The 71,285-nt window shown below is 47.6% G+C and overlaps 3 protein-coding genes across 3 annotated transcripts in view; all 3 read right to left on the bottom strand.

Moving 5' to 3' along the window:
• Positions 1–5,913, bottom strand: part of LOC149353341 (annexin-B12-like) — a 24,549-nt gene extending 18,636 nt beyond the window's left edge. The window contains exons 1-4 of the mRNA XM_089577326.1: positions 5,712–5,913; positions 3,299–3,307; positions 1,756–2,025; positions 1,496–1,704 (exon numbers count right to left, since the gene is read on the bottom strand). Coding sequence (XP_089433452.1) covers positions 1,496–1,704; positions 1,756–2,025; positions 3,299–3,307; positions 5,712–5,913 — 690 coding nt within the window. The remainder of the gene's footprint in view (positions 1–1,495; positions 1,705–1,755; positions 2,026–3,298; positions 3,308–5,711) is intronic.
• A 14,244-nt stretch (positions 5,914–20,157) lies between these two features.
• LOC149353340 (annexin-B12-like) lies at positions 20,158–42,629 on the bottom strand. Its single transcript, XM_089577324.1, has 13 exons — positions 42,428–42,629; positions 40,016–40,024; positions 38,473–38,742; positions 38,213–38,421; positions 36,130–36,205; positions 31,462–31,556; positions 31,148–31,352; positions 30,256–30,335; positions 30,024–30,080; positions 28,130–28,319; positions 26,068–26,126; positions 25,226–25,348; positions 20,158–20,287 (listed from the first exon to the last, which is right to left on the bottom strand). Exons 1-13 carry the CDS (start codon positions 42,627–42,629, stop codon positions 20,231–20,233), a joined length of 1,632 nt encoding a protein of 543 aa, XP_089433450.1. The 3' UTR covers positions 20,158–20,230.
• A 14,264-nt stretch (positions 42,630–56,893) lies between these two features.
• Positions 56,894–71,285, bottom strand: part of LOC149353339 (annexin-B12-like) — a 22,438-nt gene continuing 8,046 nt past the window's right edge. The window contains exons 5-12 of the mRNA XM_089577323.1: positions 68,196–68,290; positions 67,882–68,086; positions 66,991–67,070; positions 66,759–66,815; positions 64,865–65,054; positions 62,804–62,862; positions 61,962–62,084; positions 56,894–57,023 (exon numbers count right to left, since the gene is read on the bottom strand). Of these exons, the coding sequence (XP_089433449.1) occupies positions 56,967–57,023; positions 61,962–62,084; positions 62,804–62,862; positions 64,865–65,054; positions 66,759–66,815; positions 66,991–67,070; positions 67,882–68,086; positions 68,196–68,290 (866 nt within the window). The 3' untranslated portion in view covers positions 56,894–56,966. The remainder of the gene's footprint in view (positions 57,024–61,961; positions 62,085–62,803; positions 62,863–64,864; positions 65,055–66,758; positions 66,816–66,990; positions 67,071–67,881; positions 68,087–68,195; positions 68,291–71,285) is intronic.

Genomic DNA, 71,285 nt, shown 5'->3' with positions numbered 1-71,285 from the left:
CTGTGGAGACCCTAACGGGAATCCATTGTGAAAGCCCAAGAGCTGTCTCGTAAATGCTGAGCATTTAAAGTAGCCGGTAGAAATCAAAGGCATTCTTGCGCACTCCGGAAAACGATGCTGAGGAAGCAGCATATTTCGCGGATTTTACATAGAAGGAAGAGGAGGCTGAATGAAGCACCCTCTTGCACCTCAGTTACGGTAGATGGAGCCGCACCGATGAAAACAAGCACAGTGCATTGTACAGAATGCCCCTTTCAGCGAATCGCCCTCTTCTCTTGTGGGTAGGTTCTCGTCACTCACCACAAAACAAATGACGCGTGTCTTACTATATTATGCATACTTGACCACTACAACTGCTTGCATTTCTAATGGGGTACTCGTGTGACGCTGGTGAACCATAGTGGGATTAGGCTACGGTTAAGTGAACGTAAAGTACCATAGAAAGCAGAAAGGGAGGCATTCATCACCTAACCTCAGTTGGTAGAACACCACGCGCATTATGCGGAAGCATTGAGTTCGGCTCCATCCCGGGCAACATATTATCTTCTGTCCAAAGTGACTACTCAACTACTTTTCCTCTCAAACAATCACAACACGGAAAAGCGGTAACAGCAGTGCCTGTCTGTGCTGTCCCAGCCTGTCCTCAAAGGAAGTTGGCTTCTTTCGCATAGAACAAGCTCTGGCTACCGCCCCACTTCCCATGATCCCGAACGTTATTGACAAACCGCAAGCAGAACCGCAAGACACAAGCAGAACAAATAGCAAGTGGACACAACACTTGAAACCACTAAAAAAAAAAATAGGCGCATTAAAAAGTGGGCCTGCACTTTGCTCACACTCCATCGCTGTGCTCTACTTCGTTTCGCGCACCGACAAAAACTAGTCCTGCTGGGACGTCAGACAGTGCACAGCCCTGAAGCCAAATGCACCATGCACAACATAATTCCCTGCGGACATTCATTCACGCTAATCAAAGGGCTGCACATTTCACTCACGCGGCAGTGTGTCTTAACCTATATAAATTTTGTGCAGCATGCTGAGAAAGCGCCAATGAAAACAAATAGTTACAACCGAAATTTTCTTCTTACACGTGCGCCTGCATTTCGAGAACTGACTGCTTCAAGATTTCAATTTAAAAAGTAAAAACATTTTGCGCAAAACTTGGACAGAAACAGCGCTGAGGGCGAGACGAACGAAAAGAACGGCCAAAAACGAGTCCGTTTTTGTCGTCCATCACGTGCGACTTCAGAGCTATTGTCGTTGTTCGTATTAAGCAGCATTAACTGCATTCATCCGGGTGAACACTCCTCCCGCATCGCTATTCGCATCGTACTGTGATTCGATCAATGTGGAAATTAACCAGTGCCTGTTCTACATTAATTCCAATGGAATCGCCAATTTGTTATCATACAGGACGATTATTTCAAATCCAGAAATCATGGGGAATTGAGATTCTTTCCGCTGTTGCAGATTTACCACCACACAGCCGGCTCACCTTTCCTGGAGCGTAACAGCTTTGCCCGTATGACGGTCCGTCCGTTATAAAAGGTCTGCTGGGCGTAGTCGGTGGGTAGGGCATGCCGCTCACGGGGCCTGCATACCTAGAGTAGCCGTTAGTACTGTATCCATTTAATGACCCGTAAATAGACTGCGCGCTGATGGGAGGAGGGTTGTAACGTGGGTAAGTGCCCCTGGGGTACCCCGCTGATGACATCAGCGCCGGTATAGTTGGAACAGGTCCTGCTTGCAAGGAGCCCCCAGGTACGAGAGACAAAGAAGTTGTCGATGGAGTACGCCACGGCGGGGGGCCGCTAGACTGAGAGGGAGGGTAGTTGGCCCCAGGTACGGGAGACAAAGAAGTGACCGATGGAGTACGCCCCGGCGGGGGGCCGCTAGACTGAGAGGGAGGGTAGTTGTCCCCAGGTACGGGAGACAAAGAAGTGACCGATGGAGTACGCCCCGGCGGGGGGCCGCTAGACTGGGAGGGAGGGTAGTAAGCCCCAGGTACGGGAGACACAGAGGATTCTGATGGAGTACGCCCCGGCGGAGGTCGGCTGGGCTGAGCAGGAGGATAGAAAGTCGCAGGTGAAACTGGTTCCGGTGCTGGTGATGGGTACCCTGGAGGGAAACGAGGTTAACCTATTTTAAGGTTAAGAATAAGATTTATTTTCCAGAATTCACTGGATGGATTCCTGGGATAAAAGCCACGTATGTGGCTTGACAAAGACCCAGGAACCATTTCTGTGGCAGCAGACGGGAAGGTTTCTGTATGCATGCAATGCGTAAAAATAATGCGACACAAACTGCGTGGTCTAGCGAATGCCCAGAGCGCACATGTGCGCCCTCACCGTTCGATCACGTTCCTACGTGGCACTCGCGGTAGAAGAGAACGTACCACGTCCGCCGCTAAGGACAAGGATGGCGCAGGTGTATACACTCTCAAGGTTCGGTTTCACTACACATAAATACCCCCGAAAGCCGAAGAATGGACAGCCGTCGCCGTAACTCAGTCGGCAGAGGATCGGACGCGAAATTCCGGGGTCGTAGTTTCGGATCCCACTGGCGTCGAGTAGTTGTTTTTCTTCTGCTTTTTAATCAATTATTTAAAAAAATTATTACCTAATTGACCTCCCTTTGATGAACAACAGAATTAATAATTCAAAAAAACATCCCGTATGCTCCTTATTTTCGGTGACCGTTGGCTTCCGTCATGTATATCATAACAAGCCCCTCTTTTCCTTTGCCTTGTCTGCTGAATACAAAAAGAGAGAATTAGAGGAAATAAAAATTAAGGGGACACTTAAGCTCTGCCTTAAGGGTATGATGCGGCAGCGTTAATGGTTATTTGCTACTTTTTTTGTTAATCAGTCCGTCTCTAATTACACACACTCACTAGCATACATCAGTTGGCATACCAGACCACGTGATAAACCACAAAACACATATGGTCTCCCTTTAGCCGTGTCGAACGAACGTGCCTCAGTGGCCAGGGGTAGAGTGTATGACTCTAAACCCAAGGGTGATGAGTTCGATTCTCAACTAATTACCCCAAATTTCTTTTCAGCGTAACTGATTTGCTTTGCACCCCTGTACGTCTAATGACATTTCAGCCATGCTATGACCTCTTGGACACAATTTAAATTGAGTTTTACTTCTTATCAATCCAAAGCGAATTAAGGGTATAACGTCGCAACCCTCTCGACCAATCCTGAATTAGTGTCTCAACGCGCATGGCTTTCCCTACGAACGCCCGACCTGCCGCTATCGCGATAAAAATTTACCTCCTTTCACTTGCTACTTTTGTTTCCTAACAGCGTTTACTGCATTCCTTACTATAGCAGCCCGACGTGTTCTCAAAGCAGCGTTTATATATTGCCCGAGAATGCAAATATTTGATGCACAAGCAAGAAAGAGCTCCCACTTCCGGATACAAAGCTGCTGGAAACAGCAAGCCGAACCTCGACGTTGGGTTACTGCGGGCTACGGATGAATCATTCCACTGTCCTAACATCCCGGGCGAATGGCCTTCTTTATGTGATATTTCTTTGTTTTACTTTTTTCCTTACTGTCGGCTGGAAATAAGTGCATGAAATCTTAATAAATGTGAATAAGCCTCAGTTCCGGTGGACGCTGGCTTTACTAGTGCATCTGGACATAATCGAAATCCAAATGGCAAGGCTGTTTCTTTGGTTAGTTGGTTACTCATACCAAAGAAAAACTTTTAAGCGTTAAAAGACAAAGCGCTGTGGCCTGTCCCACTCACGTCCTCGTATTTTTTTTTTTTTTTTTTTTTTGCAGAATAACAGTCGGAGGTAAAACGAACCAGGGTGAACAGACAAGCGCAGGTCTCGGTTTGGCTAGGCCAGACAGAGAAAAATATTAAAATTCTTTCGCTCTATTGCTGACTCAGTGGCTTAGGCATTCCGCTACAGATCCCAAATTTGCCGGGTCTATCCCGGCCGCAGCGGCTTTATTTAGATGGATGCGAAATACAAAAGACACCCCTGTGCTATGCGCTGCCAGAGTACGCTAAAGAACGCCAAGTGTTCTAAATTTACCCACAGCCCTCCTCTACGCCGTCCCTCAAAGCACATGTGTCGCTTCAGGATGTTAAACTCCAAAATTTAATATATAATTTAATGAAATTCTTCCAGCTTCTTGCTGCGTGCATCAAGGCTTAGCGACTGGAAAGGATAATAATAAACACGCCCACGACTGACACGTTTCCTCTGTAAATGGGGACATGGCACGGGCTGGGACACTTTACTTTTTAATCTTTATCAACTGTCCGAACACACTTTTTGTATATTTGGAAGTGAACAGTGCAAAACGAAGGGACATAGTGAGAAGACAAGCGCTGTCTTCTGTCTTGTCTCCCGCTTAATTGTCTCCTGCGTTTGTCTCCTTGTCGAATCTCTCCTGTCTACCTCCTTTCGTTTTGCGCTGTTCACTCCCAAATAGATAACCAACCAAGGTGCTATTTTTGTACATGGGGCACTCATCTTGCTTTAATAACGCATCTTGAGAACATAAGCGCTGTGAACAGCTTTACCTAAGCAAATAGCACTCACGAATAGTTTGCGTAATCGTTACCAATACCTAGCTATCTTAACTAAGATCTCGCTCGTAACGAGTCGACTGTCTTTAAGGGAAACCATTGCATCCGGGCATTTCTTTTTCCAGCGCTAGGTGTACTAACCTAGTTTACCCTGTTCCGCGTCGTCGTAGTCGACATCGCGTCCACATGCCCTATTCCCATCACTGTAGGAATGCACCATCGTTGGAAGGCCCAGAGCAAAAAAAAGTTGCTGGGGGTTTAGCATTGCAAATCAGGAAGTATTGTGCTAAAGCAGGTTTTTTCAGGTGACAACCAACCCCACCTACCTGAAAGCGCCATTCCGAAAGCGCGTTTCCTTTCCTTACATGACTTGCGCACAGGCGGATCCTCATGGAGACACGACGCGCAATGCCCAGCGCGAGAGTTTGTTGGTTTAACACCAGGCTCGATTGGCTGCGACAAGAGCATAGTGCTCTCGTGCAGTGGCAGCGAGGCTGATCTGTTCGCGCAGACGCGGGTTCGAAACCCAGTCGCGGCAATATTTGTTACTTCTCCAGGTTGGCCAAGGTCACCCTCATTCAAAGCCTCGGTTCATTTCCCGCCATTTCTCGCATCACGTGACTACCTTCAGAGGCTTCACCACACAACCGCATTTTCCAGGCTATGAGGCCAATAGTGCTGTCGGACTAAAACGTAGACACTGATAGCATACAAAAGTACAACACTGCGGCTCTCTCCGATGAACGCAATTTCGGGCAACCTCGAACTGCAACGGAAGCACTAAGCCGAACCGTGATTCAAAGTATTCTGCCCCTCAGCCACGAATCCGCTCACTTATTCATAGGCTACTGCAGTTATTTGTGCTTGATCAATGGCAGTTCAGTGTAGTGGCAGTGATAGTCAAGCGTGGCGTTATCACTGCATTAATGACTTCGCAAACCAGCTACACCACCGATCACGCGCCTTAACCTGAAGGTATGAGCTTTTTCAGTCCATCTTTTTTCTTTTTTTTTTCTTGGGAAAGGAGGGGGGCATTGCACTTAACAAGCGCAGTGCCAGTCAACAAGCTTATGTTCGCATGTAAGGGAGACGAATGCAAGTTCACAAGTGAAACGATGCTGTTCCGTAAGTACACCCAGCAGCCTCTACGCACCTGCGGCGGGTGTGGAGGACTCCGGGAAACTTGGCTGTGGCGTAGGCATGCGCCGCGGCGGCTCGTCAGGATCCACAAAGCCCATCGGTCTCGAGGCGTCCGATGTGTAACTAGACGAGCTGGTTGGAGGGTAGCCAGGGGGATATCCTGGGGCATAGCCTGGGTTGTAGGCTCCACCGGCACCGCCAGAGGAGGCGCTCATCGCTGATGCGTCTGGCCCGGTGAAGGAGCAGCGCTATACCACGGCTCGCCTATAGACAGAAAAAATATTTAAAGGCCGCCCTTTCGCACAGGAGCAGCGGTGGTTGTCACCATGCTAGCCAACACGAGGCCTGGCCACAAACCTTAAAATTTCGCAAGGTTGCAACACTTCACCTTCAATCCGCTCTCAGTCTTAGTGACTAAGCACATATTCTCTGGTTTTATTTTACTGATTTCGCCACCTCTTCCTACCTCTACTTAGCGCACACCGACTTCTTTATGACTACTTTTGCACCCTGAAACGGTCAGGTTTTCAATTACTTTTGTTCTATTCGGGCTCGGATGTTAATGCACCGGATCCCAAAGTCTCCTATGGTTTACCCATCTATGGCAGCCACGGTGGCTCAGTGGTTATGGCGCTAAAGACGCGGGTTCGATCCCGGCCGCGACGGTCGAATTTCGATGGAGGCGATGTTCTAGAGGCCCGTGCACTATGTGATGTCAGTGCACGTTAAAGAACCCCTCAGATGTTCGATATTTTTTGAGCCCTTCACTATGGCGTCCCCCATAGCCTGAGTCGCTTTCAAGCGTTAAACACCCATAAACCCATAAACCGGCTAACCCATCTCGCGTGTGCACGTACCGTATTTGCCAAAAGTAGACAGGCGATGGGGTTTGCTTCTGAGCTTTATAGTGGAGCCCTTACGGCACCCCTAAGGACTGATAGGCCTCAAAAGGTTAAGAAACAAACCCCGATGTTTGGCTACTTCTAGCAAAGAAGCTGCAGCATACATCCCTGACACCATCAAGTTTTTTTCCGACAGCTCATGGCCTTGGCCTCGAAGAGTGAGGCGCTCTACTTCGTATGAAATAAGACAATAAGCAAATAAGTGGCAACTGGTGGGGTGTTGCTCTGCGCACTGGTTGCACTGGAAACCTGGCTACGGCATCCAGCTATCGATAGTACGAAACGCAGTGCAACAAGCGGTAGCTGTACGTCATGAAGGAGGCATCGTCAGTTCACGCGAACTCTAACTAAAGCTGAAAATTCTCATGAATTTAGAAGCTGTCACGGTTATCACCGATTGAGTAGAATGGTAAAGCATGCAGAATGAAGCAAAAGGAAAGTTTGAGTGATGGGCGCCAGAATTGTACAGCAGACATTCAAAGGCACTTCACGAGGCTAGGATGAGCGGGAAAAAAGGGCAGGCAGTTGTGAAATTGCTTACAGAGCGACCACTTCTTGCTTGGAAGAAAAGCGCTGGAATTAAGAACACGCAGCAAAATCGCCACCACAAAGTCGAGGCTGACTGATGTTTTTGCAGACAGGCGCTATAGCTGACAGGCATTTTGCTTAAAGCTTACAGACGCAGCAAACACCAGGCAACTACTGGAGCAAAGCACGCAGAAAAAGTCGGCTACCGCATGGACAGCTAAGTTTGAAAAGGTGATGTCACCATGATCATGATCAAATCATGAACTAGCGAGCTAATCCATTCATGATGTGTTAAACACACGATGAATTATTTTGTCTTGCGCGGGAACTAGGCAAAAGGGTAAAAAAATACACACCGCACAATAGAAAACACCCGACAAGAAAAAGAAAAACACAGAAGAACTCTCTGCCGCGCACTTCTACGCACATGTGCACCAGGTTATTCTACACAACGTTTTGGTCTTCTTCCGTGCACACATCGACGATATGAACTGGTTAGCAATAGGACTGGTTATTTGATACGATGGTGAACGACAAGTGTCAACAACAGGGTTTAAAGCCTGTTGAAGACCCAATCTAATCATCGTCAGCACGCGGTCCTGTTATTTCTCATTTCACAATAGCACATACACAATTTAGAACATGGCTGCGTTTACTAAACTACAGTCAGACGCCCGAAAACAATCGCAGGACAGGAATCAACACGGTCCGCAGCAGGCTGCTCATCTGCGGCATATGTATCGGCTATGTCTAGCGCGTTGATGCAGGCTGCGCTAAGGGCTTTTAACCAAAGCGAACAGCTTGCGGTGACAGCTCACGGTGGTAAAAACACCACCACGCTTTCGCAATAATTTGCGCAGAGATCGTGAGGACCAGACAGAGCAGGCAAGTTAGGCTTAATCACGCCACCACGAACGTTCTTTGGAAGCACTCAGCTGCCGAACTGGCATGCAGTGCACATGCTGCACTGTGCTGGCTAGATAATAGCTTAGCTGCTGAGGGAAGCTTGACACGAAATGCGGAATATGCTTACGAGTGAAAATTTCGTTCAGGCGCTTGGCACGGAGGCAGCAGTGCGTGACGTCCTCGATCTGGCAGGCACCTCGAGACGCCTCAGCACGAGCCCGCTCGTGGTAGTTAGCACACGTAAGCAAACAGCCGACGAAACTGAAGATGAAGAGGAGAAAATAAAAATAACAACTGAGAGCAAGATGCGGCTTTGATACGCCAAACGTGTGCCAGGCAAGATTTTTGCGCTTGGGCGGTTTTCAATATAGATGAAAACAAAAAAAAGCGAGCTGGTGGTGCCTGCGATAGCATAAAATCTTCTTCGCCCTTCTCTTCAGTCAATATTCATGTCAGCAACCAGGTAAGCTTTCGAATCAAAGAAGAAAGAAGAGAAGGGCTTTATTTGGAGGACCGCCCTCAAAGGGAAGTCCATGAGAAAGCTGGTCTAGAGGTGAAAATGATTGTACGGAGGGTGACTTAAAATTGAAGCGAGTGGAGGGGGCTCTTTAATACTATTTCGGTTTCTCCCTCGTTAATAAAACGCATATGAAGAAGCTATTATTGTCACATTTGCAAGCTGTCAATACAAAACAGCAGAAAGGAAAAACAGCAAGGAATAGGCTGGTAACAGCCACAAGAAGAGGCGCGGCGCCTGTCTTCTCTGAGGAGAGAAGGGACGGAAAGAAAGCGCAAATTTAGAATAGAGACGGCAGTTAAGCAAGGATACTATACGACCTACAGCAGACTCGATTAATTATGTATTCAACGAAGAAACACGTTTGTTTGGGTTTACTGTCTCAAAGCGACTCAGGCTATGAGGACGCCGCAAATGAAAGGCTCCGGGAATTTCGACCACCTGGGGTTCTTTAGCGTGCACTGACATCGCACAGTACACGGACCTCTAGAATCTTGCCTTCATCGAAATTCGACCGCCGTGGCCGGGATCGAACCCGCGTCTTTCGGGTCAGCAGCCGATCGCCGTAACCACTGAGCCACCATGGCGGCTCACCGAGCAAAGAGCTTGAAAAATGCAGCGCGGAAATTTCCGCCAGTATGTTGTCGGGGATCCGATGCGGTCGACTAGAAAGAAAGGCCTGCTAATACTGATCGCGGCGAGGTGCATGGTTCAAGCTAACCGAAGCTGACGCTAGCCCCTTCGATGCGAACTACGCTGCACGTTGAATGCGGAGCAATTCAACATCGTGCGGCCAAAAGTCTGAGCGGCACTGTAGGGAGCAAAAATTGGACTGGGCACACGTCTTTGTCGGTGCAAGCGCTGAAATGCCAATGTGCAATCCCAACAGCAGTGGAGAAGCAGTGCTCTATCGCAACGAGGTAAGCACTGCGCTTACATCCACGGGAAGGAAAGAAGTCAGCGATGCCGACGCGCAGGTCAGGGGACTGCCTGAGCGGGTGGCTCCAAGTTAAAAGGAATTCGAAGAATTCGAGGTTATACAATAATTCGAATGTATGAAGTTTAACTAAGTAAAGCGCGCCAACTCGTTTTGTGCTAGCATTTAAAATTGTAACCCAATCGCCGATTAAAACCGCGACAATGTTCAGGCTTCTCCTCATTTCGTTGAAGAAATGCGGAGAAACTTGGGATGACGTAACTGTTGCCAAAGTTTCGGATGACCACTGCCTTCGCCCACATGCCACCGTGTGTCGTCCAAAGCAGTCAAACAATGCTTCGTGGGCTTCACTTTCGGTGGCGTTGGTTTGCTTCTTTGAAACAAGGTTTATTCGCTGGAAACGTAGCTGACGTCGTCGTTGCTGCATCTGCCCGTCGCTTTGCACGGCAAAGAAGCTTAAACGCCGTCGTGGCTTGATTCGACGGTTACTCCGCCAATTCAAGCACTAGCACAAGAATACTTCGCATGCTTTACCAGCACGTTTTACATTCGACCGCTTTAAACTTGTCGAGTTCTAAAACCTCTTCACTTGCTCTTTAAGAAGCGAGCGTCATCAAGGTGACGCGAAATTTTCGATGAGTCGCCACACTACGCAGCGCAAGAAGCCAGATGATCAGGTCTCTTGATTTACACGTCCCATACAGGCTGTAAGGGAATCCATTGGTCAATTACGAACGTTTCATGAGTTGCAATTTCTCGGGCAACCGCGACAGTGCTGTGCGCATTTGGGGTGACTTTACCATGTAGTTTTCTGTTGGATGCAGCGCGGCGGCGGCTCTCAGAGGATGGCGATTTTATCGCCTTTTATCTTTCATTACACTTTGGTGCAGTAAAAAAAGTGTATGATAGGAAACGTGAGTTCGCGTGCCGCTCCTGGTGGAGTCATTGGAAACGTTCTAGAAGTTAGCACAACCTAGCCTCTTTCCGCGCTGTGCCGTGCACGTTTCCCCCGGATCGCGCGTCGCCTCCTAGCCGGTCCTGTGCTCCGGTGTCCTTTGAGCGAATAATGGTGGGTCAAAAGGTTTCATGACCATTCTGCCAGCTGGCCGTATGTGGTTCCTTTGATAAAAATGATTCCCTGCATTTTGCGCATTTTGTACTCAAGTCGGTTGTGCATCACAGGCAACGAAAAGTTCGGATCTTGACGAGATGCGACGATTGGCCAGTAGCTGTGTGCTATGGCAGTTTCACGCACCTCGGATTACACCAGCGGCACGGCGCTTTCTGCAGTCGCCGCTGCAGGTGATGCGAGAACTTGAGCGATAGCCGCGAACTACTCACGTATTAGATTGCGCTAGCTTCGCCGAGCGACACGCGCTCCCATGTTCCCTTTTATAAAGCTTTTAACTCATTTATCTTTGAACAAATATTTAGGGGAATCCCCCAAGGTGGAGTAGATTTGTAATAAGGGAGTAATTACTCATTGACATCCACCCAAGCGCAGCCATACGGCTACAAAGGAAAGCTATACAGCTTTCTCAGAAACTTCGCAGTTAAAGAGAAAGCTGTATAGGTGGATGTCAATGAGTAATTACTCCCTCATTTATCTTTACGTCAAACATGCACTCCTGAGCAGATGTTGTAGATGAGCACTGTTTATGAACTATATGGCATGCCTCTGCCACCGTTTTTTTTTTATTTCAGGGTATTTTATTAGAGGGGGAGGGGCACTGGGCGGCGCATCCCCAACGAAAGCACGGCAGGAGGTTACGAGGGGGTTGGGGGGAGCTTGATCTGTGGTTTCGAAGCCGGACTACTTCAAGGCACCCTGGTTACCTGCCTGGGTACACAGAAAATAAAGGACCCGCCATGTTGGCTCAGTGGCTATAGCGTTCGGGTGCTGAACCCAAGGAAGTAGGTTCGGAAAAATTGGCTGTGGTTTAGCTCTGGTTAAACCTGGAGGATTGCGAAAGCAACATCTGCGCGTAGCCATATATTATTGCGTGAGCTACATTGCCCACAGTCTCGCCGTTTCGCGTGCTCTTGCACGACCATATTGCGCATGCGCGAGGAGCAAGTGACGTCACTAGCGCAGCTGGCGTGCCGGCGGCCCCGGCACGCTAGCTGTGCGCCGCTATTGCGCATCGGAAAGGAGAGAGAGGAGGCAACAGAGAGGGCACGGCAGCGGCGGCGGCCCCGGCACGCTAGCTATGCGCCGCTACTGCGCATGCGCAACTGGCGAGCGTGCCGGCGGCACCTCTGAGTCACCCGCGTAGCGACGGTGGCGGCGCGCCAGCTGTGCGCCGTGTGACGTCACTGCTCCTCGCGCATGCGCAGTATGGCCTTTCCTCGGCTCCAAGAAATGGCTCGGCGACTAGCGTAGTGTTGCTTTCGCAACAGTACCGGTCGCGGCGGCCGCGTTTCGATGACGGCGACATGCAAACATGCCTATGTAATGTGTGATGTCGCTGAACATCACATAATCCTCGGTCTAATATAATCCGGAGCCCTCCATTGCGGCGGTTCTCATAGCCCACGTGCAGCTTCGGTGTATTAATTTCACTTGAGACCACATCTGCCACAGAAAGAAAGATGCCATGGGAAGAAGCGCTACTTAGGATTCATTTGGCTATTCTCACCTCAAAACTGGACCGCGTAGAAAAAGCGCATTTTGCTTCTGTAGCTAAACACCAGTATTGCGTCAGTGACCAGATGCGAGAGTACGAGTTAAAGGAAAGACGTTCTCCAAGCAAACTGCACCGCATTCTCGTGACGGCGTTGGTTTGAAGCACAGGTAAAGGTTCACTCGTACGTGGATTAATGTAAACGTTACTTTCAGGCACGCATTGTGGCCCACCATCCAGAAAAATCTGAAAATTTCTGGGCGTATATTTAGAACCCCTTGTTTCACAAAAATAACCCCAATGGTTCAAAAATTTTAAGAATTCACGCACAGCGCCCACTACCACGCTCGCGCAATTGGAGCGCTCTTCTAAAAGACACTTATGCCGAATTAATTATGTTCCTTATCATCCTAAGCTGATTCCGCAACGAAATCAGCCACATATCTTTTAGTAAAACATTCCTCCGTATGAGAGAAGAAAAAAGCTACAGCACTTCCGAGGTGCACCGTAAACTTCGTGACACCCATCTTTATTTCTTCATAATGAAAAGCGATCGTTTTTTCTAGACACAAAATGGCCTTATCATTTTGCCCAGCAGCGATTTCTAATAAAGAAGACATCACTGACTCAAGGAAGACGACTCCGGACAACACGAAAAAGTTCGAGAGGTCGCGTACACAAGAATAGACGTGGTGCCGCTACGGAACATCACGCTACGAAAAAAGATCCAGCCTGTACCAAAAATACATCGTCGTAACATCTGAAAAAACAAGGGCTCAGTACGATGCCCACACACTATTTTGGTTTATGGGGGTTGAACGTCCCAAAGCGACTCAAGCTATGAAGGACGCAGACTATTTTGGCATTCGGTCATGACCACATCAAATAAATAGGTTCTGGGTTCCTATACCTTGTGCTTGGCGCATGATGGCCTTAGCTGCCTATGTGCCATAAAACCCAACACAACACAACTAATAATGACGGCGAATCGTCGGTAAGTAGCGGAGGAGGTGGCCATCGCCCTGGCCATCGCCGACGCAGACTGCTACACGGTGCTGAGTGACTCGAGACAGGCGGTGCGAAACTTCGCCAAAGGCCAAGTCTGCAGGGAGGCCGAGCGCGTACTACGAGCGACTAAACTGCAAGACCGAAGAGTAAGAATCAAGTGGTTTCCGGCGCACGCGGGCGACGCGTCGGAACGCAGTGCGAACCACAATGAGACGGCACACGCAGCGGCGCGAGCGCTAACCAACCGCGCCCCGGCAACACACCGTCCAACGTGGTTCGGAGCCAAGGACCGCATGACCGACTACAGCGAAATCACGAAGGCTGGCTCGCAGGACTCTCCCACCCCCGCACCCGAGGCTGAGTCGAGCGGAGGCGGTACTACTGAGACAGCTCCAGACCGGATCGCTACCGAGCCCGGGACTGATGCATCGCATGTACCCCGAGACCTACCCGACCGATACGTGTAGAGTCTGCCGGAGGGAGCCGGCAGATCAGACGCACATCTTGTGGGACTGCATCAGAAATCCAAAGGAAGCAAGATCAGGAACAATCCCGCCGCGGCTGGAGGCAGCAGCGAAGAGCAACGACCATGACCAACAGCTATGGGCCGTCCAGCAGGTCCTCGGGGCGCTCGAAAGGCAGGGACCCAGCGAGCCGGCAACGGCGAGCGGAGACCCGCGCCGAGTAACGGCAGCCTCGTAGACGACGTAGGCCCTCGTCGGGGCGCGCGAGCGCCCGCTGCAGGCACAAATAAAGTTTACTCCAATCCAATCGGTAAGTGGCTTCCTTGATAGCCTGCCGTCCGAGTTTTTTTTTTCTGCGTTTTGTGACATAAAATTACACTCAGTACGCTGCCATGAACACTCATGATGTTGAAGTTGCCTTTCGCAGGACTTTTCGCGTTCTTTAGTAAAACTTATAAGTAAAACTTTACTGCACACGGCTTTATAGTAAATGAGCCTGTTTCACCGCAAGCTACATTGCGACACCAACAATGTAGGCGCGTTTTCCTCTTTCTGCGTGACCGAGTTCAGGCAGTGATGTCGGACAATTTCTGCGGAAACAATCTTGGTCAGCTCACCTCGTCCTTGAAGTATAGTCGATGCTTATGAGTGCAAGGAACTCGCTTTTTTTTTATGACGAATAATCAGGCTCAGAGAGCGTATGTTAGGCTACGGGTAGCACGCATGCAAAGCAGAAAAGACGCTTACCGGATCTTTGAAGCGCCGTGCGGATCTTCCTGGTTTCACGTTGTTACCGAAAATGCAATGACTCCGTTTTGTTGAGCTCCACACTCGAAGTTTTTTTGCAGGCCAGTTTCAGGGCAGCCGGAACAAGGGTGTGCCCTTTAATACATTAGGCCTCACACGCTATACAGGCTCTGGCCAGCTCATAGGACGATACGAAGCTCGACAACCGTGCATGTCACGGGCGCAGCTAAGCCAAAAGCGCTTGTTCGCGCGGTGAAACTAAAAAGTGAAGATGCAGTTTTTTCTGTACGTATTTTCTTTCGGTTTCTTTGGAGGGAGAGGGGGGGGGGCACTGCGGATGGTTTTTTGGTTGTAGGGGGTTTAAACGCCTCAAAGCGACTTATGTTATGAGGGACGACATAGTGGAGGCCTTCGGATAATTTCGATTTCCCGGGATTATTTAACCTGCACTGACAATGCGCGCAGTATGCGCAGGCCTCTAGCACTTCGCCTCCATCGAACCTGTGTGTTTCGGGTCAGCAGCCGAGCAGAATAACCCCTTATACCGCGGCGGCGTAGGGCGCTGCGTATGGTGAATGCGTAAGAAAAGATGATTTCACGCAATAGCGGACGCATTGTGGGGTCTACTATAACTTAGCTTTCTTGCTTTCACGACGTGGGCAACTAAGGCTTCAACGCCGTCTCGAGCTACCTACTTTCCTTGGCACATGCGTTTACAACGTCGGGTCCAAAGGCTCAAAGAAAGCACTGAAGAAATGGGGCATTACAGTAGGAGGACATGGCTATAGAATGCGTATTTCGCTTCTGAAGCGGAATTGATTTCGGTTTGGAGAGCAGTTTCCTTGTCAGCCAGGGAGCCGCAAAAGAGCCAAATGGTGATGTCATCAGCATGCTGTGTAGCCGATGTCCGGAATTTGCCGCAGTTTGGATGCCGGTGTGGTCATGGCAATTTATTGAAGAGGAGTGCGGAGATTACGGCGCCTTGAGGAGTGCAAACGCCACTTCGAGAGAAACAGAACCTTGAGCGGTAATGACTGCTAGTCTGACCTAGTTGCAAGAACACAGCGTAATGTGATAAAGGGCAGTGGTTATTCGACAGCAAACCTGACTAGTGAAAGCGCCTACACATTCTACGTGAGGTATACAGTGAAAAATATTGAATAAATTATTTTAAAGGAATCAACAGAATTGTTGCTATTATGTTTTTCAGCATTGTTGATGAGAGGAATTAGTCGAGTACCTATTTTAAATAGGAATTATCATAGATCCGATCCCAACAAGGTCACGTAAGGTATTACTATTATTATTATTACTATTATTACTATTATTACTATTATTATTATTATTATTATTATTATTATTATTATTATTATTATTATTTTTACTATTATCATTATTACTATTACTATTACTATTATCATTGTCATTATCATTATCATCATTATTATTATTATTATTATTATTATTATTATTATTATTATTATTATTATTATTATTATTATTATTAAAGTACCATTATTTATCTGAAATGTTTTAGTCACACGCATTTGGTTCAGCGTTGTTCCAGGTTGAGGAAAATCATTATCGGGACTTATCTGGAAAGTTATTCACCTGCTTCAAAGTGAGGGCAGTCGAGAGCTGCGGAAATCCTATTATTTGACGACCGCCGGGCACGTTTGTAGCTGTCCTCACCGCTGACTTGTTCAGCTGTTTGTCGACGCAAGTCAGCCCATTAACGGATTCGTTTCCAATCCACTTCAGCCTGCTCGTCCATTGTCCACGGCGTTGCCACCCCGAAGTGACATCTTGTGGAGGAGCTGGACCTTCAATCCTTCATCTCTCCAGAGGTGGACTCGAGTGCACAGACAACGGCCCATTGTGCTTCGCCAGCCTCGTGAGCCGCCGACTTTCCATGGACAACCGCAAGAAGATGTCAAAGACAGGCTGGACGTGTTCGACCGTGTGGCTGCGCTGAACGCTTGGCACAGCGAAGCAATACTCCGGGATGTTTCCTTTGCATTGGACGGCCCAGCGATAACGTAGTTTTAAAGCCACGAGCTTTCCCTGACGACGTGGCAGACCTTCAGTAAACAGCTACTGGGGTCGTTCAGCGGCGTCGTCCGGAGAAAGAGCGGAGCTTCTGTTGTAGTCACGAATTCAACGCCCAAATGAGATCGTGACTTCGTACGTCGAAGGACGACGCACTGTTCTGGATCGCTAATTTCAAGGACCGTTCTGGCCGTCTCACCATATGCGTGTCCAGGAGTTCTACATCGCCGTCATCTATAGGCACCCTGCGCATCTAACTCCAGCGCGACGTGCGCGCCACTGGCGGCGGCGCGCGCGTCCCTGTCAGGAAGGCGGGGGCAGTCCGACAGCTCCCGCTGTGCTGCGCGCGCCGTCCCGAAGCAGTTTTGGGCGTCCTTACCAAGCAAAAAATGGCACATAACAACAGCAGGACACACTGCTGTGTTACAGGATGCAATAATGCGTATATAAATTCGCCTGGGACAAGGTGTTGTGGATTTCCGACGCGACATTGGGAGACTGCCCGCCCTTCGCGTCGGGCAACACGCACGCGCGGTTTCTGGTCTAGCAGTGGTCAAACCCGTGCAGAAGCTTACTTGATTCATGCATGGCTGTAAACAATATGTGGTATTAAAAAGCCACGCATAACTCTCCCGCAGTCACGCCTGAGGAAGAGGCCCGAATTTTGCGCAGTAAAGAATCGTTTACCTTACTTCCAGTTAAGTGCGGAATCCTTGCTCGCTTCCACTGCGCCTTGTCGTCCAGCGTCTTTTTCGACAGTAAAGGCACGTTTTCAGGGGCAACGGTAACATGTTCCTGATAAATCTTTGCCTCCACATCTGAACGACTGGGTGATAATTTAGTACAATGCTAATGTCGAAAATTTAGGGTACTTGTACTGAATGTGTAGAAATTAAACAAAGCTTGCAATGAAATCTCGCTTTTTGAGCACACGCTTTCTGCAAGAATCCTGCATGAAATAGCTGGGATGCTCCTTTTTTGCACAATCCCAGTCAAAAAGTTTTATGTTTTCCGCAGGAGTTTCAGTGCTCACAGGCGCTTCGCCGCAGCTTGCATCCTTTTCTGCTTGCAAAAGCTCGTTCATTGGACATCTCATATCATCAAAACACTGACACACGTGTTGCTACGACAAGGACCTGGCAATTGCTGGAAAAATTAGAAAATATGAGCGGCAGATTACGCCATGGGTACATCATTTGAAGGCGTAGTTTGAACAGGGCATTTCACATCGAACACCGAAGGTGCGTCAGAGGAGAATGTTATGAAGTCAAGTTTGCGCCGCTCGCTCAAAAACTGGGCTTTTCTAATTACCTTCAATGTTATGCCGCCTGGTCGTCTTTGAAAGTTTAGGGTAAGTTTTTTTAAATGCAGGAACGCTCCAGGCTTGCGGTTGGCTCGTTTTGCAGAGCGTTTCACACCGCTCCAAAAACACGGCAACGGTAGCAGCGCATTTACATTTGCCTGCGATGCCTGCCTTGCAACTACAGCTTGCGGTAACAAGCTGTCTACTGGAATATAGCTACATAAAAAAAATGAGTGAGAGTTCAGCGGTGACAGGCACCAGATACAAATATTTCTTAGCGTTAATTTCGTGGTTTTCGGTGGCGCAGGGATGCTTGTCTGCGCAGTGCACCGGGCTGCTACTTCGCTCCCGTCTCAAGATACCGCCTCTTTCACGTTGTGTACATGGCCTGCTTCAAAAATTTTCGTTCCTTTACTGACGTTCGCTCCTCGAAAGAATTTTTAAGCCTCATGAATGAATAGGTCGAAATCCCGCCTCTACGAACAGCGGCAGCCGCTAGCGGACGCCATCCCTTCGAAGTCGCGGGGCAAGCCTTCCTGACAGGGACGAGGAACTGGCCGCGCGGGGGAGCTGAACGCAGCCTCGACGGTGGCGGTGCCTGGCGGGTGCAGGGTGCCTATAAGTTTGGAAGCACACCGACACACACTGCATATCACGAGCCACTGCCGGCAAGCCACCGGAAGATGATGAGGACGCCTTTCTGGGACCCATAAGCCCAGCGACTTTGTACAATACCAGCGCTCAGACCCTGAGCTGCAGCGCATCATAGAGTATCTGGAAGGCAAGTCTGTTCCCCTCCCCCCCCCCCCCCCACCCTAGAGCGTTCAAACGTTGATTAGCCTCCTTTTTTCATCAGAATGGCGTCCTCGGGAAGAAAAACTTCGCACCTAACAAAACCGCCTGCCTTCTTGTCGCCCCTACGAACATCTGTGAAGAAATTCTACAGGCTTCGCACGACGAGCCAACAGCAGCCGTTTCGGGTTTATTCGCCATCTCCGCCGAATTCGCGACAAATATCACTGGCCCCCGTCTGTCGTAGAAACGTTTATCCCTGATGGTTGAATGCTTTAAATTTCTGCATTGGGAATGCTTGCCTGTATGTTATATCTCTGGCTGACTTGAAGCCTGAGTGGGAATGAATAGTTACAGTGCACCAAAGTTATAGCCAAGCTGATTAAGTGTTCTGAAACAGAGTTTCGGAGATCACTTGCTGCGTCAGCATGGCGCCCATTGAACCTCATGCTCATGGATTGTCCTGTTCCTCCGACATGTTTACAACAGAAGATGCATTGAAGAGAGAAAGTCGTGATGCTTTACCGTAAGTTACATCAAGCGATCCCTGTAGAAAGTGATGTCCCCTTTCAGCTCTCATTTCTTGCTTTGGTGATTGGCCATTCGAACGAGTTCACTGCGAAATTCCTATGAAGTTTTTACCACCCTTGCCCCTTCACCTGTTAGAGGCAGCGTCCGCCATTTCACTTTCGACTATAGCACAGTTTTTATATTGGTCGCCGAGCGGGCGACGCTGTGCGGTTTCCACAGCGGTACTCGAGCGCGCAGCTGTTCGGCCAGCACCTCGCGACTAGAGAAAATGCATGCAAGCAGCAGAGTGCCGCTCTTCGACTATAATCGGCTTTCTCGTTTTACGCAACACAGCCTTTCACATTCGACGAAAGCTTGCCTCTTAAAATAGCCATCCGGAAAGCGAAACCTGCTTTCTCTCCGGCCACCGCACATTGACAACTCTGGTTTCTTCCCCTGTTTTGCGTTTATTTCCGAGGGGCAGCAGAGGAAGACCAAGGTCTGAATTTACGACAACTCAGTAGCAAGAAAAAGAACATTCTGTCTCGAGCACTTGCGCGTAATGTGACGCAACGGGGGCATATCGGCGTAGTTACGGAAAGCTACTTAAATGGCATCCAGAAATCCTCACAAGTGTTGCTACTTCTTCGTGACTGTCTGCGTTATGCAACCGTGCACAGCGAAAAAAGCTGCCGCGCTGGTTCGTTAGGACTTGCCTCGCTCCTCAAAAATATACAATTAGTAGGCCGTAGACAGTCACCGTCGCAGTTGACTTCAGGCAAGTGGGCACGTTTGGGCGAATGTATGAGTGTGAGAGAGCACGTTGCAGTTGTTCACAAAAGGATACACCTGTAGTCGTCGCGTAGAGTTACAGACGCTATCGCTTCCACAACAATTGCTGTAAGTTCGCTGTGAGGGCAAAACATGGCTGTTTATGCCCAGCGCGATTACACCTCAAGACAACGCCAAATTACATCACACAGCAACTTTAAAAGAACATGGTACTGAACAACGTTCGAAGTACGCAAAAGCGGAAAGTAATAAATCTTGCATGGTTTTCTTGAACGGCCAGGAGTAAAAAAAAAATGGCCAGGCCCAAGTTTATTGCTGTAGGCCACCGGGAAGACGCTTCGCTGATGCACTCAAACTTCGAGCAGCTCCCTTCCAAGTGCCTCGGCGGTGCTCCTGTGGGCAGGCTTCGTCCGGGCAGTAAGCTCAGCAGCTGGCCGTCGAGTAGCCCGAAGCTCAGTTCCCTTGTACGATGGCGAGCAAGGCCTTCCTGTAGTTGCCCGACGTGTCCGACTGCGACAGAGAAACGCCGTTTTGCGCCGGAGAGGAAAGGCAAGTGGATGGACTGACAACAGTACACGTACGAAGTAACAGATATCCGTGCTCAAAATCGCGGCGTTGAGAGCGGACCACACATTGCGCCCGTAAAGCGTAGTATCAGTCAGGCTACATATGAACAGTACTAGAACCAGGCGCGCTATTTGCAGGCTATGCTTACAGCTGCATAAGTATGTTTATTTAGTAATAAGTAATCAGATATTCGAACGAGAAAGTTTGCGCTATTCAGACGATCACGGGATAGAGAGGATGGTACTGGGTAAAACTTGTAAATTTAACGCCATTCCATTCCTCTCTAATTTGTGGTAAAAAGCGCAGCAAGTTTCGTTGAAATCGAAATGTTCCAATTCGGCCAACAACGCATCTTGCTAATAAGAGGTGTTCATCATAGATTCACTGCGAGTCAACGCCTCTTGACTGGTAGTTGCACGATACATCCACAATGTACCATCATGGTTATCCTCCTAAAGCATGCGCGATAAACGCATTTCTTTTTCGTTAAATAATTTTTCGATAGCCCTCTGGTATAGCCTTTTAGGAAGCTCTCATTCTTGCCCTCGCTTCTCCATCGCGTGAGGTGCTCAGTGTCTGGCAGTGTCATGTTCGTATACGAACCGCGAGCTCTCTTAAGCGGCTGAAATACCTCCGCGCATAGTCTGTGCAATCTTAAGGGAGCAGAGGATTGTAAAACGCCTTCAGCCGACCGCCGTATCCGATGTGGAGTCAAGAATAACTCCCTAATCTCACCTGCCTACCTCTGCCACCCTCTGCTAAGTTCCTTACTTTGAAACCTACTCGATTACCTTAAAGGACCACCGGCTACCCATCCTCCGCACTACATGCCCAACCTGCGTCCATTTCATCTTCTTGATTTCAGCTTGGGTACCAGGAACTGAGGTTTGTTTCCCATAGCTCCTTTGCCTGCTTCGCCTGCAAACGTCGTTGCGGTTTTGTTGCGAAAGTAACACTACGCGAGTCGCCGAGCCATTTCGCGGAGCTGACGAAAGGCCATACTGCGCATGCGCGAGGAGCAGTGACGTCACACGGCGCACAGCTCGCGTGACGCCGCCGTCGCCGCGCTCGACAGTTGCGCATGCGCAGTAGCGGCGCATAGCTAGCATGCCGGGCCGTCGCCGCGCGCTCTCCATCGCCTCTCTCTCTCTCTCCTCGTTGCTTTCGCAATTCTCCAGGTTTGACCAGAGCTAAACCACCGCCAATTTTTAGAAGCCAGTGAACGCCTCTCATGACTGACGTCACACGAGCCGCATGACGTCGCATGGCAGGACTCGTGCGGAGAGACTGGCACCGGATGACGTCGCGAGGCGTAAGAATTTTTTTAACATTTGTAATTTATCGGATCACTTTTGAAGACTTCTATGCGGCCTGAGGGCTGAGTGGCCTTGACTCACCATAATGCGTGCATTTTATAGCTACCTTCAAAACCTTTTCATTGGCTCCTTTTGCTTTCCATTGCCATTTTGCTTGCCATTTTGCTTTCCATGGCTCGCTGCATTGTCTCAATTTAATTTAAAGCCATTTTAATTAGCCTAAAAATTTCTGTTCCGTATTTGAGTACTGGCAAGATACAACTATTATACTCAATCCTCTCGAGGGATACTGGGGAGCTGCTGTTTATGACCTGAGGGTGCCCGCCTAAGGAATGTTATCCAATTGTTATAGTCTCTTGGCAATTTCACTTGCTTGTTGCGGATCTGCGGCCTCTACCTGCCTTAGATAGACGTATTCTCTTACAAACATCAATACTGCCTAATTTATCCTAAGCTTTTGGTCCTTTCCCAGACTGCTGAATAATACTTTAGATTTATTCATATTAATTTTGCCACCGTTATACTTTTGCTGCTTAAGTCTTCATCATGCAGTGCAACTCCTCCCCTGAGTTACTTATTAGTACGGCAGTGTCGTCAGCAAATAAGGTATTACAAACCAGCAAATCGAAGGTGTTTGCCATTGACTTCCACCTCCAACTTTTAGCAATCCAGCTTTGTAAACACCACTTGTAAACTCGCGGAGAATAGCAGCGGAGATAATGTGTCACCTTGCCTGACACCCTTCCTGATCGATATTTTAACTCTTGAGAATTATGGACGCTGTGCAGACCCTGTAAGTATGTTCCAGCACCTTTACATGTGCCTCTTCTACACCCTGGTTATGCACTGTCTGCATGACTGCTGATGTTTAGAATAAATGAAATGCTTCTTCGTTACTTACGAATGTCACTGGTTATATTCTGGGCATTTCTATAGCCTGTTGTTGAGTACGCTTTCCGAAAGCCAGCCTGGCCCTTTGGTTGAGTGAAGTTTAAGGTTGTTTTAATTCTATTAGCGATTACCTTGCCACATCCTTCTAAGCTAATCACTTCATAATTTTTTAACTCTTTGAAATCGCCTTTCTTCTGGCTAACTATGTTAGCATTTTTCCGTGCTTCCGGTATGCTCACGGTCCTGAGGTATTGAGTATAAAGGGTGGAGAGTTTTCCGTAGAGCAACATCTCCAGCGTTCTTCAATAGCTTTGAAATTACTTAATCCGGTCTTCCGCTTTTCCTCTTTGCATTGCTTGCGGGGCTTTCCCTACTTTCTCTTTCGTTATCCCAGGACATGAGTTTACCCGGCATCACTACTTCTGCCATTACTGTGATGATTACTTTGGCTACTGCACAGATTCGTATAAAAATTATTTTCTACTCTACTCATCCAAACTTCTGAATGCATTCCGATTGTCCCTTAGTGCGCACATCTGTCTTTCGTTCATGCCTAATTTCCTTTTCGTTGTCATGAGGCTACCTCTGTACTTTAGAGATAGTCCAATCCTTTCCTTCTTATACTTCCTGATACCACTCACTCACCGATCAACTTAGACAGTTCTGCTAGCCCTATCTTGTCTACGGGTACCGAGACTTTTATGGACTGGGGTTTCTAAGTTAGATCTTTTGTCACCATGTAGAGCTTTCCAGTATCCTGCCTAGTTGCCCTGCCCTCTACTTCTATGCACACTCTATGATTATATTGGTAGGACTGTTAATCATTATCTCTACGCCCGCTAAAATCGTCTTCTTCTGTAAAAGTGAAATATCTGTTCTCGTGTGATGTCCTGTATTTTCCTTCTTACCACTAACTCATTTATGCACTTCCCCCCTCTAGTTTTTCTCGTTCTCTTCTCAAATCTAGGCTAATTCTAGACCTGATCATCTCAAGGTCGCTACACCTCACTTTGTTTAGCACTACAACATGCATGATGCCGGGATTAGCGCACCATATGAAGTCTGTTTCATTTTTCGTCCGCTTATTCAGGCTCCTCCATGTCCATTTTCTATCCTCGCGTTTGTGGAAGAAGTTATTCATAATTTTCATATTTTATTTTTATCGTGTACACCCCATTCCTCCATAAAACTGCCTGGGAAGGCTGGTAGTACGTCTAAAATGAATTGATTTGATTAAATTTATCTCTGCAAATTACACTCTCCGCTTCCATCTGCCATTCCTGCAGTACACAGTTTTTTACCACCACCTGCTCTTCAAGCGCTTTCTTCATTGTGCTCCGTTTTCACTTTATTTATTGCCGTTTCGACGTCTTCATGGAATCTTTCGACTATTTCGTCATCGTGACCCGCCGCGGTAGCTAAGTGGTTACGGCGCTCGGCTGCTGACCCGAAAGACGCGGGTTCGATCCCGGCCGCGGCGGCCGAATTTTAATGAAGGCGAAATTCTAGAGGCCCGTGTACTGTGCAATATCAGTGCACGTTAAAGAACCCCAGGTGGTCGAATTTCCGGAGCCCTTCACTACGGCGTCCCTCATAGCCGGAGTTGCTTCGGGATGTTAAACCCCAAAAAACCATATTTCGTCATCATGGCTATGTCACTACACCATACATTTAATCATAAACTACCCTCATCTCATTTAAGCTCAAGAATTTGTCGATGTGGCAACTATATACTTAATGATCAAGAACACCACACCTACCTCCCGTTTTCTCGATAAATCGCGGTAACAGAATACCCATTAACGATGTATAAGCCTATGCCTGATCTGTTCTCCTAACCGCGCTAAGCCCTATGGCATCTTATTCGATACCCAAAAGCTTCTCGGACAGCAAAGTTAGGCTAGCCTCACTCGGTAATGTCATTTCGTTAGAAGTTCCCAGTTCAGTTTTCAATGGCAGCCTGTCCGACACCAGTGATTCGTAGTACGCTATCGCTATGGCATAGGTCTGACTGAGGGCCGAGGTATAAGTAGTGTATTCACACAGGAGGTACTGGCCAAGTACTGCACCAGGATGACCGACCGCTGTGTGGTTTGGTGTTAAAGCTTTGCCTTGTTACCCGACGACGAAATTGTAAAGGCGATAATTTCGATGCCTCTGGCTTGTTTTCGACTATAATATATATAGACAAAAAATGAAAAGCTGAGACTCTTACTGTTCTGATTGGTAAGCAGAGTAATACAGGACGCCGCAGACCTTGACCCATTGTTACCAACTGCTGTTTATTTTTTATTTTGTACCTTACTGCAGTGCGGTTAAACCTTAACCAGCATAACCTCACTGGTCGTCAGCTCTATTCGCCGGGATCAGACAGCCCCCCAGGCGCTGTCGCTCAATTTGAGCAGCCACTTTTTTTTGCTAATGGAGAAATGAGGCAGGCTCAGGGATTCGAACCCGGGACCTCTGATACGTGAGGGGGATGCTCTATTCCTTCGTTCGATCGCTGCAAAGACTAAGCTTAAGCTCAACCTAAATATTTCTTTCTTCTTTAGAAATTTCCAAGCGGAGATCAATCGGCTGAAAATACATAATTCAGGTTACTTACTCCCCATTTTTTTTACTGATCTCTACTGTCCTCAAAATCGCCCAGCCCACAACGGACTGCGTCGCGTACCTGAATGGCGCTGGCGAGGGACACCTTGTACTTGTCGAGGTACTCCTGTTTAATCAGCTCCAGGTCCTTCTCGCAGCGGGACACCACGACTCGCTTGAGCACCCTGTCGTTGGTGCCGAGTCCCTGCGATAGAGCAATAAGGGCAATCCTACGTCAGATGCTCTCTATAATGCTACTTAACGGCGTTGGTCCTGTACACTACCGAGAGCTTGTCCCGGGAGAAAATTATCCACATTAGTGTCTTTCGGCATCGCCTTTTTGACACACTGGCACTTCTGCTACCCGGTAAAAGTACAAATTGGAATTTCAACAGAAACATGATGTGCCTTTATGAGAATGACTATTTTGCAAAAAAAAAACAAGTGCATTATATTCTGTGTCGTAGCCGCTTTTAACGCAGGAAGGCAGGACCGTAATCGAACACTTCTGAGACCGCCTGTAAACCAGAAACTCATAGTCGTTCGCTCTTGACCAGATTAACTGACTCATTCCGCGACCGACAGAAACAACTCTTAGCTTCATCTACGTTAGATGAACAATTCTAGTGTCAGAATTAGATGCACGTCACGAGTCTAGTTTCATGTGTGGGAAGTGGCAGCTCTATGAGTGGAGGCAGCGGTGGAGGCAACACATCTATGATTCTTAGCTGACAGCTGTTGGGTGCTTGGCACAAAGGAGAGGAAGGCTAAGCTTATTTGTCCATGCTTTAGCCCAATCTGAAGCGAAACTACAGTGAGGCTTCGCCTGAGCGCAGGTGATGCCAGAAAACGAATATTCATCATGCTACTTGCATTTCAACTACTTAGCCTTAACTGCTCCTATAGAAAGATGTACCAACTCACCTTCATGGCGTAGTACAGCGTTTCCGCAAAATAAAAGGGAGGGCTGTAGACACACTTCACTGCAAATAAAAAAAAGAGACTGACTTAGTCACGCACCATGTAACACCTGCAAGCAAAGATGCCGTGCGCTTTGCTTGAATGTATGTGCAGCTAGTGTACATTCGGGAGCATAACGCAAGTGGCATTTTTAAGTCAGCGCCTATCAAGATTTGAATCAAGTACACTGCAAATAAGCTCAGCTGCTCATTCGTTCCGACACCGCAAAGAGAATCATGTAACCTCGCAGCTCAACTCTCGACTCTCGTGGACCGCTGCGAATGTTCAAGACCGTGGATTAGTCCTCTTCACTGACAGAGAGAAAACATGTGTGCCAGCTCAGACGAATTTTTTTGCCGTGCCATAAACAAGACGTTGTCTTTGAATCACCGTCGCCGGCTCTCTCAGTCATCCTTGCATTTATCAAAAGACAGATACAGCTCCTTGCTATAGCGACAGTCAACTGCAAGACATGGGTCAGTCTTCTTGCAGTCAACTCCAAGAAGTCAACTGCAATCGCACGCGTAGAGCGATTCCTGGCTTGCACGAATTCCTCTTGGAGTTCATTTTCCGAGACCGCAAGCAGTATCAATAAAGGACCACTCATGCCTACCAGTTCAGTGTCGCTACCATTTAAACACTGGTTCACTGGAAAGTTCGTAAGGCTGATAAAATGCAGTGGAAAATATAGACGTCCAGAAACCTGTCTAGAGAGCTCGAGTGGCATGCCTTACAGTGCATCAGCGGCACCTGCCGTTGGCCTCCAGGTTCGAGATAGCTTCTCCATAGCCTCCTCTATTTGCTATCGTTGAACATGCATGGAGTGTCCAGCCTTATCGTGTCACAAGCTAGAAGGCGCGGTTGCAATGCGCTCCGTTCGCTACTGGAGGTGCTGTCTGTAACGGCGGGCGAATGCACTAATGCTCACTGCATGCTGCGTCGTGCACGATACACGTGACAGGCATGGCGCGCCGCTACTGGTCACGTGATAACTTTCTTTTAAGGCCAATAAATGAAGCTACATAGATCGTAACTTGACGGAAACAGCACTACTAGCGGTTTTTCGAGTCGATCTAAAACTTTTTCATTGACACTTTCTTCCTGAAGTCAATAATTAAAAAGTTAGCTAATTACACTTAACTAATTAATGACCTTTGAAGAGCGAAAAAAATACTCAAGACTAGGTCACGCGACTATTAACAACTCTCAGTTGGTCTCACTGGACTAGGACACTTCGCCTTTTTTAAAAGTTTGGTTACATTTAGCTGGGACACCCGGTATATCCCAAGGTTCTAGCAATATAAGCGCGAAGTTCGTGGACTTGGAGGCAGATGAAGATAGCAAGAAAGCCTGCCAGCTCGGGCCATTTTCCGACAATTGAAATGGCAGCTAGATGCCAGTCGCGAATCGCCTGGCCCTCTGGTGGCATCGCTCGTGATGCAAACACACGCGCGGGATTCCGAAAGCGTTTGCCCCGCGGAGCTCTGTAACCCCCCTACGGTAGTGAAAGCCCAATAAGGAGAATACAGGCCCGTTCATGGCCCAAAATATAGAATACTACGGATCATCACGCCATGTGTGGTCAGAAAACTAAACTTCTGATGTCAGTGGTTGGCACCGAAGCGCAGAATGATGTGTGATTTCAAGCTTGGAGGAGGCGCATACCCGCCTGTAAGCGCACCAGTTGAGGACGGCCGGACATTTAGGTTCTGGGCGGCCAGTACAAAACTCCTGTGAGGCGTTTTTTTTTTTCCATTATCTGTGCATTACTACGGTTCTTTCAGAGACGCCGGCTGTAAGATTGTTCTGCACTGAAGCATAGCGTAGCAACTGGCACGAGTTGAGGATAAGTGCGCTTTAAGCCAGTACGCCAGTGCACATCCGAAGTGAAAGCAGGCGTTCGTGGACTCCAGTTCTTTCATTACGCCTTCCATGGAACGATTTAAGCCACCCAGGGTGAAAGCGAAATTCCTTTTCTCAATTTGACAGGTACGATTTGGCGAACGTGCAGGAGAGCAGTACGCACCGATGGCGAGGAATCCGTTCTTGATGTCCCCGCTCATCTCGCTCTTGATGGCCTCCATTACAGTGTGGTTAGCGAGTGCGTTGTATTCGCGGAAAACGAGCCGCAGCTGCTCATAGCTTTGAGTGGCGATGATGCGGTTGAACGCCGACACGTCCGTGCCCCAGCGCAGCACTCCCGCTTTTTGCAGCTGCTGCAGGCAGTCGCGGGAAGAAGGCAAAGCTACAGAGTCTCGGGCGCACAAACAGGGTCAACTCTTTCTCCACGTTTGAGCTAGACGGCATCTTACGGCGCACGCAGTGCTGCTTTGTCCACATATCCTGGCCATTCACCTTACCTAAGTATATTCTGTAGCTCTGAGTTCTTTCCCGTATCTGATTACTTTATATGTTTATCTGTTGAATTTTCATTTCCATGGGCGCAGCAAGAAGATGTGCGCGGGCAAAGGATTGAATTTTGGTAGCCAAACCTTAGAGATGAGGGTTACAAACCAAAATAATATTTATACGCATGTTCAGGGTGCGCCGTAAATATCCCCACACCTTTTTACCTGTATAATCCCCCTTAAAGCGAATAAAGATTGAAGGGTTCTTCGATAGCACTTCTTTACTGGCCCCTGCAACATAACACAAAGGTTTTCATTCAGTTCATAGGTCTTTTATATTCATCATAGTTTCCAGACATCGGGTGCACGACTGCACCGCAGCTTGCATGGCATGTATGGGAAGTAATATTTTATGCTTGCTCTATGAACTTCCTGAGGACCTCTATCGTGTGCTCCTTTGCGCCAACTCCCGCTTAAAAAGCTCCTCTTCCCGTCACAATCAGCAGTGCACACTTCTCTTTTCACACTCTTGTCCGTATTCTAGAACTATCAGTATTCTCAGGCTTTTAGGCAAACACATACTGCAGCTCTGTCGCACTAAAATTTGTCCCGACGGCTGCATGGCCACCTTTTTCACGTTCCTCGTTCCCTAGCGTTCGTTCATGTCTTTATTTTTTTCTGGGAGGTGAAGATTTTCTGTAGCAGAACGCACAGTAGGCTTTGTGGGATCCGTCGAGTGCGTCATGCACGAGTATTTTGTGACTAATCTTTTGTGATGCCATGAACATCAATTTTAGTACTTTGGGGGTCTCAAATGGTGCTCGTTCGGATTTGTTTAACAATTTAACAGGCCCGGTACGTGTGAAAGCGCACCATACTCTGAAAAATGCGTAGATCGCCTTGAAATTCCGCACACGTACTCAAGACGACTGAAGAGAAGTACAGGGAAAGCAAAGGGGAAAATCTATAAAAACTTCAGGCGTATCGAGGACACAAATTGCATCGCAGTACTCGCGTCGCATAAAAGCATCAAATTATTTACTTCCGCGTAGCTCCAACACGCAATTCAAACATGAGAGCTTTTAGGAAGACCTGAGCGTGGTACAAAAGAAAGTTATACAGCTTTCTCAAATCTTCCAAGTGTTTCCAAGTGTCAAAACATAAAACAACGCTCCATCTTAGGCGCTTCACCTAAAACGCGTTAGACTAATGGCAGTTCAACAACCGCAACAACAACTACAAAACAATAATCCTCGCAGACTTCGATTTGGGAGAGGGCAGGTTCTTAACGGTGTTAATGTCAACAAACAAGCTTTCAGGAGTGTTACTCTGAGAAACTCTGGCTTTGGGATTGCGCACAGATTTCCGAAGGCCTCGTTTTGCCGCTAAGCACTGTCAGCGAAGAAAAGAAAGGACCTAAGCAGGATCTCTAATTGCGCTTTCCACCCCTGTCATAGCTCAAGTTATAGTTCAGCGATTCAGAGGTTCGCGACATGGACCCGCGCCTTGCCAACCGAAAGTGCTCCAGCTCGCCACTGGTGCTTCTTTTCAGAGGAGAATTATGGAGCTCACAGCGGCGTCGTTGCGCGCCCGCACTGGATCCAGAGGGGTGCCCTCGTCACGCTGGGCCTGCAACACAAACGCGAGAGAGAAAGCGGGAAAACGATCAGCGGTTCTCAAAAGCCGATGGTGGTGGACGCCTCGCCGCTCCGAGGAAGTAGAAACGTTCTTTTTTTTGTTATTATTATTGGACCATAACAGCCCAACACGCAAGTTGGTTGCTTATAAATCTGCGTTCTCTTACATTACACATGGAGACAAGAAGGTGTCGAAAATCGCCAGATGTGTCGCCAATGATGTCCTTCTCCAAGTCTTTCTTGAATACTGCAAATATAAAAATAAATTTCATACGTCATACTGTATGCGAGTGTTTTTTCATATGTTAATAGAAAAAAACTCAGCAGCAGCCTAAACATGAGATGCTGAGCAGCATCGCGTGGTAGTAAAGGCAAATTTAATTTGATGTTCACACTAAGCATTAGGTGATGCTTGCATTTTTGCCTAGCCGGCAATCTTTTTCGCACTTCGCTGAGGAATACCATGTGATAAGCATATAAAAAAAAAAGATGTGAATGTGCTACCATTTGTCTTCAGCTTTCCAAACGTGCGCAACTCACTCGGAAACTGCGCTTGCAACGCAGCCAGTCGAGAACGCAATCTGGCAAACACATCCAAATATTTCCACGAACATACGGCACAACGAGCGTAAGAACAAAAAAAAACAGCGCGAGCTGCGCGTTATTTGGGCCCCGTCCCATGGCCGCGGTGCGTCGGGTCAAAGTTCTGATTCAATCCTGCCAGTTACGAAACTCGGACTTAAAACCCGGCCATGACCAGTGGCCAGCCTTAGGAGGTTAATAAATGGTGGCGAAAAATATGGCCTGAGCAAACTGTCTTGGTGACGACTCGTAATTTTTTTTTCTCCATTCTATGCGTATTTTCCTGTGAATGGTACGGGGCGCGTGCCAGCCTGCTAACCTTCGAGTTTGGGCGTTCACGGGCTCCGTGAGGAGTTTCATGACTGGTAGGATCAAAGTGCCCTGAGAGTGACTCCGAACTTGAGAGCGAAAGGAGAAACCAAGGCACCCGCAAAGCACCCGCAAAGTCCACGCTGCGTTTAGTGCAGGGCAGCTCACTTCTCTGGTAGTGTTCCTTGATGAGCCTGATGTCGTTGTTGCTGTGAGTGCAAAGGATCTCGATGAGGCACTCCTCGTCGGTGCCCAGGCCGGCGATGGCCTTGCGCAGCTCGCGAGCAAGGTACTCGTGCAACGGGTACAGCAGCCCCACTATGATGTCCTCGAGGTTACCGCGCAGGGCGGACTTCGCGTCATCCACCAAGTCCTGCGATGGTCACACAAGGGCCATCCCCGGTTTCTTTTATTCTCTCTCTCCATTCCCCCTTTCCAGATCCACTGTATCAAGCGAGCAGAAACTTGAATGGAAAACTTACACGTCCAAACGACTGCTTGTATGCTGCAACGATCTCCTGCCGCTGCGGTTCCGACCTTGCACATAAGATGTCAATGATCGTTGCGTGGTCTGTAGCTGGAATAAAAAAAAAATAATCCAGTGAATCAATTGATCTGCCACTCGTTTACGTAGCTAAACAGCCAACACTGTCAGTAGCTGTAAATTTATCACGTGCGTCACGTTGCTAATCATTCAGCCCGGACGTCCTGCCAAAACATCCCAGTTAATAAAGCTGTGCGACATTAGGATTTGCGCGTGCGTCATTGAAACTTGAACGCGGCAATAGTAAACAAACAAACACGTTCTACTTGCCGGATGGATAGTTCCTAACGCACAAATGGGAGACGTGGGGGTAGGCGCTTCGCCGGCAGTTAGCATAGAAATCATTCAAAGAAACGGGACCAGAATAGTTAACGCTCCCATTTGGAAAGTCTAAAACTCCAGTTTGTTCACTTTTCATGAAGTAGTTACCTTCATTTTAGCTTGCTTGTCCGAGTAAAAAAAAAAGGTGACGTAACAAAGGCAAGAAAAAAAAAGTGCGCCATCACCTAACCACGTCCGGTTCTAGTTAGTGAAAGTATAGAAGCGCCAGAACATTTCAACTTCGTGAGGTTTAGCCTGTAAGATCAAATAGCCTAGTCACGAGGGTTTAGTGATCTCAGTGTTCGTAACGAGGGCTACCACAATTTTATGACGTTCTATTTCAATACACATTTAGAGCATAATTCATGAAAGACCAATGAGGGACGAATGCTATAGGAACTTTGAATATGCGGCTTCATTGATTGGCTCTGAAGTGCCGAAGACGTACTGAGGGTCGTGAGGCACGCCTAGCAGGAAGGAACCGCGAGTTAATTTCGAAGTACAGTTGTTCTTGAAGGTGCACTTAAATACAAGTGCACGATATTTCGGTTGCAACCAACTGGCCTAAACTAAATATAGTTTATAAATAAATATAATTTAAGTTTATCAAAGACTAATTTTATAAATAAATATAGTCGTCCCCGAACCAGGACGAATTTTTCTTTAACTACGAAGTTTCTGAGAAAGCTGTATAGCTTTCCTTTGTAGCCGTATCACTGCGCTCGGGTGGGTGTCAATGAGTAGTTACTCCCTTATTATAAATAGTTTCCTGTTTAACGACGGTTCTGGTGAGTGTGCCATCATGGGGCCCCTCACTTGTAAAACTTATGCGGTGAGAACCCCTAAATAGTGCTCGCTCTTGAAATAGAAGACATGGAACCCACATTTACACATATGATCAACGTTTATTTTTTAACAGAAAACGCAAAACTTCTTGGAAGACCTCCGAAATACGGAAAAAGCACCACAGGGGAAAGAAGGGCCGATAATCATCGACTTGGTGGCGAGTGCTAGTGCCGCAAGAATAAGAATAGAGTTCTATGTAAAGTTTAAGCATATTTTACGCGTATATTCAGTAACAAAAAAATCTAACGCTCACGAATCACCAGCGCATGCGAAAAGCTGTGACTTGCTTATTACACCAGGTGTCCCAGCTATCTTTATCCAAAGATTAAAAATATACAGAGTAAAGATAAATGGATTCATCTTCAACCACGTTGTTGACCATTGTATTTCGTTACTCAGAGTATGTTCGTGCTCTGTTTAATTCAATACCTACAAATTTTGGCGAAATTAAACTTCCTTCTATTGCGCTTCTGGCGAAAATTGCGCTGGAAAAATGTACAGCGTGCCAAAAAACGTCTAATTCATCATTGTTTGTTTATGTGTGCTGTAGATAAGCTGTCAAAATGCGCGAAAAGATGAAAAAAATGTCATGTGACCATGGGCTTGCGCGCCGCGACCGCAGCGCTCTCAAACGCGGAATCGGTGAAATTAGCCGCGTTTGATGATGCCGCGAAAGTAACTACGTGCATTGGTCAGCAACATGTTTTAAGTTGCCTATACCTATCTCGCCCTGGTATATTTAGAATTTTTGCCTAAAGATAGCTGGGAAACCTATTGGAAAAGTGCCAGAAGAAATTGAAGGTGTGCAGCGAACATTTTCAATTCGACGCAGGATAGCACACCAGACTGCGTATGAAACCATGCGACGACAGGGACAGTAGAATGATTCACCTGCCGGTTTTCCCTCCTAGGACTGTATAATATATCGCTGAACTTATAATTCCAAATTGAGGAAAAAAGCCGGAAACATTTCTGCGAGACTCACGCCACTCTACTACAAATGACTTCGCATTAAGCATTCGCTCTCAGGGAAAAACTGTTTTTAGCTCCGATTAAAGAGAAAATTCTCCTAACAGATAATACGTGGATTGAAGTTTATTTTATTGAAACCTTTCTTTATCCAGATCATAAGTGGGTTCTCACAATAATTGCGCGAACGTACTTTGAAGCAAATCTTTCCTCTGTTCATCCTTTTACCTGTCTAGAAGTTGCCTCATGCGTAACGGAAGAGTGGCATCGAAGACGGAACTAGATAATAGAAAAAAGGCGAAAACTGAAGGAGGAACACATTTGTTACAAAATACGACTCTTGATCTCTGTTGGTGGCATTATTAGGAAGGCCAATCATTCACTGAAACATATATATGCGTTACCTTTCTTTTTTCCTCTTTCCAGCCTCTTTTTCCTCTAGTTACCACCAAACAAAACGGAAATTGGAGGGGCAGTTCACGTTCACAGCCAGGGACCACAAAATCCTCCTCTGTCTATTTTCCTGCGCGACAGTATTCTGTTGCTGCCTCGAACACGCTGTATTGGTAAATGTAATACACGTATTCAGATCATAAAAATGAAAGCCGAAGAAAAACAAGCGCAGGATATTGAAGAAAACGCGGCATTGATTTCGACATAGCCGCGCCAGCAATGGTTCGGTGTCACTGTCACGGTGGTAGCATCGAAACCTACGGGCTTTGTGTTGTTTTAAACAACACTATATATACTCGGATAAAACTCAAGAACGAAGCGGAAAATTCCCCGCAAAAGATGGCCTCCTCCACTGACGTCGTGGTTAATCCCCTTGGACCTGCTAGCGGGACATCACGAGTGGGAGAAAAAAAAGGGGGGGGGGAGCAGATTAAAGGGGATTAGCCACAGCACAATAGATTAACCAGGGGACGCCATTGGCTGGAGAGCCCCCTTTCAGGGGAACCTTCCGCTTCGTTCTTGAGTTATATCCTGGTCTCTTGAACGCATTGTACGCTGTCGTCCAGTCAACGTAAATATGCATATCATTCAGTGTGTGCCACGTAGACTGTCGCAAGCACTGCAAGAAAACTCAAGTGACAACTGGAGCGTAATCAACGCATGATGTAATTATACATTGTCACCTTGCACAGCTAGAAGCGTTTTTAAGCACTTCTCCTATTATGCGAATTTTCCCTTTTGTAGTGTTCTTGTCGAGGTTTGCATCTGTCCGTCAAAGTGGTAAAAAAATTACGTAAACAGATAAGTTGTTTTTGAGTCTTCTGTTGTCCCTGACAGCTTAAATTGTCCACCCGCAGCCGTGGCTCTGTGGCTCTGGCGTTCGACCACTGATTCCAAGGTCGCGGGTTCGATACCCTTGGCAACCATATTTCGATGGAAGCGAAATACAAAAACGCCCGTGTGCTGTGCGATGTCAGCAAGCGTTGAAGAACCCAAAATAGTCCAAAACAATCCGGAACCCTCCACTTCGAAGTTCCACATAGGCCATGTGTCGCTTCGAGACGTTAAACTCCACATTTCCTGAACTTGCCCTGTCTAATGAGGCAGCGCTTTAGCAACACGCTAGAACAGATGGAAGCGGACAACACGGAGCATACTGATGTGTGCTGACAGCTATCCCAGTGACAATCGCATGACGATGCCGTCGCAGCGACCCGCAAGTATCAAGCGCTTCATAAGGAGCCATGCGCACATAAATAATAGTGCGGCGACCTAGGGGAATTTTTTTACTTTTCTTGCAGTCGTACTACATCTCCAGAAGCTACAGACTACTTGCTTGTTCGAATGCTCCACATTACTGATGAAGTTGTATCTTTTCATTTTTATTTGTCCGAAAGTTCAATAATTGGATAAATTGACAAATGCAATGCTCTTACTTTAGTAAGATGACTGCCAACAATATTGTAATGGTTGAGTTGCCACGCATTTTTTTAACTTTACTCGAATAACAGTAAGACGATAAGATTAACAGGCTAAGCGTGATAGTCGTATTTTAAGGCAGAAAAAGTTGGCTTACTTGTGACAGCACGTTCCCGCTTACAAACAGAAGGTTCAGCAAAACACTTCCATATGCCGCAGCTGATACCCGTGACTGATATGCGCTGGGTACACATTTTCACCGCGAGCATGCTGGGAATGTTCTGGCTTTCCTCCGCGGCACTACTGCTGTCGTCACCAAGCCTGCAGAAACGGCTCATGCGTGCTTATGCACTAGCTAGCGTAGGATAGTGACGGTAACGATAGCGGTGTACGGTAACTCTACGCTTAAAGTCCGCACTGAAAACTCACACAGTACCACGAAAGCTTTGCCATGCGGTGTACAAAAATCTATCTACGATAAGCATGATAATGCACCGATAACGTAGCAACAATGCAATTATAAAAAAAAAAGCGAAGCACATGTGGCGTGTTACAACCAACGGCGCTTCTTCTGTTAAGCGCTGGTCTCTGCACTTACTCCATCCTCTCATGGCTTTTTTCAGCGCCTCAACATCCTGGTGGACATTGAAGGTCACGCATGTCTTGAGGGTTCCCTGCACATACAGCAACATAATAACCTTTTAGCTCTTGCACTGAAGGAAAAAAAAACTGGCCATCTCTTAAGTACCTTTCAAAGATGTAATTAATGCTCGTCATATTTAAGGTCTTTGGGAGCAGCCCATAAAGGGGAACTGTTGAACGTCCATTAAAGAGATGTATTCGATGCCTGTCCTGTCTTGCGGAACGCTAAGCCCACACTGCGGACGCATAGAAAATTCAAGTAGCCTCGTTCTCCTTTGAAATACGGCAAACTCAAATAGCCGCCATCACATAGTTCCAGTCCTGCACTCCAATGATCGCTTTAGTGTCGCTGTGCCCTTGAGTAGCTTACTGATTCATTCTCAGACCAACCACATTACCTGCAGACATTCGCAGCAGTTGCTTATATATACTCGTGCCTCAGAAAACGCATTAACCGTGAGATACGCTGGCAGAACCGCACTTACCACGGGAGGAAGCGTGTACACAAGAGCAGCGGTAAGTTATATGACCTATATGGGCACCTCTGTGGAGACCCTAACGGGAATCCATTGTGAAAGCCCAAGAGCTGTCTCGTAAATGCTGAGCATTTAAAGTAGCCGGTAGAAATCAAAGGCATTCTTGCGCACTCCGGAAAACGATGCTGAGGAAGCAGCATATTTTGCGGATTTTACATAGAAGGAAGAGGAGGCTGAATGAAGCACCCTCTTTCACCTCAGTTACGGTAGATGGAGCCGCACCGATGAAAACAAGCACAGTGCATTGTACAGAATGCCCCTTTCAGCGAATCGCCCTCTTCTCTTGTGGGTAGGTTCTCGTCACTCACCACAAAACAAATGACGCGTGTCTTACTATATTATGCATACTTGACCACTACAACTGCTTGCATTTCTAATGGGGTACTCGTGTGACGCTGGTGAACCATAGTGGGATTAGGCTACGGTTAAGTGAACGTAAAGTACCATAGAAAGCAGAAAGGGAGGCATTCATCACCTAACCTCAGTTGGTAGAACACCACGCGCATTATGCGGAAGCATTGAGTTCGGCTCCATCCCGGGGAACATATTCTCTTCTGTCCAAAGTGACTACTCAACTACTTTTCCTCTCAAACAATCACAACACGGAAAAGCGGTAACAGCAGTGCCTGTCTGTGCTGTCCCAGCCTGTCTTCAAAGGAAGTTGGCTTCTTTCGCATAGAACAAGCTCTGGCTACCGCCCCACTTCCCATGATCCCGAACGTTATTGACAAACCGCAAGCAGAACCGCAAGACACAAGCAGAACAAATAGCAAGTGGACACAACACTTGAAACCACTAAAAAAAAAAATAGGCGCATTAAAAAGTGGCCCTGCACTTTGCTCACACTCCATCGCTGTGCTCTACTTCGTTTCGCGCACCGACAAAAACTAGTCCTGCTGGGACGTCAGACAGTGCACAGCCCTGAAGCCAAATGCACCATGCACAACATAATTCCCTGCGGACATTCATTCACGCTAATCAAAGGGCTGCACATTTCACTCACGCGGCAGTGTGTCTTAACCTATATAAATTTTGTGCAGCATGCTGAGAAAGCGCCAATGAAAACAAATAGTTACAACCGAAATTTTCTTCTTACACGTGCGCCTGCATTTCGAGAACTGACTGCTTCAAGATTTCAATTTAAAAAGTAAAAACATTTTGCGCAAAACTTGGACAGAAACAGCGCTGAGGGCGAGACGAACGAAAAGAACGGCCAAAAACGAGTCCGTTTTTGTCGTCCATCACGTGCGACTTCAGAGCTATTGTCGTTGTTCGTATTAAGCAGCATTAACTGCATTCATCCGGGTGAACACTCCTCCCGCATCGCTATTCGCATCGTACTGTGATTCGATCAATGTGGAAATTAACCAGTGCCTGTTCTACATTAATTCCAATGGAATCGCCAATTTGTTATCATACAGGACGATTATTTCAAATCCAGAAATCATGGGGAATTGAGATTCTTTCCGCTGTTGCAGATTTACCACCACACAGCCGGCTCACCTTTCCTGGAGCGTAACAGCTTTGCCCGTATGACGGTCCGTCCGTTATAAAAGGTCTGCTGGGCGTAGTCGGTGGGTAGGGCATGCCGCTCACGGGGCCTGCATACCTAGAGTAGCCGTTAGTACTGTATCCATTTAATGACCCGTAAATAGACTGCGCGCTGATGGGAGGAGGGTTGTAACGTGGGTAAGTGCCCCTGGGGTACCCCGCTGATGACATCAGCGCCGGTATAGTTGGAACAGGTCCTGCTTGCAAGGAGCCCCCAGGTACGAGAGACAAAGAAGTTGTCGATGGAGTACGCCACGGCGGGGGGCCGCTAGACTGAGAGGGAGGGTAGTTGGCCCCAGGTACGGGAGACAAAGAAGTGACCGATGGAGTACGCCCCGGCGGGGGGCCGCTAGACTGAGAGGGAGGGTAGTTGTCCCCAGGTACGGGAGACAAAGAAGTGACCGATGGAGTACGCCCCGGCGGGGGGCCGCTAGACTGGGAGGGAGGGTAGTAAGCCCCAGGTACGGGAGACACAGAGGATTCTGATGGAGTACGCCCCGGCGGAGGTCGGCTGGGCTGAGCAGGAGGATAGAAAGTCGCAGGTGAAACTGGTTCCGGTGCTGGTGATGGGTACCCTGGAGGGAAACGAGGTTAACCTATTTTAAGGTTAAGAATAAGATTTATTTTCCAGAATTCACTGGATGGATTCCTGGGATAAAAGCCACGTATGTGGCTTGACAAAGACCCAGGAACCATTTCTGTGGCAGCAGACGGGAAGGTTTCTGTATGCATGCAATGCGTAAAAATAATGCGACACAAACTGCGTGGTCTAGCGAATGCCCAGAGCGCACATGTGCGCCCTCACCGTTCGATCACGTTCCTACGTGGCACTCGCGGTAGAAGAGAACGTACCACGTCCGCCGCTAAGGACAAGGATGGCGCAGGTGTATACACTCTCAAGGTTCGGTTTCACTACACATAAATACCCCCGAAAGCCGAAGAATGGACAGCCGTCGCCGTAACTCAGTCGGCAGAGGATCGGACGCGAAATTCCGGGGTCGTAGTTTCGGATCCCACTGGCGTCGAGTAGTTGTTTTTCTTCTGCTTTTTAATCAATTATTTAAAAAAATTATTACCTAATTGACCTCCCTTTGATGAACAACAGAATTAATAATTCAAAAAAACATCCCGTATGCTCCTTATTTTCGGTGACCGTTGGCTTCCGTCATGTATATCATAACAAGCCCCTCTTTTCCTTTGCCTTGTCTGCTGAATACAAAAAGAGAGAATTAGAGGAAATAAAAATTAAGGGGACACTTAAGCTCTGCCTTAAGGGTATGATGCGGCAGCGTTAATGGTTATTTGCTACTTTTTTTGTTAATCAGTCCGTCTCTAATTACACACACTCACTAGCATACATCAGTTGGCATACCAGACCACGTGATAAACCACAAAACACATATGGTCTCCCTTTAGCCGTGTCGAACGAACGTGCCTCAGTGGCCAGGGGTAGAGTGTATGACTCTAAACCCAAGGGTGATGAGTTCGATTCTCAACTAATTACCCCAAATTTCTTTTCAGCGTAACTGATTTGCTTTGCACCCCTGTACGTCTAATGACATTTCAGCCATGCTATGACCTCTTGGACACAATTTAAATTGAGTTTTACTTCTTATCAATCCAAAGCGAATTAAGGGTATAACGTCGCAACCCTCTCGACCAATCCTGAATTAGTGTCTCAACGCGCATGGCTTTCCCTACGAACGCCCGACCTGCCGCTATCGCGATAAAAATTTACCTCCTTTCACTTGCTACTTTTGTTTCCTAACAGCGTTTACTGCATTCCTTACTATAGCAGCCCGACGTGTTCTCAAAGCAGCGTTTATATATTGCCCGAGAATGCAAATATTTGATGCACAAGCAAGAAAGAGCTCCCACTTCCGGATACAAAGCTGCTGGAAACAGCAAGCCGAACCTCGACGTTGGGTTACTGCGGGCTACGGATGAATCATTCCACTGTCCTAACATCCCGGGCGAATGGCCTTCTTTATGTGATATTTCTTTGTTTTACTTTTTTCCTTACTGTCGGCTGGAAATAAGTGCATGAAATCTTAATAAATGTGAATAAGCCTCAGTTCCGGTGGACGCTGGCTTTACTAGTGCATCTGGACATAATCGAAATCCAAATGGCAAGGCTGTTTCTTTGGTTAGTTGGTTACTCATACCAAAGAAAAACTTTTAAGCGTTAAAAGACAAAGCGCTGTGGCCTGTCCCACTCACGTCCTCGTATTTTTTTTTTTTTTTTTTTTTGCAGAATAACAGTCGGAGGTAAAACGAACCAGGGTGAACAGACAAGCGCAGGTCTCGGTTTGGCTAGGCCAGACAGAGAAAAATATTAAAATTCTTTCGCTCTATTGCTGACTCAGTGGCTTAGGCATTCCGCTACAGATCCCAAATTTGCCGGGTCTATCCCGGCCGCAGCGGCTTTATTTAGATGGATGCGAAATACAAAAGACACCCCTGTGCTATGCGCTGCCAGAGTACGCTAAAGAACGCCAAGTGTTCTAAATTTACCCACAGCCCTCCTCTACGCCGTCCCTCAAAGCACATGTGTCGCTTCAGGATGTTAAACTCCAAAATTTAATATATAATTTAATGAAATTCTTCCAGCTTCTTGCTGCGTGCATCAAGGCTTAGCGACTGGAAAGGATAATAATAAACACGCCCACGACTGACACGTTTCCTCTGTAAATGGGGACATGGCACGGGCTGGGACACTTTACTTTTTAATCTTTATCAACTGTCCGAACACACTTTTTGTATATTTGGAAGTGAACAGTGCAAAACGAAGGGACATAGTGAGAAGACAAGCGCTGTCTTCTGTCTTGTCTCCCGCTTAATTGTCTCCTGCGTTTGTCTCCTTGTCGAATCTCTCCTGTCTACCTCCTTTCGTTTTGCGCTGTTCACTCCCAAATAGATAACCAACCAAGGTGCTATTTTTGTACATGGGGCACTCATCTTGCTTTAATAACGCATCTTGAGAACATAAGCGCTGTGAACAGCTTTACCTAAGCAAATAGCACTCACGAATAGTTTGCGTAATCGTTACCAATACCTAGCTATCTTAACTAAGATCTCGCTCGTAACGAGTCGACTGTCTTTAAGGGAAACCATTGCATCCGGGCATTTCTTTTTCCAGCGCTAGGTGTACTAACCTAGTTTACCCTGTTCCGCGTCGTCGTAGTCGACATCGCGTCCACATGCCCTATTCCCATCACTGTAGGAATGCACCATCGTTGGAAGGCCCAGAGCAAAAAAAAGTTGCTGGGGGTTTAGCATTGCAAATCAGGAAGTATTGTGCTAAAGCAGGTTTTTTCAGGTGACAACCAACCCCACCTACCTGAAAGCGCCATTCCGAAAGCGCGTTTCCTTTCCTTACATGACTTGCGCACAGGCGGATCCTCATGGAGACACGACGCGCAATGCCCAGCGCGAGAGTTTGTTGGTTTAACACCAGGCTCGATTGGCTGCGACAAGAGCATAGTGCTCTCGTGCAGTGGCAGCGAGGCTGATCTGTTCGCGCAGACGCGGGTTCGAAACCCAGTCGCGGCAATATTTGTTACTTCTCCAGGTTAGCCAAGGTCACCCTCATTCAAAGCCTCGGTTCATTTCCCGCCATTTCTCGCATCACGTGACTACCTTCAGAGGCTTCACCACACAACCGCATTTTCCAGGCTATGAGGCCAATAGTGCTGTCGGACTAAAACGTAGACACTGATAGCATACAAAAGTACAACACTGCGGCTCTCTCCGATGAACGCAATTTCGGGCAACCTCGAACTGCAACGGAAGCACTAAGCCGAACCGTGATTCAAAGTATTCTGCCCCTCAGCCACGAATCCGCTCACTTATTCATAGGCTACTGCAGTTATTTGTGCTTGATCAATGGCAGTTCAGTGTAGTGGCAGTGATAGTCAAGCGTGGCGTTATCACTGCATTAATGACTTCGCAAACCAGCTACACCACCGATCACGCGCCTTAACCTGAAGGTATGAGCTTTTTCAGTCCATCTTTTTTCTTTTTTTTTTCTTGGGAAAGGAGGGGGGCATTGCACTTAACAAGCGCAGTGCCAGTCAACAAGCTTATGTTCGCATGTAAGGGAGACGAATGCAAGTTCACAAGTGAAACGATGCTGTTCCGTAAGTACACCCAGCAGCCTCTACGCACCTGCGGCGGGTGTGGAGGACTCCGGGAAACTTGGCTGTGGCGTAGGCATGCGCCGCGGCGGCTCGTCAGGATCCACAAAGCCCATCGGTCTCGAGGCGTCCGATGTGTAACTAGACGAGCTGGTTGGAGGGTAGCCAGGGGGATATCCTGGGGCATAGCCTGGGTTGTAGGCTCCACCGGCACCGCCAGAGGAGGCGCTCATCGCTGATGCGTCTGGCCCGGTGAAGGAGCAGCGCTATACCACGGCTCGCCTATAGACAGAAAAAATATTTAAAGGCCGCCCTTTCGCACAGGAGCAGCGGTGGTTGTCACCATGCTAGCCAACACGAGGCCTGGCCACAAACCTTAAAATTTCGCAAGGTTGCAACACTTCACCTTCAATCCGCTCTCAGTCTTAGTGACTAAGCACATATTCTCTGGTTTTATTTTACTGATTTCGCCACCTCTTCCTACCTCTACTTAGCGCACACCGACTTCTTTATGACTACTTTTGCACCCTGAAACGGTCAGGTTTTCAATTACTTTTGTTCTATTCGGGCTCGGATGTTAATGCACCGGATCCCAAAGTCTCCTATGGTTTACCCATCTATGGCAGCCACGGTGGCTCAGTGGTTATGGCGCTAAAGACGCGGGTTCGATCCCGGCCGCGACGGTCGAATTTCGATGGAGGCGATGTTCTAGAGGCCCGTGCACTATGTGATGTCAGTGCACGTTAAAGAACCCCTCAGATGTTCGATATTTTTTGAGCCCTTCACTATGGCGTCCCCCATAGCCTGAGTCGCTTTCAAGCGTTAAACACCCATAAACCCATAAACCGGCTAACCCATCTCGCGTGTGCACGTACCGTATTTGCCAAAAGTAGACAGGCGATGGGGTTTGCTTCTGAGCTTTATAGTGGAGCCCTTACGGCACCCCTAAGGACTGATAGGCCTCAAAAGGTTAAGAAACAAACCCCGATGTTTGGCTACTTCTAGCAAAGAAGCTGCAGCATACATCCCTGACACCATCAAGTTTTTTTCCGACAGCTCATGGCCTTGGCCTCGAAGAGTGAGGCGCTCTACTTCGTATGAAATAAGACAATAAGCAAATAAGTGGCAACTGGTGGGGTGTTGCTCTGCGCACTGGTTGCACTGGAAACCTGGCTACGGCATCCAGCTATCGATAGTACGAAACGCAGTGCAACAAGCGGTAGCTGTACGTCATGAAGGAGGCATCGTCAGTTCACGCGAACTCTAACTAAAGCTGAAAATTCTCATGAATTTAGAAGCTGTCACGGTTATCACCGATTGAGTAGAATGGTAAAGCATGCAGAATGAAGCAAAAGGAAAGTTTGAGTGATGGGCGCCAGAATTGTACAGCAGACATTCAAAGGCACTTCACGAGGCTAGGATGAGCGGGAAAAAAGGGCAGGCAGTTGTGAAATTGCTTACAGAGCGACCACTTCTTGCTTGGAAGAAAAGCGCTGGAATTAAGAACACGCAGCAAAATCGCCACCACAAAGTCGAGGCTGACTGATGTTTTTGCAGACAGGCGCTATAGCTGACAGGCATTTTGCTTAAAGCTTACAGACGCAGCAAACACCAGGCAACTACTGGAGCAAAGCACGCAGAAAAAGTCGGCTACCGCATGGACAGCTAAGTTTGAAAAGGTGATGTCACCATGATCATGATCAAATCATGAACTAGCGAGCTAATCCATTCATGATGTGTTAAACACACGATGAATTATTTTGTCTTGCGCGGGAACTAGGCAAAAGGGTAAAAAAATACACACCGCACAATAGAAAACACCCGACAAGAAAAAGAAAAACACAGAAGAACTCTCTGCCGCGCACTTCTACGCACATGTGCACCAGGTTATTCTACACAACGTTTTGGTCTTCTTCCGTGCACACATCGACGATATGAACTGGTTAGCAATAGGACTGGTTATTTGATACGATGGTGAACGACAAGTGTCAACAACAGGGTTTAAAGCCTGTTGAAGACCCAATCTAATCATCGTCAGCACGCGGTCCTGTTATTTCTCATTTCACAATAGCACATACACAATTTAGAACATGGCTGCGTTTACTAAACTACAGTCAGACGCCCGAAAACAATCGCAGGACAGGAATCAACACGGTCCGCAGCAGGCTGCTCATCTGCGGCATATGTATCGGCTATGTCTAGCGCGTTGATGCAGGCTGCGCTAAGGGCTTTTAACCAAAGCGAACAGCTTGCGGTGACAGCTCACGGTGGTAAAAACACCACCACGCTTTCGCAATAATTTGCGCAGAGATCGTGAGGACCAGACAGAGCAGGCAAGTTAGGCTTAATCACGCCACCACGAACGTTCTTTGGAAGCACTCAGCTGCCGAACTGGCATGCAGTGCACATGCTGCACTGTGCTGGCTAGATAATAGCTTAGCTGCTGAGGGAAGCTTGACACGAAATGCGGAATATGCTTACGAGTGAAAATTTCGTTCAGGCGCTTGGCACGGAGGCAGCAGTGCGTGACGTCCTCGATCTGGCAGGCACCTCGAGACGCCTCAGCACGAGCCCGCTCGTGGTAGTTAGCACACGTAAGCAAACAGCCGACGAAACTGAAGATGAAGAGGAGAAAATAAAAATAACAACTGAGAGCAAGATGCGGCTTTGATACGCCAAACGTGTGCCAGGCAAGATTTTTGCGCTTGGGCGGTTTTCAATATAGATGAAAACAAAAAAAAGCGAGCTGGTGGTGCCTGCGATAGCATAAAATCTTCTTCGCCCTTCTCTTCAGTCAATATTCATGTCAGCAACCAGGTAAGCTTTCGAATCAAAGAAGAAAGAAGAGAAGGGCTTTATTTGGAGGACCGCCCTCAAAGGGAAGTCCATGAGAAAGCTGGTCTAGAGGTGAAAATGATTGTACGGAGGGTGACTTAAAATTGAAGCGAGTGGAGGGGGCTCTTTAATACTATTTCGGTTTCTCCCTCGTTAATAAAACGCATATGAAGAAGCTATTATTGTCACATTTGCAAGCTGTCAATACAAAACAGCAGAAAGGAAAAACAGCAAGGAATAGGCTGGTAACAGCCACAAGAAGAGGCGCGGCGCCTGTCTTCTCTGAGGAGAGAAGGGACGGAAAGAAAGCGCAAATTTAGAATAGAGACGGCAGTTAAGCAAGGATACTATACGACCTACAGCAGACTCGATTAATTATGTATTCAACGAAGAAACACGTTTGTTTGGGTTTACTGTCTCAAAGCGACTCAGGCTATGAGGACGCCGCAAATGAAAGGCTCCGGGAATTTCGACCACCTGGGGTTCTTTAGCGTGCACTGACATCGCACAGTACACGGACCTCTAGAATCTTGCCTTCATCGAAATTCGACCGCCGTGGCCGGGATCGAACCCGCGTCTTTCGGGTCAGCAGCCGATCGCCGTAACCACTGAGCCACCATGGCGGCTCACCGAGCAAAGAGCTTGAAAAATGCAGCGCGGAAATTTCCGCCAGTATGTTGTCGGGGATCCGATGCGGTCGACTAGAAAGAAAGGCCTGCTAATACTGATCGCGGCGAGGTGCATGGTTCAAGCTAACCGAAGCTGACGCTAGCCCCTTCGATGCGAACTACGCTGCACGTTGAATGCGGAGCAATTCAACATCGTGCGGCCAAAAGTCTGAGCGGCACTGTAGGGAGCAAAAATTGGACTGGGCACACGTCTTTGTCGGTGCAAGCGCTGAAATGCCAATGTGCAATCCCAACAGCAGTGGAGAAGCAGTGCTCTATCGCAACGAGGTAAGCACTGCGCTTACATCCACGGGAAGGAAAGAAGTCAGCGATGCCGACGCGCAGGTCAGGGGACTGCCTGAGCGGGTGGCTCCAAGTTAAAAGGAATTCGAAGAATTCGAGGTTATACAATAATTCGAATGTATGAAGTTTAACTAAGTAAAGCGCGCCAACTCGTTTTGTGCTAGCATTTAAAATTGTAACCCAATCGCCGATTAAAACCGCGACAATGTTCAGGCTTCTCCTCATTTCGTTGAAGAAATGCGGAGAAACTTGGGATGACGTAACTGTTGCCAAAGTTTCGGATGACCACTGCCTTCGCCCACATGCCACCGTGTGTCGTCCAAAGCAGTCAAACAATGCTTCGTGGGCTTCACTTTCGGTGGCGTTGGTTTGCTTCTTTGAAACAAGGTTTATTCGCTGGAAACGTAGCTGACGTCGTCGTTGCTGCATCTGCCCGTCGCTGTGCACGGCAAAGAAGCTTAAACGCCGTCGTGGCTTGATTCGACGGTTACTCCGCCAATTCAAGCACTAGCACAAGAATACTTCGCATGCTTTACCAGCACGTTTTACATTCGACCGCTTTAAACTTGTCGAGTTCTAAAACCTCTTCACTTGCTCTTTAAGAAGCGAGCGTCATCAAGGTGACGCGAAATTTTCGATGAGTCGCCACACTACGCAGCGCAAGAAGCCAGATGATCAGGTCTCTTGATTTACACGTCCCATACAGGCTGTAAGGGAATCCATTGGTCAATTACGAACGTTTCATGAGTTGCAATTTCTCGGGCAACCGCGACAGTGCTGTGCGCATTTGGGGTGACTTTACCATGTAGTTTTCTGTTGGATGCAGCGCGGCGGCGGCTCTCAGAGGATGGCGATTTTATCGCCTTTTATCTTTCATTACACTTTGGTGCAGTAAAAAAAGTGTATGATAGGAAACGTGAGTTCGCGTGCCGCTCCTGGTGGAGTCATTGGAAACGTTCTAGAAGTTAGCACAACCTAGCCTCTTTCCGCGCTGTGCCGTGCACGTTTCCCCCGGATCGCGCGTCGCCTCCTAGCCGGTCCTGTGCTCCGGTGTCCTTTGAGCGAATAATGGTGGGTCAAAAGGTTTCATGACCATTCTGCCAGCTGGCCGTATGTGGTTCCTTTGATAAAAATGATTCCCTGCATTTTGCGCATTTTGTACTCAAGTCGGTTGTGCATCACAGGCAACGAAAAGTTCGGATCTTGACGAGATGCGACGATTGGCCAGTAGCTGTGTGCTATGGCAGTTTCACGCACCTCGGATTACACCAGCGGCACGGCGCTTTCTGCAGTCGCCGCTGCAGGTGATGCGAGAACTTGAGCGATAGCCGCGAACTACTCACGTATTAGATTGCGCTAGCTTCGCCGAGCGACACGCGCTCCCATGTTCCCTTTTATAAAGCTTTTAACTCATTTATCTTTGAACAAATATTTAGGGGAATCCCCCAAGGTGGAGTAGATTTGTAATAAGGGAGTAATTACTCATTGACATCCACCCAAGCGCAGCCATACGGCTACAAAGGAAAGCTATACAGCTTTCTCAGAAACTTCGCAGTTAAAGAGAAAGCTGTATAGGTGGATGTCAATGAGTAATTACTCCCTCATTTATCTTTACGTCAAACATGCACTCCTGAGCAGATGTTGTAGATGAGCACTGTTTATGAACTATATGGCATGCCTCTGCCACCGTTTTTTTTTTATTTCAGGGTATTTTATTAGAGGGGGAGGGGCACTGGGCGGCGCATCCCCAACGAAAGCACGGCAGGAGGTTACGAGGGGGTTGGGGGGAGCTTGATCTGTGGTTTCGAAGCCGGACTACTTCAAGGCACCCTGGTTACCTGCCTGGGTACACAGAAAATAAAGGACCCGCCATGTTGGCTCAGTGGCTATAGCGTTCGGGTGCTGAACCCAAGGAAGTAGGTTCGGAAAAATTGGCTGTGGTTTAGCTCTGGTTAAACCTGGAGGATTGCGAAAGCAACATCTGCGCGTAGCCATATATTATTGCGTGAGCTACATTGCCCACAGTCTCGCCGTTTCGCGTGCTCTTGCACGACCATATTGCGCATGCGCGAGGAGCAAGTGACGTCACTAGCGCAGCTGGCGTGCCGGCGGCCCCGGCACGCTAGCTGTGCGCCGCTATTGCGCATCGGAAAGGAGAGAGAGGAGGCAACAGAGAGGGCACGGCAGCGGCGGCGGCCCCGGCACGCTAGCTATGCGCCGCTACTGCGCATGCGCAACTGGCGAGCGTGCCGGCGGCACCTCTGAGTCACCCGCGTAGCGACGGTGGCGGCGCGCCAGCTGTGCGCCGTGTGACGTCACTGCTCCTCGCGCATGCGCAGTATGGCCTTTCCTCGGCTCCAAGAAATGGCTCGGCGACTAGCGTAGTGTTGCTTTCGCAACAGTACCGGTCGCGGCGGCCGCGTTTCGATGACGGCGACATGCAAACATGCCTATGTAATGTGTGATGTCGCTGAACATCACATAATCCTCGGTCTAATATAATCCGGAGCCCTCCATTGCGGCGGTTCTCATAGCCCACGTGCAGCTTCGGTGTATTAATTTCACTTGAGACCACATCTGCCACAGAAAGAAAGATGCCATGGGAAGAAGCGCTACTTAGGATTCATTTGGCTATTCTCACCTCAAAACTGGACCGCGTAGAAAAAGCGCATTTTGCTTCTGTAGCTAAACACCAGTATTGCGTCAGTGACCAGATGCGAGAGTACGAGTTAAAGGAAAGACGTTCTCCAAGCAAACTGCACCGCATTCTCGTGACGGCGTTGGTTTGAAGCACAGGTAAAGGTTCACTCGTACGTGGATTAATGTAAACGTTACTTTCAGGCACGCATTGTGGCCCACCATCCAGAAAAATCTGAAAATTTCTGGGCGTATATTTAGAACCCCTTGTTTCACAAAAATAACCCCAATGGTTCAAAAATTTTAAGAATTCACGCACAGCGCCCACTACCACGCTCGCGCAATTGGAGCGCTCTTCTAAAAGACACTTATGCCGAATTAATTATGTTCCTTATCATCCTAAGCTGATTCCGCAACGAAATCAGCCACATATCTTTTAGTAAAACATTCCTCCGTATGAGAGAAGAAAAAAGCTACAGCACTTCCGAGGTGCACCGTAAACTTCGTGACACCCATCTTTATTTCTTCATAATGAAAAGCGATCGTTTTTTCTAGACACAAAATGGCCTTATCATTTTGCCCAGCAGCGATTTCTAATAAAGAAGACATCACTGACTCAAGGAAGACGACTCCGGACAACACGAAAAAGTTCGAGAGGTCGCGTACACAAGAATAGACGTGGTGCCGCTACGGAACATCACGCTACGAAAAAAGATCCAGCCTGTACCAAAAATACATCGTCGTAACATCTGAAAAAACAAGGGCTCAGTACGATGCCCACACACTATTTTGGTTTATGGGGGTTGAACGTCCCAAAGCGACTCAAGCTATGAAGGACGCAGACTATTTTGGCATTCGGTCATGACCACATCAAATAAATAGGTTCTGGGTTCCTATACCTTGTGCTTGGCGCATGATGGCCTTAGCTGCCTATGTGCCATAAAACCCAACACAACACAACTAATAATGACGGCGAATCGTCGGTAAGTAGCGGAGGAGGTGGCCATCGCCCTGGCCATCGCCGACGCAGACTGCTACACGGTGCTGAGTGACTCGAGACAGGCGGTGCGAAACTTCGCCAAAGGCCAAGTCTGCAGGGAGGCCGAGCGCGTACTACGAGCGACTAAACTGCAAGACCGAAGAGTAAGAATCAAGTGGTTTCCGGCGCACGCGGGCGACGCGTCGGAACGCAGTGCGAACCACAATGAGACGGCACACGCAGCGGCGCGAGCGCTAACCAACCGCGCCCCGGCAACACACCGTCCAACGTGGTTCGGAGCCAAGGACCGCATGACCGACTACAGCGAAATCACGAAGGCTGGCTCGCAGGACTCTCCCACCCCCGCACCCGAGGCTGAGTCGAGCGGAGGCGGTACTACTGAGACAGCTCCAGACCGGATCGCTACCGAGCCCGGGACTGATGCATCGCATGTACCCCGAGACCTACCCGACCGATACGTGTAGAGTCTGCCGGAGGGAGCCGGCAGATCAGACGCACATCTTGTGGGACTGCATCAGAAATCCAAAGGAAGCAAGATCAGGAACAATCCCGCCGCGGCTGGAGGCAGCAGCGAAGAGCAACGACCATGACCAACAGCTATGGGCCGTCCAGCAGGTCCTCGGGGCGCTCGAAAGGCAGGGACCCAGCGAGCCGGCAACGGCGAGCGGAGACCCGCGCCGAGTAACGGCAGCCTCGTAGACGACGTAGGCCCTCGTCGGGGCGCGCGAGCGCCCGCTGCAGGCACAAATAAAGTTTACTCCAATCCAATCGGTAAGTGGCTTCCTTGATAGCCTGCCGTCCGAGTTTTTTTTTTCTGCGTTTTGTGACATAAAATTACACTCAGTACGCTGCCATGAACACTCATGATGTTGAAGTTGCCTTTCGCAGGACTTTTCGCGTTCTTTAGTAAAACTTATAAGTAAAACTTTACTGCACACGGCTTTATAGTAAATGAGCCTGTTTCACCGCAAGCTACATTGCGACACCAACAATGTAGGCGCGTTTTCCTCTTTCTGCGTGACCGAGTTCAGGCAGTGATGTCGGACAATTTCTGCGGAAACAATCTTGGTCAGCTCACCTCGTCCTTGAAGTATAGTCGATGCTTATGAGTGCAAGGAACTCGCTTTTTTTTTATGACGAATAATCAGGCTCAGAGAGCGTATGTTAGGCTACGGGTAGCACGCATGCAAAGCAGAAAAGACGCTTACCGGATCTTTGAAGCGCCGTGCGGATCTTCCTGGTTTCACGTTGTTACCGAAAATGCAATGACTCCGTTTTGTTGAGCTCCACACTCGAAGTTTTTTTGCAGGCCAGTTTCAGGGCAGCCGGAACAAGGGTGTGCCCTTTAATACATTAGGCCTCACACGCTATACAGGCTCTGGCCAGCTCATAGGACGATACGAAGCTCGACAACCGTGCATGTCACGGGCGCAGCTAAGCCAAAAGCGCTTGTTCGCGCGGTGAAACTAAAAAGTGAAGATGCAGTTTTTTCTGTACGTATTTTCTTTCGGTTTCTTTGGAGGGAGAGGGGGGGGCACTGCGGATGGTTTTTTGGTTGTAGGGGGTTTAAACGCCTCAAAGCGACTTATGTTATGAGGGACGACATAGTGGAGGCCTTCGGATAATTTCGATTTCCCGGGATTATTTAACCTGCACTGACAATGCGCGCAGTATGCGCAGGCCTCTAGCACTTCGCCTCCATCGAACCTGTGTGTTTCGGGTCAGCAGCCGAGCAGAATAACCCCTTATACCGCGGCGGCGTAGGGCGCTGCGTATGGTGAATGCGTAAGAAAAGATGATTTCACGCAATAGCGGACGCATTGTGGGGTCTACTATAACTTAGCTTTCTTGCTTTCACGACGTGGGCAACTAAGGCTTCAACGCCGTCTCGAGCTACCTACTTTCCTTGGCACATGCGTTTACAACGTCGGGTCCAAAGGCTCAAAGAAAGCACTGAAGAAATGGGGCATTACAGTAGGAGGACATGGCTATAGAATGCGTATTTCGCTTCTGAAGCGGAATTGATTTCGGTTTGGAGAGCAGTTTCCTTGTCAGCCAGGGAGCCGCAAAAGAGCCAAATGGTGATGTCATCAGCATGCTGTGTAGCCGATGTCCGGAATTTGCCGCAGTTTGGATGCCGGTGTGGTCATGGCAATTTATTGAAGAGGAGTGCGGAGATTACGGCGCCTTGAGGAGTGCAAACGCCACTTCGAGAGAAACAGAACCTTGAGCGGTAATGACTGCTAGTCTGACCTAGTTGCAAGAACACAGCGTAATGTGATAAAGGGCAGTGGTTATTCGACAGCAAACCTGACTAGTGAAAGCGCCTACACATTCTACGTGAGGTATACAGTGAAAAATATTGAATAAATTATTTTAAAGGAATCAACAGAATTGTTGCTATTATGTTTTTCAGCATTGTTGATGAGAGGAATTAGTCGAGTACCTATTTTAAATAGGAATTATCATAGATCCGATCCCAACAAGGTCACGTAAGGTATTACTATTATTATTATTACTATTATTACTATTATTACTATTATTATTATTATTATTATTATTATTATTATTATTATTATTATTTTTACTATTATCATTATTACTATTACTATTACTATTATCATTGTCATTATCATTATCATCATTATTATTATTATTATTATTATTATTATTATTATTATTATTATTATTATTATTATTATTATTATTATTATTATTATTATTATTATTATTATTAAAGTACCATTATTTATCTGAAATGTTTTAGTCACACGCATTTGGTTCAGCGTTGTTCCAGGTTGAGGAAAATCATTATCGGGACTTATCTGGAAAGTTATTCACCTGCTTCAAAGTGAGGGCAGTCGAGAGCTGCGGAAATCCTATTATTTGACGACCGCCGGGCACGTTTGTAGCTGTCCTCACCGCTGACTTGTTCAGCTGTTTGTCGACGCAAGTCAGCCCATTAACGGATTCGTTTCCAATCCACTTCAGCCTGCTCGTCCATTGTCCACGGCGTTGCCACCCCGAAGTGACATCTTGTGGAGGAGCTGGACCTTCAATCCTTCATCTCTCCAGAGGTGGACTCGAGTGCACAGACAACGGCCCATTGTGCTTCGCCAGCCTCGTGAGCCGCCGACTTTCCATGGACAACCGCAAGAAGATGTCAAAGACAGGCTGGACGTGTTCGACCGTGTGGCTGCGCTGAACGCTTGGCACAGCGAAGCAATACTCCGGGATGTTTCCTTTGCATTGGACGGCCCAGCGATAACGTAGTTTTAAAGCCACGAGCTTTCCCTGACGACGTGGCAGACCTTCAGTAAACAGCTACTGGGGTCGTTCAGCGGCGTCGTCCGGAGAAAGAGCGGAGCTTCTGTTGTAGTCACGAATTCAACGCCCAAATGAGATCGTGACTTCGTACGTCGAAGGACGACGCACTGTTCTGGATCGCTAATTTCAAGGACCGTTCTGGCCGTCTCACCATATGCGTGTCCAGGAGTTCTACATCGCCGTCATCTACAGGCACCCTGCGCATCTAACTCCAGCGCGACGTGCGCGCCACTGGCGGCGGCGCGCGCGTCCCTGTCAGGAAGGCGGGGGCAGTCCGACAGCTCCCGCTGTGCTGCGCGCGCCGTCCCGAAGCAGTTTTGGGCGTCCTTACCAAGCAAAAAATGGCACATAACAACAGCAGGACACACTGCTGTGTTACAGGATGCAATAATGCGTATATAAATTCGCCTGGGACAAGGTGTTGTGGATTTCCGACGCGACATTGGGAGACTGCCCGCCCTTCGCGTCGGGCAACACGCACGCGCGGTTTCTGGTCTAGCAGTGGTCAAACCCGTGCAGAAGCTTACTTGATTCATGCATGGCTGTAAACAATATGTGGTATTAAAAAGCCACGCATAACTCTCCCGCAGTCACGCCTGAGGAAGAGGCCCGAATTTTGCGCAGTAAAGAATCGTTTACCTTACTTCCAGTTAAGTGCGGAATCCTTGCTCGCTTCCACTGCGCCTTGTCGTCCAGCGTCTTTTTCGACAGTAAAGGCACGTTTTCAGGGGCAACGGTAACATGTTCCTGATAAATCTTTGCCTCCACATCTGAACGACTGGGTGATAATTTAGTACAATGCTAATGTCGAAAATTTAGGGTACTTGTACTGAATGTGTAGAAATTAAACAAAGCTTGCAATGAAATCTCGCTTTTTGAGCACACGCTTTCTGCAAGAATCCTGCATGAAATAGCTGGGATGCTCCTTTTTTGCACAATCCCAGTCAAAAAGTTTTATGTTTTCCGCAGGAGTTTCAGTGCTCACAGGCGCTTCGCCGCAGCTTGCATCCTTTTCTGCTTGCAAAAGCTCGTTCATTGGACATCTCATATCATCAAAACACTGACACACGTGTTGCTACGACAAGGACCTGGCAATTGCTGGAAAAATTAGAAAATATGAGCGGCAGATTACGCCATGGGTACATCATTTCAAGGCGTAGTTTGAACAGGGCATTTCACATCGAACACCGAAGGTGCGTCAGAGGAGAATGTTATGAAGTCAAGTTTGCGCCGCTCGCTCAAAAACTGGGCTTTTCTAATTACCTTCAATGTTATGCCGCCTGGTCGTCTTTGAAAGTTTAGGGTAAGTTTTTTTAAATGCAGGAACGCTCCAGGCTTGCGGTTGGCTCGTTTTGCAGAGCGTTTCACACCGCTCCAAAAACACGGCAACGGTAGCAGCGCATTTACATTTGCCTGCGATGCCTGCCTTGCAACTACAGCTTGCGGTAACAAGCTGTCTACTGGAATATAGCTACATAAAAAAAATGAGTGAGAGTTCAGCGGTGACAGGCACCAGATACAAATATTTCTTAGCGTTAATTTCGTGGTTTTCGGTGGCGCAGGGATGCTTGTCTGCGCAGTGCACCGGGCTGCTACTTCGCTCCCGTCTCAAGATACCGCCTCTTTCACGTTGTGTACATGGCCTGCTTCAAAAATTTTCGTTCCTTTACTGACGTTCGCTCCTCGAAAGAATTTTTAAGCCTCATGAATGAATAGGTCGAAATCCCGCCTCTACGAACAGCGGCAGCCGCTAGCGGACGCCATCCCTTCGAAGTCGCGGGGCAAGCCTTCCTGACAGGGACGAGGAACTGGCCGCGCGGGGGAGCTGAACGCAGCCTCGACGGTGGCGGTGCCTGGCGGGTGCAGGGTGCCTATAAGTTTGGAAGCACACCGACACACACTGCATATCACGAGCCACTGCCGGCAAGCCACCGGAAGATGATGAGGACGCCTTTCTGGGACCCATAAGCCCAGCGACTTTGTACAATACCAGCGCTCAGACCCTGAGCTGCAGCGCATCATAGAGTATCTGGAAGGCAAGTCTGTTCCCCTCCCCCCCCCCCCCACCCTAGAGCGTTCAAACGTTGATTAGCCTCCTTTTTTCATCAGAATGGCGTCCTCGGGAAGAAAAACTTCGCACCTAACAAAACCGCCTGCCTTCTTGTCGCCCCTACGAACATCTGTGAAGAAATTCTACAGGCTTCGCACGACGAGCCAACAGCAGCCGTTTCGGGTTTATTCGCCATCTCCGCCGAATTCGCGACAAATATCACTGGCCCCCGTCTGTCGTAGAAACGTTTATCCCTGATGGTTGAATGCTTTAAATTTCTGCATTGGGAATGCTTGCCTGTATGTTATATCTCTGGCTGACTTGAAGCCTGAGTGGGAATGAATAGTTACAGTGCACCAAAGTTATAGCCAAGCTGATTAAGTGTTCTGAAACAGAGTTTCGGAGATCACTTGCTGCGTCAGCATGGCGCCCATTGAACCTCATGCTCATGGATTGTCCTGTTCCTCCGACATGTTTACAACAGAAGATGCATTGAAGAGAGAAAGTCGTGATGCTTTACCGTAAGTTACATCAAGCGATCCCTGTAGAAAGTGATGTCCCCTTTCAGCTCTCATTTCTTGCTTTGGTGATTGGCCATTCGAACGAGTTCACTGCGAAATTCCTATGAAGTTTTTACCACCCTTGCCCCTTCACCTGTTAGAGGCAGCGTCCGCCATTTCACTTTCGACTATAGCACAGTTTTTATATTGGTCGCCGAGCGGGCGACGCTGTGCGGTTTCCACAGCGGTACTCGAGCGCGCAGCTGTTCGGCCAGCACCTCGCGACTAGAGAAAATGCATGCAAGCAGCAGAGTGCCGCTCTTCGACTATAATCGGCTTTCTCGTTTTACGCAACACAGCCTTTCACATTCGACGAAAGCTTGCCTCTTAAAATAGCCATCCGGAAAGCGAAACCTGCTTTCTCTCCGGCCACCGCACATTGACAACTCTGGTTTCTTCCCCTGTTTTGCGTTTATTTCCGAGGGGCAGCAGAGGAAGACCAAGGTCTGAATTTACGACAACTCAGTAGCAAGAAAAAGAACATTCTTTCTCGAGCACTTGCGCGTAATGTGACGCAACGGGGGCATATCGGCGTAGTTACGGAAAGCTACTTAAATGGCATCCAGAAATCCTCACAAGTGTTGCTACTTCTTCGTGACTGTCTGCGTTATGCAACCGTGCACAGCGAAAAAAGCTGCCGCGCTGGTTCGTTAGGACTTGCCTCGCTCCTCAAAAATATACAATTAGTAGGCCGTAGACAGTCACCGTCGCAGTTGACTTCAGGCAAGTGGGCACGTTTGGGCGAATGTATGAGTGTGAGAGAGCACGTTGCAGTTGTTCACAAAAGGATACACCTGTAGTCGTCGCGTAGAGTTACAGACGCTATCGCTTCCACAACAATTGCTGTAAGTTCGCTGTGTGGGCAAAACATGGCTGTTTATGCCCAGCGCGATTACACCTCAAGACAACGCCAAATTACATCACACAGCAACTTTAAAAGAACATGGTACTGAACAACGTTCGAAGTACGCAAAAGCGGAAAGTAATAAATCTTGCATGGTTTTCTTGAACGGCCAGGAGTAAAAAAAAAATGGCCAGGCCCAAGTTTATTGCTGTAGGCCACCGGGAAGACGCTTCGCTGATGCACTCAAACTTCGAGCAGCTCCCTTCCAAGTGCCTCGGCGGTGCTCCTGTGGGCAGGCTTCGTCCGGGCAGTAAGCTCAGCAGCTGGCCGTCGAGTAGCCCGAAGCTCAGTTCCCTTGTACGATGGCGAGCAAGGCCTTCCTGTAGTTGCCCGACGTGTCCGACTGCGACAGAGAAACGCCGTTTTGCGCCGGAGAGGAAAGGCAAGTGGATGGACTGACAACAGTACACGTACGAAGTAACAGATATCCGTGCTCAAAATCGCGGCGTTGAGAGCGGACCACACATTGCGCCCGTAAAGCGTAGTATCAGTCAGGCTACATATGAACAGTACTAGAACCAGGCGCGCTATTTGCAGGCTATGCTTACAGCTGCATAAGTATGTTTATTTAGTAATAAGTAATCAGATATTCGAACGAGAAAGTTTGCGCTATTCAGACGATCACGGGATAGAGAGGATGGTACTGGGTAAAACTTGTAAATTTAACGCCATTCCATTCCTCTCTAATTTGTGGTAAAAAGCGCAGCAAGTTTCGTTGAAATCGAAATGTTCCAATTCGGCCAACAACGCATCTTGCTAATAAGAGGTGTTCATCATAGATTCACTGCGAGTCAACGCCTCTTGACTGGTAGTTGCACGATACATCCACAATGTACCATCATGGTTATCCTCCTAAAGCATGCGCGATAAACGCATTTCTTTTTCGTTAAATAATTTTTCGATAGCCCTCTGGTATAGCCTTTTAGGAAGCTCTCATTCTTGCCCTCGCTTCTCCATCGCGTGAGGTGCTCAGTGTCTGGCAGTGTCATGTTCGTATACGAACCGCGAGCTCTCTTAAGCGGCTGAAATACCTCCGCGCATAGTCTGTGCAATCTTAAGGGAGCAGAGGATTGTAAAACGCCTTCAGCCGACCGCCGTATCCGATGTGGAGTCAAGAATAACTCCCTAATCTCACCTGCCTACCTCTGCCACCCTCTGCTAAGTTCCTTACTTTGAAACCTACTCGATTACCTTAAAGGACCACCGGCTACCCATCCTCCGCACTACATGCCCAACCTGCGTCCATTTCATCTTCTTGATTTCAGCTTGGGTACCAGAAACTGAGGTTTGTTTCCCATAGCTCCTTTGCCTGCTTCGCCTGCAAACGTCGTTGCGGTTTTGTTGCGAAAGTAACACTACGCGAGTCGCCGAGCCATTTCGCGGAGCTGACGAAAGGCCATACTGCGCATGCGCGAGGAGCAGTGACGTCACACGGCGCACAGCTCGCGTGACGCCGCCGTCGCCGCGCTCGACAGTTGCGCATGCGCAGTAGCGGCGCATAGCTAGCATGCCGGGCCGTCGCCGCGCGCTCTCCATCGCCTCTCTCTCTCTCTCCTCGTTGCTTTCGCAATTCTCCAGGTTTGACCAGAGCTAAACCACCGCCAATTTTTAGAAGCCAGTGAACGCCTCTCATGACTGACGTCACACGAGCCGCATGACGTCGCATGGCAGGACTCGTGCGGAGAGACTGGCACCGGATGACGTCGCGAGGCGTAAGAATTTTTTTAACATTTGTAATTTATCGGATCACTTTTGAAGACTTCTATGCGGCCTGAGGGCTGAGTGGCCTTGACTCACCATAATGCGTGCATTTTATAGCTACCTTCAAAACCTTTTCATTGGCTCCTTTTGCTTTCCATTGCCATTTTGCTTGCCATTTTGCTTTCCATGGCTCGCTGCATTGTCTCAATTTAATTTAAAGCCATTTTAATTAGCCTAAAAATTTCTGTTCCGTATTTGAGTACTGGCAAGATACAACTATTATACTCAATCCTCTCGAGGGATACTGGGGAGCTGCTGTTTATGACCTGAGGGTGCCCGCCTAAGGAATGTTATCCAATTGTTATAGTCTCTTGGCAATTTCACTTGCTTGTTGCGGATCTGCGGCCTCTACCTGCCTTAGATAGACGTATTCTCTTACAAACATCAATACTGCCTAATTTATCCTAAGCTTTTGGTCCTTTCCCAGACTGCTGAATAATACTTTAGATTTATTCATATTAATTTTGCCACCGTTATACTTTTGCTGCTTAAGTCTTCATCATGCAGTGCAACTCCTCCCCTGAGTTACTTATTAGTACGGCAGTGTCGTCAGCAAATAAGGTATTACAAACCAGCAAATCGAAGGTGTTTGCCATTGACTTCCACCTCCAACTTTTAGCAATCCAGCTTTGTAAACACCACTTGTAAACTCGCGGAGAATAGCAGCGGAGATAATGTGTCACCTTGCCTGACACCCTTCCTGATCGATATTTTAACTCTTGAGAATTATGGACGCTGTGCAGACCCTGTAAGTATGTTCCAGCACCTTTACATGTGCCTCTTCTACACCCTGGTTATGCACTGTCTGCATGACTGCTGATGTTTAGAATAAATGAAATGCTTCTTCGTTACTTACGAATGTCACTGGTTATATTCTGGGCATTTCTATAGCCTGTTGTTGAGTACGCTTTCCGAAAGCCAGCCTGGCCCTTTGGTTGAGTGAAGTTTAAGGTTGTTTTAATTCTATTAGCGATTACCTTGCCACATCCTTCTAAGCTAATCACTTCATAATTTTTTAACTCTTTGAAATCGCCTTTCTTCTGGCTAACTATGTTAGCATTTTTCCGTGCTTCCGGTATGCTCACGGTCCTGAGGTATTGAGTATAAAGGGTGGAGAGTTTTCCGTAGAGCAACATCTCCAGCGTTCTTCAATAGCTTTGAAATTACTTAATCCGGTCTTCCGCTTTTCCTCTTTGCATTGCTTGCGGGGCTTTCCCTACTTTCTCTTTCGTTATCCCAGGACATGAGTTTACCCGGCATCACTACTTCTGCCATTACTGTGATGATTACTTTGGCTACTGCACAGATTCGTATAAAAATTATTTTCTACTCTACTCATCCAAACTTCTGAATGCATTCCGATTGTCCCTTAGTGCGCACATCTGTCTTTCGTTCATGCCTAATTTCCTTTTCGTTGTCATGAGGCTACCTCTGTACTTTAGAGATAGTCCAATCCTTTCCTTCTTATACTTCCTGATACCACTCACTCACCGATCAACTTAGACAGTTCTGCTAGCCCTATCTTGTCTACGGGTACCGAGACTTTTATGGACTGGGGTTTCTAAGTTAGATCTTTTGTCACCATGTAGAGCTTTCCAGTATCCTGCCTAGTTGCCCTGCCCTCTACTTCTATGCACACTCTATGATTATATTGGTAGGACTGTTAATCATTATCTCTACGCCCGCTAAAATCGTCTTCTTCTGTAAAAGTGAAATATCTGTTCTCGTGTGATGTCCTGTATTTTCCTTCTTACCACTAACTCATTTATGCACTTCCCCCCTCTAGTTTTTCTCGTTCTCTTCTCAAATCTAGGCTAATTCTAGACCTGATCATCTCAAGGTCGCTACACCTCACTTTGTTTAGCACTACAACATGCATGATGCCGGGATTAGCGCACCATATGAAGTCTGTTTCATTTTTCGTCCGCTTATTCAGGCTCCTCCATGTCCATTTTCTATCCTCGCGTTTGTGGAAGAAGGTATTCATAATTTTCATATTTTATTTTTATCGTGTACACCCCATTCCTCCATAAAACTGCCTGGGAAGGCTGGTAGTACGTCTAAAATGAATTGATTTGATTAAATTTATCTCTGCAAATTACACTCTCCGCTTCCATCTGCCATTCCTGCAGTACACAGTTTTTTACCACCACCTGCTCTTCAAGCGCTTTCTTCATTGTGCTCCGTTTTCACTTTATTTATTGCCGTTTCGACGTCTTCATGGAATCTTTCGACTATTTCGTCATCGTGACCCGCCGCGGTAGCTAAGTGGTTACGGCGCTCGGCTGCTGACCCGAAAGACGCGGGTTCGATCCCGGCCGCGGCGGCCGAATTTTAATGAAGGCGAAATTCTAGAGGCCCGTGTACTGTGCAATATCAGTGCACGTTAAAGAACCCCAGGTGGTCGAATTTCCGGAGCCCTTCACTACGGCGTCCCTCATAGCCGGAGTTGCTTCGGGATGTTAAACCCCAAAAAACCATATTTCGTCATCATGGCTATGTCACTACACCATACATTTAATCATAAACTACCCTCATCTCATTTAAGCTCAAGAATTTGTCGATGTGGCAACTATATACTTAATGATCAAGAACACCACACCTACCTCCCGTTTTCTCGATAAATCGCGGTAACAGAATACCCATTAACGATGTATAAGCCTATGCCTGATCTGTTCTCCTAACCGCGCTAAGCCCTATGGCATCTTATTCGATACCCAAAAGCTTCTCGGACAGCAAAGTTAGGCTAGCCTCACTCGGTAATGTCATTTCGTTAGAAGTTCCCAGTTCAGTTTTCAATGGCAGCCTGTCCGACACCAGTGATTCGTAGTACGCTATCGCTATGGCATAGGTCTGACTGAGGGCCGAGGTATAAGTAGTGTATTCACACAGGAGGTACTGGCCAAGTACTGCACCAGGATGACCGACCGCTGTGTGGTTTGGTGTTAAAGCTTTGCCTTGTTACCCGAAGACGAAATTGTAAAGGCGATAATTTCGATGCCTCTGGCTTGTTTTCGACTATAATATATATAGACAAAAAATGAAAAGCTGAGACTCTTACTGTTCTGATTGGTAAGCAGAGTAATACAGGACGCCGCAGACCTTGACCCATTGTTACCAACTGCTGTTTATTTTTTATTTTGTACCTTACTGCAGTGCGGTTAAACCTTAACCAGCATAACCTCACTGGTCGTCAGCTCTATTCGCCGGGATCAGACAGCCCCCCAGGCGCTGTCGCTCAATTTGAGCAGCCACTTTTTTTTGCTAATGGAGAAATGAGGCAGGCTCAGGGATTCGAACCCGGGACCTCTGATACGTGAGGGGGATGCTCTATTCCTTCGTTCGATCGCTGCAAAGACTAAGCTTAAGCTCAACCTAAATATTTCTTTCTTCTTTAGAAATTTCCAAGCGGAGATCAATCGGCTGAAAATACATAATTCAGGTTACTTACTCCCCATTTTTTTTACTGATCACTACTGTCCTCAAAATCGCCCAGCCCACAACGGACTGCGTCGCGTACCTGAATGGCGCTGGCGAGGGACACCTTGTACTTGTCGAGGTACTCCTGTTTAATCAGCTCCAGGTCCTTCTCGCAGCGGGACACCACGACTCGCTTGAGCACCCTGTCGTTGGTGCCGAGTCCCTGCGATAGAGCAATAAGGGCAATCCTACGTCAGATGCTCTCTATAATGCTACTTAACGGCGTTGGTCCTGTACACTACCGAGAGCTTGTCCCGGGAGAAAATTATCCACATTAGTGTCTTTCGGCATCGCCTTTTTGACACACTGGCACTTCTGCTACCCGGTAAAAGTACAAATTGGAATTTCAACAGAAACATGATGTGCCTTTATGAGAATGACTATTTTGCAAAAAAAAAACAAGTGCATTATATTCTGTGTCGTAGCCGCTTTTAACGCAGGAAGGCAGGACCGTAATCGAACACTTCTGAGACCGCCTGTAAACCAGAAACTCATAGTCGTTCGCTCTTGACCAGATTAACTGACTCATTCCGCGACCGACAGAAACAACTCTTAGCTTCATCTACGTTAGATGAACAATTCTAGTGTCAGAATTAGATGCACGTCACGAGTCTAGTTTCATGTGTGGGAAGTGGCAGCTCTATGAGTGGAGGCAGCGGTGGAGGCAACACATCTATGATTCTTAGCTGACAGCTGTTGGGTGCTTGGCACAAAGGAGAGGAAGGCTAAGCTTATTTGTCCATGCTTTAGCCCAATCTGAAGCGAAACTACAGTGAGGCTTCGCCTGAGCGCAGGTGATGCCAGAAAACGAATATTCATCATGCTACTTGCATTTCAACTACTTAGCCTTAACTGCTCCTATAGAAAGATGTACCAACTCACCTTCATGGCGTAGTACAGCGTTTCCGCAAAATAAAAGGGAGGGCTGTAGACACACTTCACTGCAAATAAAAAAAAGAGACTGACTTAGTCACGCACCATGTAACACCTGCAAGCAAAGATGCCGTGCGCTTTGCTTGAATGTATGTGCAGCTAGTGTACATTCGGGAGCATAACGCAAGTGGCATTTTTAAGTCAGCGCCTATCAAGATTTGAATCAAGTACACTGCAAATAAGCTCAGCTGCTCATTCGTTCCGACACCGCAAAGAGAATCATGTAACCTCGCAGCTCAACTCTCGACTCTCGTGGACCGCTGCGAATGTTCAAGACCGTGGATTAGTCCTCTTCACTGACAGAGAGAAAACATGTGTGCCAGCTCAGACGAATTTTTTTGCCGTGCCATAAACAAGACGTTGTCTTTGAATCACCGTCGCCGGCTCTCTCAGTCATCCTTGCATTTATCAAAAGACAGATACAGCTCCTTGCTATAGCGACAGTCAACTGCAAGACATGGGTCAGTCTTCTTGCAGTCAACTCCAAGAAGTCAACTGCAATCGCACGCGTAGAGCGATTCCTGGCTTGCACGAATTCCTCTTGGAGTTCATTTTCCGAGACCGCAAGCAGTATCAATAAAGGACCACTCATGCCTACCAGTTCAGTGTCGCTACCATTTAAACACTGGTTCACTGGAAAGTTCGTAAGGCTGATAAAATGCAGTGGAAAATATAGACGTCCAGAAACCTGTCTAGAGAGCTCGAGTGGCATGCCTTACAGTGCATCAGCGGCACCTGCCGTTGGCCTCCAGGTTCGAGATAGCTTCTCCATAGCCTCCTCTATTTGCTATCGTTGAACATGCATGGAGTGTCCAGCCTTATCGTGTCACAAGCTAGAAGGCGCGGTTGCAATGCGCTCCGTTCGCTACTGGAGGTGCTGTCTGTAACGGCGGGCGAATGCACTAATGCTCACTGCATGCTGCGTCGTGCACGATACACGTGACAGGCATGGCGCGCCGCTACTGGTCACGTGATAACTTTCTTTTAAGGCCAATAAATGAAGCTACATAGATCGTAACTTGACGGAAACAGCACTACTAGCGGTTTTTCGAGTCGATCTAAAACTTTTTCATTGACACTTTCTTCCTGAAGTCAATAATTAAAAAGTTAGCTAATTACACTTAACTAATTAATGACCTTTGAAGAGCGAAAAAAATACTCAAGACTAGGTCACGCGACTATTAACAACTCTCAGTTGGTCTCACTGGACTAGGACACTTCGCCTTTTTTAAAAGTTTGGTTACATTTAGCTGGGACACCCGGTATATCCCAAGGTTCTAGCAATATAAGCGCGAAGTTCGTGGACTTGGAGGCAGATGAAGATAGCAAGAAAGCCTGCCAGCTCGGGCCATTTTCCGACAATTGAAATGGCAGCTAGATGCCAGTCGCGAATCGCCTGGCCCTCTGGTGGCATCGCTCGTGATGCAAACACACGCGCGGGATTCCGAAAGCGTTTGCCCCGCGGAGCTCTGTAACCCCCCTACGGTAGTGAAAGCCCAATAAGGAGAATACAGGCCCGTTCATGGCCCAAAATATAGAATACTACGGATCATCACGCCATGTGTGGTCAGAAAACTAAACTTCTGATGTCAGTGGTTGGCACCGAAGCGCAGAATGATGTGTGATTTCAAGCTTGGAGGAGGCGCATACCCGCCTGTAAGCGCACCAGTTGAGGACGGCCGGACATTTAGGTTCTGGGCGGCCAGTACAAAACTCCTGTGAGGCGTTTTTTTTTTCCATTATCTGTGCATTACTACGGTTCTTTCAGAGACGCCGGCTGTAAGATTGTTCTGCACTGAAGCATAGCGTAGCAACTGGCACGAGTTGAGGATAAGTGCGCTTTAAGCCAGTACGCCAGTGCACATCCGAAGTGAAAGCAGGCGTTCGTGGACTCCAGTTCTTTCATTACGCCTTCCATGGAACGATTTAAGCCACCCAGGGTGAAAGCGAAATTCCTTTTCTCAATTTGACAGGTACGATTTGGCGAACGTGCAGGAGAGCAGTACGCACCGATGGCGAGGAATCCGTTCTTGATGTCCCCGCTCATCTCGCTCTTGATGGCCTCCATTACAGTGTGGTTAGCGAGTGCGTTGTATTCGCGGAAAACGAGCCGCAGCTGCTCATAGCTTTGAGTGGCGATGATGCGGTTGAACGCCGACACGTCCGTGCCCCAGCGCAGCACTCCCGCTTTTTGCAGCTGCTGCAGGCAGTCGCGGGAAGAAGGCAAAGCTACAGAGTCTCGGGCGCACAAACAGGGTCAACTCTTTCTCCACGTTTGAGCTAGACGGCATCTTACGGCGCACGCAGTGCTGCTTTGTCCACATATCCTGGCCATTCACCTTACCTAAGTATATTCTGTAGCTCTGAGTTCTTTCCCGTATCTGATTACTTTATATGTTTATCTGTTGAATTTTCATTTCCATGGGCGCAGCAAGAAGATGTGCGCGGGCAAAGGATTGAATTTTGGTAGCCAAACCTTAGAGATGAGGGTTACAAACCAAAATAATATTTATACGCATGTTCAGGGTGCGCCGTAAATATCCCCACACCTTTTTACCTGTATAATCCCCCTTAAAGCGAATAAAGATTGAAGGGTTCTTCGATAGCACTTCTTTACTGGCCCCTGCAACATAACACAAAGGTTTTCATTCAGTTCATAGGTCTTTTATATTCATCATAGTTTCCAGACATCGGGTGCACGACTGCACCGCAGCTTGCATGGCATGTATGGGAAGTAATATTTTATGCTTGCTCTATGAACTTCCTGAGGACCTCTATCGTGTGCTCCTTTGCGCCAACTCCCGCTTAAAAAGCTCCTCTTCCCGTCACAATCAGCAGTGCACACTTCTCTTTTCACACTCTTGTCCGTATTCTAGAACTATCAGTATTCTCAGGCTTTTAGGCAAACACATACTGCAGCTCTGTCGCACTAAAATTTGTCCCGACGGCTGCATGGCCACCTTTTTCACGTTCCTCGTTCCCTAGCGTTCGTTCATGTCTTTATTTTTTTCTGGGAGGTGAAGATTTTCTGTAGCAGAACGCACAGTAGGCTTTGTGGGATCCGTCGAGTGCGTCATGCACGAGTATTTTGTGACTAATCTTTTGTGATGCCATGAACATCAATTTTAGTACTTTGGGGGTCTCAAATGGTGCTCGTTCGGATTTGTTTAACAATTTAACAGGCCCGGTACGTGTGAAAGCGCACCATACTCTGAAAAATGCGTAGATCGCCTTGAAATTCCGCACACGTACTCAAGACGACTGAAGAGAAGTACAGGGAAAGCAAAGGGGAAAATCTATAAAAACTTCAGGCGTATCGAGGACACAAATTGCATCGCAGTACTCGCGTCGCATAAAAGCATCAAATTATTTACTTCCGCGTAGCTCCAACACGCAATTCAAACATGAGAGCTTTTAGGAAGACCTGAGCGTGGTACAAAAGAAAGTTATACAGCTTTCTCAAATCTTCCAAGTGTTTCCAAGTGTCAAAACATAAAACAACGCTCCATCTTAGGCGCTTCACCTAAAACGCGTTAGACTAATGGCAGTTCAACAACCGCAACAACAACTACAAAACAATAATCCTCGCAGACTTCGATTTGGGAGAGGGCAGGTTCTTAACGGTGTTAATGTCAACAAACAAGCTTTCAGGAGTGTTACTCTGAGAAACTCTGGCTTTGGGATTGCGCACAGATTTCCGAAGGCCTCGTTTTGCCGCTAAGCACTGTCAGCGAAGAAAAGAAAGGACCTAAGCAGGATCTCTAATTGCGCTTTCCACCCCTGTCATAGCTCAAGTTATAGTTCAGCGATTCAGAGGTTCGCGACATGGACCCGCGCCTTGCCAACCGAAAGTGCTCCAGCTCGCCACTGGTGCTTCTTTTCAGAGGAGAATTATGGAGCTCACAGCGGCGTCGTTGCGCGCCCGCACTGGATCCAGAGGGGTGCCCTCGTCACGCTGGGCCTGCAACACAAACGCGAGAGAGAAAGCGGGAAAACGATCAGCGGTTCTCAAAAGCCGATGGTGGTGGACGCCTCGCCGCTCCGAGGAAGTAGAAACGTTCTTTTTTTTGTTATTATTATTGGACCATAACAGCCCAACACGCAAGTTGGTTGCTTATAAATCTGCGTTCTCTTACATTACACATGGAGACAAGAAGGTGTCGAAAATCGCCAGATGTGTCGCCAATGATGTCCTTCTCCAAGTCTTTCTTGAATACTGCAAATATAAAAATAAATTTCATACGTCATACTGTATGCGAGTGTTTTTTCATATGTTAATAGAAAAAAACTCAGCAGCAGCCTAAACATGAGATGCTGAGCAGCATCGCGTGGTAGTAAAGGCAAATTTAATTTGTTGTTCACACTAAGCATTAGGTGATGCTTGCATTTTTGCCTAGCCGGCAATCTTTTTCGCACTTCGCTGAGGAATACCATGTGATAAGCATATAAAAAAAAAGATGTGAATGTGCTACCATTTGTCTTCAGCTTTCCAAACGTGCGCAACTCACTCGGAAACTGCGCTTGCAACGCAGCCAGTCGAGAACGCAATCTGGCAAACACATCCAAATATTTCCACGAACATACGGCACAACGAGCGTAAGAACAAAAAAAAACAGCGCGAGCTGCGCGTTATTTGGGCCCCGTCCCATGGCCGCGGTGCGTCGGGTCAAAGTTCTGATTCAATCCTGCCAGTTACGAAACTCGGACTTAAAACCCGGCCATGACCAGTGGCCAGCCTTAGGAGGTTAATAAATGGTGGCGAAAAATATGGCCTGAGCAAACTGTCTTGGTGACGACTCGTAATTTTTTTTTCTCCATTCTATGCGTATTTTCCTGTGAATGGTACGGGGCGCGTGCCAGCCTGCTAACCTTCGAGTTTGGGCGTTCACGGGCTCCGTGAGGAGTTTCATGACTGGTAGGATCAAAGTGCCCTGAGAGTGACTCCGAACTTGAGAGCGAAAGGAGAAACCAAGGCACCCGCAAAGCACCCGCAAAGTCCACGCTGCGTTTAGTGCAGGGCAGCTCACTTCTCTGGTAGTGTTCCTTGATGAGCCTGATGTCGTTGTTGCTGTGAGTGCAAAGGATCTCGATGAGGCACTCCTCGTCGGTGCCCAGGCCGGCGATGGCCTTGCGCAGCTCGCGAGCAAGGTACTCGTGCAACGGGTACAGCAGCCCCACTATGATGTCCTCGAGGTTACCGCGCAGGGCGGACTTCGCGTCATCCACCAAGTCCTGCGATGGTCACACAAGGGCCATCCCCGGTTTCTTTTATTCTCTCTCTCCATTCCCCCTTTCCAGATCCACTGTATCAAGCGAGCAGAAACTTGAATGGAAAACTTACACGTCCAAACGACTGCTTGTATGCTGCAACGATCTCCTGCCGCTGCGGTTCCGACCTTGCACATAAGATGTCAATGATCGTTGCGTGGTCTGTAGCTGGAATAAAAAAAAAATAATCCAGTGAATCAATTGATCTGCCACTCGTTTACGTAGCTAAACAGCCAACACTGTCAGTAGCTGTAAATTTATCACGTGCGTCACGTTGCTAATCATTCAGCCCGGACGTCCTGCCAAAACATCCCAGTTAATAAAGCTGTGCGACATTAGGATTTGCGCGTGCGTCATTGAAACTTGAACGCGGCAATAGTAAACAAACAAACACGTTCTACTTGCCGGATGGATAGTTCCTAACGCACAAATGGGAGACGTGGGGGTAGGCGCTTCGCCGGCAGTTAGCATAGAAATCATTCAAAGAAACGGGACCAGAATAGTTAACGCTCCCATTTGGAAAGTCTAAAACTCCAGTTTGTTCACTTTTCATGAAGTAGTTACCTTCATTTTAGCTTGCTTGTCCGAGTAAAAAAAAAAGGTGACGTAACAAAGGCAAGAAAAAAAAAGTGCGCCATCACCTAACCACGTCCGGTTCTAGTTAGTGAAAGTATAGAAGCGCCAGAACATTTCAACTTCGTGAGGTTTAGCCTGTAAGATCAAATAGCCTAGTCACGAGGGTTTAGTGATCTCAGTGTTCGTAACGAGGGCTACCACAATTTTATGACGTTCTATTTCAATACACATTTAGAGCATAATTCATGAAAGACCAATGAGGGACGAATGCTATAGGAACTTTGAATATGCGGCTTCATTGATTGGCTCTGAAGTGCCGAAGACGTACTGAGGGTCGTGAGGCACGCCTAGCAGGAAGGAACCGCGAGTTAATTTCGAAGTACAGTTGTTCTTGAAGGTGCACTTAAATACAAGTGCACGATATTTCGGTTGCAACCAACTGGCCTAAACTAAATATAGTTTATAAATAAATATAATTTAAGTTTATCAAAGACTAATTTTATAAATAAATATAGTCGTCCCCGAACCAGGACGAATTTTTCTTTAACTACGAAGTTTCTGAGAAAGCTGTATAGCTTTCCTTTGTAGCCGTATCACTGCGCTCGGGTGGGTGTCAATGAGTAGTTACTCCCTTATTATAAATAGTTTCCTGTTTAACGACGGTTCTGGTGAGTGTGCCATCATGGGGCCCCTCACTTGTAAAACTTATGCGGTGAGAACCCCTAAATAGTGCTCGCTCTTGAAATAGAAGACATGGAACCCACATTTACACATATGATCAACGTTTATTTTTTAACAGAAAACGCAAAACTTCTTGGAAGACCTCCGAAATACGGAAAAAGCACCACAGGGGAAAGAAGGGCCGATAATCATCGACTTGGTGGCGAGTGCTAGTGCCGCAAGAATAAGAATAGAGTTCTATGTAAAGTTTAAGCATATTTTACGCGTATATTCAGTAACAAAAAAATCTAACGCTCACGAATCACCAGCGCATGCGAAAAGCTGTGACTTGCTTATTACACCAGGTGTCCCAGCTATCTTTATCCAAAGATTAAAAATATACAGAGTAAAGATAAATGGATTCATCTTCAACCACGTTGTTGACCATTGTATTTCGTTACTCAGAGTATGTTCGTGCTCTGTTTAATTCAATACCTACAAATTTTGGCGAAATTAAACTTCCTTCTATTGCGCTTCTGGCGAAAATTGCGCTGGAAAAATGTACAGCGTGCCAAAAAACGTCTAATTCATCATTGTTTGTTTATGTGTGCTGTAGATAAGCTGTCAAAATGCGCGAAAAGATGAAAAAAATGTCATGTGACCATGGGCTTGCGCGCCGCGACCGCAGCGCTCTCAAACGCGGAATCGGTGAAATTAGCCGCGTTTGATGATGCCGCGAAAGTAACTACGTGCATTGGTCAGCAACATGTTTTAAGTTGCCTATACCTATCTCGCCCTGGTATATTTAGAATTTTTGCCTAAAGATAGCTGGGAAACCTATTGGAAAAGTGCCAGAAGAAATTGAAGGTGTGCAGCGAACATTTTCAATTCGACGCAGGATAGCACACCAGACTGCGTATGAAACCATGCGACGACAGGGACAGTAGAATGATTCACCTGCCGGTTTTCCCTCCTAGGACTGTATAATATATCGCTGAACTTATAATTCCAAATTGAGGAAAAAAGCCGGAAACATTTCTGCGAGACTCACGCCACTCTACTACAAATGACTTCGCATTAAGCATTCGCTCTCAGGGAAAAACTGTTTTTAGCTCCGATTAAAGAGAAAATTCTCCTAACAGATAATACGTGGATTGAAGTTTATTTTATTGAAACCTTTCTTTATCCAGATCATAAGTGGGTTCTCACAATAATTGCGCGAACGTACTTTGAAGCAAATCTTTCCTCTGTTCATCCTTTTACCTGTCTAGAAGTTGCCTCATGCGTAACGGAAGAGTGGCATCGAAGACGGAACTAGATAATAGAAAAAAGGCGAAAACTGAAGGAGGAACACATTTGTTACAAAATACGACTCTTGATCTCTGTTGGTGGCATTATTAGGAAGGCCAATCATTCACTGAAACATATATATGCGTTACCTTTCTTTTTTCCTCTTTCCAGCCTCTTTTTCCTCTAGTTACCACCAAACAAAACGGAAATTGGAGGGGCAGTTCACGTTCACAGCCAGGGACCACAAAATCCTCCTCTGTCTATTTTCCTGCGCGACAGTATTCTGTTGCTGCCTCGAACACGCTGTATTGGTAAATGTAATACACGTATTCAGATCATAAAAATGAAAGCCGAAGAAAAACAAGCGCAGGATATTGAAGAAAACGCGGCATTGATTTCGACATAGCCGCGCCAGCAATGGTTCGGTGTCACTGTCACGGTGGTAGCATCGAAACCTACGGGCTTTGTGTTGTTTTAAACAACACTATATATACTCGGATAAAACTCAAGAACGAAGCGGAAAATTCCCCGCAAAAGATGGCCTCCTCCACTGACGTCGTGGTTAATCCCCTTGGACCTGCTAGCGGGACATCACGAGTGGGAGAAAAAAAAGGGGGGGGGGAGCAGATTAAAGGGG

This window comes from Amblyomma mixtum, chromosome 3 (assembly GCF_055824585.1).
Source record: "Amblyomma mixtum isolate Tamu chromosome 3, ASM5582458v1, whole genome shotgun sequence".
NCBI lineage: Eukaryota > Metazoa > Arthropoda > Arachnida > Ixodida > Ixodidae > Amblyomma > Amblyomma mixtum.
The sequence above is the reverse complement of the archived record's forward strand: the minus strand, read 5'-3'. Positions and strand labels throughout refer to the sequence as shown.

Excerpts from the sequence above, each read along its gene's own strand:
- LOC149353340 (XM_089577324.1), bottom strand. The coding sequence starts at position 42,629 with ATGAGCGCCTCCTCTGGCGGTGCCGGTGGAGCCTACAACCCAGGCTAT. Across the intron at positions 30,336-31,147 it reads CAAGGAACACTACCAGAGAA|TATTCAAGAAAGACTTGGAG; the intron begins GTGAGCTGCCCT and ends TTATATTTGCAG. Across the intron at positions 28,320-30,023 it reads GGGCGCGCAACGACGCCGCT|CAGCTGCAAAAAGCGGGAGT; the intron begins GTGAGCTCCATA and ends GACTGCCTGCAG.